General features: G+C 39.0%; 1 long non-coding RNA gene across 5 annotated transcripts; it reads right to left on the bottom strand.

The window, feature by feature from the left end:
- Positions 1-36,009: 36,009 nt before the first annotated feature.
- On the bottom strand, positions 36,010-60,449 carry LOC106034121 (uncharacterized). 5 transcript variants are annotated; one of them, XR_001205817.3, is made up of 8 exons: positions 60,360-60,449; positions 59,830-59,945; positions 51,941-52,012; positions 48,797-48,919; positions 47,791-47,930; positions 45,727-45,796; positions 45,171-45,304; positions 36,010-37,911 (listed from the first exon to the last, which is right to left on the bottom strand). It is a non-coding gene; the product is annotated as an uncharacterized lncRNA (long non-coding RNA). The 5 variants fall into 5 exon arrangements; XR_010828407.1 differs by lacking the exon at positions 36,010-37,911 and having other exon boundaries at positions 43,152-45,304; XR_010828408.1 differs by lacking the exons at positions 36,010-37,911; positions 48,797-48,919 and having other exon boundaries at positions 43,152-45,304.
- Positions 60,450-60,948: the final 499 nt, after the last annotated feature.

A 60,948-nucleotide genomic window follows, 5' to 3' on the forward strand; every position in this document is an offset into this window, starting at 1 on the left:
AATCATAGAATAGAATCATTTAGTTTTGAAACGACCCATAAGATCATCATTTCCAACCATCACGTAACACTGTAAAGTCCAGCAGTAAAACATGTCCATAAAAACAATATCCACACGTCTCTTAAATACCTCTGTGGATGGAGACCCCACCACTTCCCTGGGAAGCCTGTTCCAACTCGTAACCAGTCTTTCCATGAACAAATTCTTCAACCTATCTAATCTATAGCTTCACTGACACAACTTGAGATCACTTCCTCACATCCTAACACTTGCCACCTGAGAGAACAACCTCCTCACTGCAACCTCTTTTTGGGTAGTTGTAGAGAATGATGAGATCTGCCCTCAGAATCCCCTTCTCCAGACTAAACAACAGCAGTTCCCTCAGCTGGTCCTCATAACTCATTTTCCAGTCCCTTCACCAGCTTTGTTGCTCTTCTCTGAATGTCTTCCAGCAACTTAATGTTTTTCTTGTAGAAAGGGGCCCAAAACTGAACACAGTACTCAGGATGTGTGCTGAGTATAGAGGGGCAATCTCTTCCCTAATCCTGCTGGCTACACAATTTCTGATGCAGGCCAAGATGCCATTGGTCTTCTTGGCCATGTGGGCACACCGCTGGCTCATGTTCAGCTGGCAGTCAACCGGCACTCCCAGGTCATCTTCTGTTGGACAGAAAAGGACAGTATGATCACATGTTTCTTAAACCATGGTCTATCCTAAGCCTTGTAACTCAGATAAGGATGTGATAGCTTCTATGTCCTTTAAAAGGATATAAAAGAAAGCCTGAATCAGCCACTTGTACAAAGCACAACCTTACTGCAAATGAATTGAGAGAAATGGACATTCCTGAGAGGGATCTGACCCACTCAAGGAGATTCATGTATCTCTTCATTTATTATAGAAGAAGCCTAAAAAACTAATTTAGAATTATTGCTGAAGTTCATAGACTTAAATTCTGGATGGCAAGGGTTGGGTGAAGAGACTGTCAATGAGAATTACAGACTTGCATTTTTAAAGTTCTTTAGGAATTATGAAGATGAAGAAGTCAGAGACATTCAGTGTCTTAATTTCTTTCACAAAGTGCTGAAAGCTTTTGTCATCTCATGATTCAGTCCCTACAAAAGAACAATCGGGTTCTCTGTTTTGAACATTGTGACCTAATTTATGTTATCAAAGTATAAATTGCAACAGAGAAATACTGTCAAACTCTTGAGTCATAAATGTAATTTCTTATAAGAAACACGTCATGATAAAGCTTAAAAAAAATACAGACACACTTTTTTCAGTAATATATCTGCTCCAAAATGCCTGACTACTTACTGGGATTTGAGCAACCAAATTTATTTTAATCTGATTTTGCCATTTTATCTCTTTTTCACTTTTCAGTAAAAGATAAGTGTAAGAGAACAGCTAAGATGACAAAAGGCTGGATATGAATTGGCCGTGTTCTGAACAGTGTAATAATATATGTACACAGTTTCTGAAGTCTTGTATTAAGAATCAACCTGACACTCTGTCTTTAAACACTCATTTCTCCAATCTCTTAAAACTCATGGAATTTCTTATGGCTAGTTCTTCCTCACTTACTTAAATCCTTAGCAAGGAAATTTTCCTAGTTTAAACAGACGTTAGCAAAAATTTCCTAAATAATGATTCTGCTGTGACTGGGCTACAACTTAAAATGTATTTTAATAGTATAGAAAAAAAAAAAGTGACAATTAGGAATTTAAATATAATAGGTACTTAAATAGAATAAAATAGGTAATAAAAGCCATTTTAAATAATTAATTAAAATTATGAAAATTGAATTGTAAATCTGAGGGCAAAAGTACTGTTCACAAACAAACAAACAAATATGATCTTGAAACTCTAAATTTTCTTTTTATATAATATCCCTTAGAATAAAATATTCTTCCCCAAGTTTCACGGGATTATCCTGTATTTTTTTTTAAGAAAAGATGTCACATTATGGACAGGTGTACAATATTTCAGGGAATTTATATGGCTGAACTCTCACTAGCAGCTTGATGTTAGTTGAAATTTCTACAAGTGTCCAAAACAACAACAGCAACAACAACAAAAAAGAGCAGATTATGTGATCTCAATGTATAATGAAAAATAAGCAGAGTTGTTTTGCAGGCAATTCCAATGTTTTCAATAGGCAAACAAGCTGGAAGATATCAAACAGCATAAGAGTTTCTCATTCTGACTCGAGAATTGTAGAAACATGCAACAGGGGGAAAGAGATTTTTGTGTATGTGTATATATATATATATTGAGAGAGAAAGAGAGAGGGAGGGAGGGAGAGAAGAAGAGAAAGAGGAAGGGAGGGAGAGAGAATGATAGAATGGTTGCCAAGCAAAATTAGTGTTACTGCCCTCAAAAGCTGCTGAGAGTTGAAGAACTACAGCCGCTTTTCAGTTCAGTTTAGTTTTCTTTGATGTCTTGAAGAAAAAGTTCTGAGCTTGACACAGAAAAAAAAAGTGTGAGATGTCATATATCAGAAAACATTCAAAAATGTGAGAATGGATCAGAAGCAGCATTGCTAATGAAAATGGACAATTCACTTGGTAGCTTTCTATTTATTTTTTTCAACATTCTTAGCAGTTCAATTTTTTCTGCAAATAGCACATTTCATTTTAAATTTCTGATGTATTCTACAAATGCTAACGAATTGAGCTTCAGAACTGCAGCCTCCTGTTGGTAAGTGGATAATATTAGTCACATACCACAGAGGGAAAAACTTGTGCTAAGCCCTTGTAACAGCAATGAATTTTGCCCTGTGTGATTCTGGAAAGTCAATGAGTCTCCATGCTAGCACGGGAATACACTGCTGAACAGATTAATGATAGCTTGTGTATAAACTTGGTGTGATTGCTCCTCTGTGCACAAACGAATTGTACATGTAAATCAATCCTGAGCACTACTCGGCATGTATATTGTAAAAGATTTTAAGAAGCAAGGCACATACAAAGAAGGTAGAAGGAAGCAAGCAATGCACAAGTGGGCAATATCTGTGTGAATAGAGCTGATTACAGACTGAAAATTTGGTTATATTTTAGCACACTGGCCAGAAAACAAATGAGAATAATTGTAGAAAAAGGAAAAACGTGTCAGCAGGGGTAGATTACATAAGGAGAGTGTGGTGCAGATCGTAGCTGAATAGTCTGGCTTTTGGTCTCATCCCGAGGTAATAAAACTAAACAATGTCCTCTACATTCAACTCTGATGTCAAAATTCATCTCTGAGAGAAATAGTGAAGCCAGAAGTAGCAACAATGGCTTTTGTAGTTTCATTCCATATGTAAAAGAGAAACCCTCCTCGCAGTTCTTCAGAAATCTCTCTCTTGTATGCGTCTTACTGCCTTGCTCTGAAAAAGCATAACAAGCAAGAGAGGCGTAACTCCTACTTAACCTTTGCTGAGAATAAAGTGCTTCAGAAGATACTTTTTCCCTCTCTTCATTTCTTACTCAATCTGTAAACAATATGCCATCACTGCGAGGAAGAAAAGGGTCATTTTATATGGATGGTGGTACCTGAATGAAAACGTGCTTTATTACTTGCTTCACGAATAACAACTCTAGCTTCTTAATGACCTTTGGGACCTTTTCAGAAGTCTGGAATCACCATCTATTCCTTAAAGCAGAAAAAGTTTAAGTCCATTCTAAATATCTTCTCCTGTGGAGAAGTTATTATATTTGTTCTGTTGTATTCCACCTAAAGCAAACAGTGAAATGTTGGAGGATTTTTAAAGTTGTTGAGATTAAAATCGTCTTTGAGATAGACCTGAATGCATACAAATTTGTCTGCCTAGCCTGAGACCATCTAAGAAGTGAACAGCATTGTCATAATGTAGAAGCTCTATTTTGATACATTCAGATGGTAGAGAGTTAAATGATATGGTAACAAGGTATAAAAAAGAGCTTTCCTTGGATAATGAGATTTTAGATGAGATATGGAGCGGAGGGAGCATTATCAGTCTATGGCAAGACTAAATCAGTATGAAGGCAATAGTATCAATAAGACAGGAAGCTATTTTTGACTAATTCACTTTGGAAGAAAAGGCAATGTGTAACTGATACTTGCAATAGCATTCATACTTTATTACTGTAAGGTTAAGAAATGCACTAAAGAAGGCAGCTGGGTTCTCTCTCCAGTATTCCAGTAAGTCCCAAAGATTCATAACAAACAGAAAACAAATAACCCCTGCCCACAAAACTCGGTTATATGCTTGACAAGCATGGTTAGTGGACAAGGTACAAAGTTGCAGACATGTTAAAATCTGATTCATGCTTGAAATACCATTTAAAAAATATTCCATGATTGTTTCATATAAAATACTTTCAAGTTCTTGCTTCTTAGAAAGATCTCATGGTCCACACTGGATATTTTTGCCAATCAGCTTTTGAATGCTCACTTGAATACAGTAAGGCTCCTTCATCACAGAGGTTTGCCAGATCTGTATCAGATAAATAAATATTGATCAGAAACAGATAAAGGAGTGTAAAAGGTCTCTTAGCAAATCTGGTCTAAACACTGTGGGAACATTGACATTTTTAGCTGGTATAGTAAGTGATGTCCCTCCAAAAGTCATCCTACTTAGATCACACTCCGTATAACATCACTACTGCATTTTTATTGTTAACTTAATTGAAAATCCAGGAGATTATAGTGTCAGAACAAACACGCTCCAGTTCAGCCAATCTAGTAAAGTACTGGTATAACTCTAAGGGACTGAATGCTATTACCACACGAGAGGCTGAATCAAGGGCATCATGCCTGTGTTCATGTTTCATAAAAATTCAGCAGCTGACAAAATTAATTGTTTGTGTGAACATAATTCTACAGTGAGTCTTATCTGTTTTGATGGGTGTTAACTAGAAATGTAAAACTTTTCCATTGATTGCTGTCAACCTAATTTCTCTTGTTCCTTACAATCTTCTTAGGTCTGCCAAGATCCCTTTGTAGTTTTTAACTTCCTATTGTTTAGCACATGACTTTTACATATAATAATTCTCAGTCAGAACAAGATTCATCAGGACTATCTCATCAAATCCAATAATTGTTTGGGCTTTCTTAAATATAATGAATATTTTGGAAAAGATACATCTGGTTAATATGGCAAAAGTAACTTTACATTCTGCTTTGCCATTCAATTTATACCTTTTTCAATTTTTTTTTTCAGATAAAAGAATCTTGACAGATTTTGAATATAGTGTCAAAATTCTTTTAGTATCTTTCGTGTTGAAAATAAGATCTGTCCAAACTACAGATGGTTTTTAGGACTTTTTTCACAAAAAAAAAAAATAATAATCCCAAAGATAAAAATATTTATATATATCAAATTTTAAAACAGTATTTTTCATGTTTGAAGTTGACTGCAAGAACATTGTCTCTTACTTTAGAAAATATTTTGAAACAATAATTTCAATAAACTCAAAAATAAAGCCCTAATAATTAATGGATATCAATTTAGCTACTTTATTATTATGCTATTCTCAGCACAATATCTAAAAGCTTTCTGTTATCTCTCTAGATATACAATTAATACTTACTGAGTATGACATTGAAATTCTTACATGTCTAAAGAGTAATATTTTTGTATACAGAGTTTTTTTAATTTTTTAAGTATGCATGATAAGTTTTTTTAAAAAATATGTACTCTGTAATTAACATGCTTCAATGGGCAAGTCTTAGACTCTGGGACAGAGGCTGATGATGGACTTCATTCCTTGCAGGACTTCACAGTAGGTAATACTTTGCATTCTCTTCTGAAGTGTACCTTCTTTCTTTTGCCTTTCTTCTGAAGATCCCAAGCTACTTCCCAAACGACTCTTCATTTTTATCTATTAGACAGGTAGATGTAATAGTTGTTTCACTCTCGACTAGAGAAGATGTGATTGTCCTAGTACAATATATGAACACAATGTCAAAATTGGTCTTAGAGCTCTAGAATAGTTAAACTGTGCTCCAGATGATGAATTACGATGAATTAAACTTCCTCTTAAAGTCCTCTTTAGTTAGGTAGAGAGTTTCACAGTCAAACAGCAGCCATTCAAAATACACCAGAGGTCCATTTAGTTATTGGGGCAGAAGAGAAATTATATATCAGTTTTCTGTATATGACAATGAAAGTAGAATTAAGCAGTGCGTGTACAAATGTATTGTTACCTATACTGGTTGAAAGTATATTGTTCTGTGGCATGGAAGAGCAGGAAAGACTACATCTTAATGATATTCTTGCCATAGACAACTACATGCACAGCACATTTCCCACATGACAGCTATAGCAGTTAACTCTATGATAGTATTACTGGTTATTTGATAATGATAACTATGTACATAGAATATTCTGAGAGATTTCTAAGAATTTTATTTTTTACAATTATGATTTTGGGATTAAGATTGTCAAAATAGCGATATAAATAGGTCGCAAATTAAAGTTATTGATAGCAGACTGACAATTTTCAAAAACAGGGAGCTTGTCATCTACAGATCCTGTACCTACAGAGATTTTTCAAGAGTCAAAGTTAGGGGATTATTAAAATCTTTTATATCAATAGGCAGAAGTGAATATCAAATAACTGTTGATAAAATTTGTGGATGTCAAAAAGTCTTCTGAAAATGCAATTAGAATGAAAAGATAGTAAGATATATCAAGTTAGGTTAACTCAAAGAGCATGTTTAAAATATCCATTGCTAGAGAAAGTCCATACCTTCAGAAAGGAGCATCACGGCTTGAAACCCATTACTCTGTTGGAGTATGGAATCTGGAAGAGTTTTTAGTGTCATAGGAGACAGTTCTTAGTATCTTAGAAGGAATTTTAAGGGTAAGAAAATGTTATCATATCTGCTGAATTTGTAAACAAGCAGACATAATGTATTGGAGATTAATTTGCCTATGAATATGATACTGCATATTGTTCTCTGATACTGCATATTCTCATATATGAATTTTTTGAAAAACAAAACAAAACAAAACAGAAAAAACAACACCAACAACAGTAACAAAACGATAGGAAATAGCACAGGAAGTAACCACCATTGATTCCAGACCTCTTTCCCTGAGAGTTCTGATGATCTCATTCTATATAGCTACATATTCATTACAGTATGAAGTACCTTCCTTAGAAGAAATGCTGGATGCTAACAATTCCTATGCTGGATCTCATTCTCAACAACAAGGAGGTCTCATGGGGAATGTGAAAGTCAAGAGCAGCCTTGGCTACAGTAATCATGAAATTGTGCAGTATTGCATTCATAGGGCAGCAAGAGGGAAGCACAGCAAGTTTGCTACCCTGGAATGGGGAGAGCAGACTTTGCCCTCTACAGGAATCTGCTTGGTAGACTAACATGGGACAAAGGCCTGGAGGGAAGAGGAGCCCAGGAAAGTTGTAATATTCAAGGATTACCTCCTTCAAACTCAGGAGTGATGCACCCCAACAAAGAGGAAGTTGGGCAAAAACACCAGGAGACCTACATGGATGACCAAGGAGATCCTTAACAAGCTTAAACAGAAAAAGAAGGCCTGCAGAGACTGTAGACAAGGACAAATTGTCAGGTAGGTAGAAAGAGATATTATCCGAGCAGCCAGAGGAAAGCCAAAGCCCTTTTAGAATTAAATTTGGCCAGGGACATCAAGGGCAAAAAAAAAAAAAAGGCTTCTGTGGGTACAGTGGTGATAAAAGGAAGACTAGGGAAATTGTGGGCTCCCTCCAGAACGAAAAAGGGAGACCTAGTCACCTGGGATATGGGGAAGGCTGAGAAACTCAATTGCTTTTTTGCCTCAGTCTTCACCAACAAGAGCTCCAGCCACATGGCCCAACCCCCGGAAGGCAAAGGCAGCGACCAGGAGAATGATGAACTCCCCAGAGTAGGAGAAGATCAGGTTTGAGACCAACTAATGAACCTGAAGGTGCACAAGTCCATAGGACCTGACTAGATACATCAATGGGTGCTGATGGAACTGGCGGATGTAGTTGGTAAGCCTCTCTCCATCATATTTGAGAAGCTGTGGCAGTCTGTTGAATTTCCCACTTACTGGAAGAGGAGAAACATAACCCCCATTTTTAAAAAGGGAAAGAAGGAAGACCCAGGAAACTACAGGCCAGTCACTCTCACCTTTGTGCCTGGCAAAATCATGGAGCAGATCCTCCTGGAAAGTATGCTAAGGCACATGCAAAATAAGGAGGTGAATGGTGACAGCCAACATGGCTTCAGCAAGCGCAGAACGTGCCTGACAAATCTGGTGGCCTCCTACCAGGGGGCTACAGCATTGGTGGATAGGGGAAGAGCGACTGACATCATCTACGTAGGTTAGTGCAAAGCATTCGCCGCTGTCCTGCATGATATTCTTGCCTCTAAATTGGAGAGATATGGATTTGATGGATGGAGCACACAGTGGGTAAGGAATTGGCTGGATGGTCACACTCAAAGAGTTGCGGTCAATAGCTCAATGTCCAGGTGGAGATCAGTAATGCGGGGTGTTCCTCAGGGGTCAGTATTCGGACCAGCACTGTTTAACATCTTTGTTTGTGACACGGACAGTGAAGCTGAGAGCACTCTCAGCAACTTTGCCGTTGACACCAAGCTGTGTATTGTGGTTGACACACTGGAGGGAAGGGGTGCCATCCAGAGGGACCTTGACAGACCTGAAATTTGAGACTGTGGGAACCTCTTGAAGTTCAACATGACTAAGTACAAAATCCTGCATCTTGGCTGGGGCAATCCCAAGCACAAATACAGGCTGCGTGGAGAATGATTTGAGAGCAGCCCTGATGAGAAGGACCTGGGGGTGCTGGTTGATGAAAAGCTCAACATGAGCTGTCAATGTGCGTTTGCAGCCCAGAAAGCCAACCGTGTCCTGGGCTACATCAAAAGCAGCGTGGCCATCAAGTTGAAGGAGGTGACTCTCCCTCTAGTCTGCTATGGTGAGAGCCCACCTGGAGTACTGCATTCAGCTCTGGGGCCCCCAGCACAAGAAGAACATGGACATATTAGAACGAGTCCAGAGGAGGGCCACGAGGATGATCAAAAGGCTGGAGAATGTCTCCCACGAAGACAGGCTGAGTGTGTTGGGGATGTTCAGCCTGTAGAAGGGAAGGCGCTGGGGAGACCTTATAGTAGCCTTCCAGTACCTAAAGGGGGCCTACAGGAAAGCTGGGGAGGGACTCTTTGTCAGGGAGTGTAATGATAGGACATGGGGTATTGTTTTTTAACTAAAAAAGGGGAGATTTAAATTAGATACTAGGATGATGTTCTTTACTCAGAGGGTGGTAAGGCCCTGGAACAGATTGCCCAGAGAAGCTGTGGATGCCCCAACCCTGGAGGTGTTCAAGGCCAGGCTGGATGGGGCTTTGAGCAACCTGGGCTGGTGGGAGGTGTCCCTGCCTATGGGAGGGGGTGTTGGAACTGGATGGTATGGCAAGGGGGTTGGAATTAGATGATTTTTAAGGTCCCTTCCAACCCAAACAGTTCTATGATTCTCTGATTCTATTATAAATGCCTTGAATTTGAGTTCTGTATAGCTCATTGAATATAAATCAGTGGAAGCTTTTAGATACCTTTGTCAGTGATTTTATTAGGTTAGGTAGCACCTTTATGGCCATTTTGTGAACAGCAGAGTTGCCTAAATGATAGATTTAGTTGGTTATGTCTCCAAGGTCCTGTCTTTGAAGATGTGTACTAAAACTAAATCCTTGGGTTACTGCAATCTTCTGTCAATAAGACTACAATTCATGGTCAACAGCTATGAACAAATTTCACTGATCTCCTACCCCATTTAAAACTGTGATACTTCTATTGAACTTTTTAGACAAGATATACTTAATATGTAATTAGTAGGTAATTTTTAAAGAATTTTCAGCTGTAGGAACATCATGAGTCAGTGGATCCACTCTGATGCTTTCACATAGCCATGTCATATACCGATAAAGTATCAAGTTCCATCTCAAAACAAGACTTTTTTTGTCCTTCAGCATTGTGTTTGAGATGCATTTTCTAAATCTTTTTATATTCATAAGACATTTTCTTTTAATCTCTACAGAAAATTAATTCAAATATAATTTTGTTACTAATTTTTACCAAAGCTGTCTTTTAGATTGCACACACACATTTTTTTCTTTCCCAAAATTTGCTCTCCATTCTCCTTCTCTTCATTCCCCATCTTCAAATTTATCGGTCCCAGAGACACCTCTCTTTAAATTTTGACAGGTTTTACCAATCCACTTCTTTTAGTGTTTGCTGATAAGATGGGCTCTATGTTCCCTATAGTATTGTATCAGCACCTGCTCTGATCTGAATTCAACATTTTAAACCTGGGCCATCAGAACTGGAAACAATACTCCAGATGAGATTGCTGTACTGTGTACTGACATCTGTCACTGTACAAATAATACTTGTAAATCACTAATGGAAATAGTTCCATTACTCAGCATATTCCAAGCTTTTGTTGATGTTTTCCATGGTTTCATCATCTTAGAAGTTCTTTATGATCTTGTGATTTACTGAAAAACAGAAGTCTCTTCTTCCTCTCTCCCTGTTGTCCTTACTACTGAATAATTCTCTTATATCTAACACCAAGCTTAAGGCACTGACTCACAACATGCTGAAGTGTGCTCAGCATCGGGGACCCTTTCATTTCCTTGCAAAGGAATTTAGTAGTTCCATCAAAAGCACCAGCATAGTAATGCCAGAAAATCACTAAGCTTCCTGTTCGAATCCACCCTGCCCGTGCTGCATACAGTTAAATCCTGGTTCTGGAATCTGCCGCAGGGATTGGAGATCTAATAGTTGGCTTGTCACAGAGAATTAAAACAAATTAAATATCTTCTCTGAAGGTGCCTTCATTGTGAAATGTGCCTGTTGCCTTATCTCAGTTGTTATATGTGAGCTACCAATAGTTTAGTCAAGCAGAAGAAAGTGCTGAACTGCTTAAATAATGTTAGCAGTTACAGTCCAAAGAGGTGAGGTTCAGGAGTAGAAGATTAAAACTATCTCCTTAAGAATCACTCACTGCTGGAAGGCAGAAAAGAGGAGGAGAGAGTTTAAGCAGTAATGAAGCCCTGAACGGACTCTGAGGCTTAATGGAGGTATAAAATCCAGCACCCTTGCTAGTTTTTCTCCTAAAAAATCAGTGGACATAGGATATGAAAAAAGCAAAAAGACATTAACTAAGTAGTGTAATAAATGCCTTTAGATTTTCTCCTAAATGCTCAAAAGCAGAAAAATACCTGATTCATTTCATCTAGGGATCAAGATCTTTCACTTTTTTTTTTTTACTTTACAATTACCTTAAAGGAGGTTTTAACAAGACGGAGATCATGCTCTTCTCCCAGTCACCAAGTGATAAAATGAGGCGAAAAGGCCTCACATTGAGCCAGGGGAGGTTTAGACTGGATATTAGGAGAAATTCCTTTACTGAAAGAGTTGTGAGGCATTGGAATAGGCTGCCCAGGGAAGTGGTTGAGTCACCATTCCTGGAGGCCTCCAAGAAATGTGTAGATTTAAAACTTAGCAACATGGCTTACTGATGGACTTTAGTACTAGGTTAAAGGTTCAATTAGCTGATCTTAGGGATCCTTTCCAACTGCAACAGGCTCCCCAGGGAAGTGATCATGGCACCAAGCCTGCCAGAGTTCAAGTGTTTGGACAACACTCTGAGACATATGGGCTGATTTTTCTGTGGTTCTCTGCGGAGCCAGGAGTTGGACTCAGTAATCCTTGCAGGTCCCTTCCAGGATATTACATAATTCTATGACATATAGTATATGTCACAATAACTAATATGACGTATCAGTGGTCAATGGTTCTATGTCCATGTGGAGGCCAGTGGCAAGTGATGTCCCTCAGGGGTCTGTCTTGGGACAAGTGCTTTTCAATATCTTCATCAGTGACATAGACAATGGGAATGAGTGCACCCTCAGCAAGTTTGCAGATGACACCAAGCTGAGTGGTGCAGTTGATACCAAAGAAAGAAGAGATGCCATTCAAAGGGACCTGGACAGGCTGGAAAAGGAGGCCCATGTGAACCTCATGAGGTTCAACAAGTCCAAGTGCAAGGTGCTGTACCTGGGTCGGGGCAGTCCCAGACATGAGTACAGACTGTGAGAAGAACTCATTGAGAGCAGCCCTGTAGAGAAGGACTTGGGGGTTCTGATGGATGAAGAGCTCGATGTGAGCCAGCAGTGCATGCTTGCAGCCTAGAAGGCCAGCTGTGTCCTGGGCTGCATCAACAGAGGAGCAGCCAGCAGGGGAGGGAGGTGATTGTGCCCCTCTGCTCTGTCCTTGGAGTGCTGCATCAGCTCTGGGGCCCCCAGCACATGGATGTGAACCCGTTAGACCAAGTCCAGAGGAAGGCCATGAGGATGATCAGAGGGCTGGGGAGCACCTCTCCTGTGAAGAAAGGCTGAGGGAGCTGGGGTTGTTCATCCTAGAGAAGAGAAGGCTCTGAGGAGACTTTATTGCAGCTTTTCAGTACTTAAAGGGGTCTTATAAAAAGGATGGAGAAGGGCTCTTTACTTGGGTAGGCAATGATAGGACAAGGGGAAATGATCTTAAACTAAAAAAGGATATATTTAGACTAGATACTAGGAGAAAATTCTTCAGTGTAAGAGTAGTGAGGCTTTGGAACAGGTAGCCAAGAGAAGCTGTAGATGCCTCATCCCTGGAAGTGTTCAAGGCCAGGCTGGATGGGGCTTTGGACAACACGATCTAGTGGGTGGCATCCTTGCATTTTAATATATTTTTTTTTTCCTTTGGCAATAGGCAAGTGATAAAAAATTAAAATAGAGAAGAGCTGGCATTCATATGGACTTGACATCTTCTTTGGTCCTTGCAAAACGCTTTGTAGTCTTTTCTGATACAAAAACTCAGATTATGAAATATTATGCTTGCTAATTTAACATGCCCTAGTTGTTTGAAACTTGGCTAAAAGCCAGATTTGTTATTATTTGATAATTATATTCCACTTGCTGCAGGAAAGAACAGCATAGGCACGTGTGCCTCTATGAAAAGAAAAAAAAAAAAAAAAAAAGGCTACTTAGGAAATAAGATACACAATTTGAAAAGCCAAATCTCTGTCTGATTTAGGCTCACACCAGGTTCTTTCACTTCCAAAATGGGATCTTGAATTAAAAGACTGCTGGCTAATATGGAGGTGAATTTGTATGTCTCTCCATCCATTTGCAGGTAACTCTTGATAAGCAAGGACTTTGGTACAGATTTCATCACATGAGTCTACCTACATTTTACCTGACAGTATATACTGAATTGCAGACTTCTATGATGATCTATCTTTAGTGCCTCTGATAAGCTTTTTGCAAGAAAATCACATCTGTTTTTTATGGCAGTCAGCATCAAAGATCCCCAAGAGAAGAACCCGTACCTTGCCAGAAAGCCTGTGATTCTTCCTTTTCAAAAGCAGATGGAATAGCTGGAGACCTGAAGCTCAAGCACACTTGAAGCACTCATTGCTGGATGCTATCCATACTGAGCACACTGCAGGCTTCTCTGCAGACGACAGCTAGGTTACTCAAAACTGTTTCTGAGGATGCTCCCACTGCAAAATGCAGAGGATGGGAGACTATTTTGATTCCACCATCTTTCAGGCAGAATGGCAGCCATTCTATATGGTGCTTAAGTACACCAGTCAAAACTGATGCCTATACATCCATTGGCAAGGGATGCTCCCAAATCAGTTGCTGGTTAGGTACCAAGACTGCTTCTGTAGTATTCTTAGGATATCAAGTCTGCTAACTCTGGAGATCTTGTCTTTAACTGTGAAAGAGCACTTCTTGATGGACATCCCACTCTATTCCTAACTGCCACTACCTATTTCCAACCTTCCCTTTCATTTGTGCTCATAATTGTGAGGAAGCTGGTTCCACAGACTGAAAGGAGGCTTTTTCCTGATGGCTGAGATCTCCATTGCATCATCAAGCTAAACTAATTTATCTTATGGCTACATGAACATGAGATATACAAGAAAAGCCAAAGAAACAGAAGCTGTGTTGATAGCAAGGCCATCTCTTTTTGATGGAGTTCAAGAAGCATTTGGACAATGCTGTCAGACATTTAGTTTGATTTTTGGGTGGTCCTGTGTGGAGCCAAGAGTTGGACTCAGTTATCCTTGTGGGTTCCTTACAACTCAGGATATTCTATGATATCACTCTGCATAGCCTAAGGCATGCCATCACCCTAGAGGCTAATTCCCCCCCTGTTCTGAATGGAGACCTTAGTACCTAATTCAAGACTGAGGGGCCCATTGCAAGGTTCACTGGCACAATATCTCAAAATAGTTTACACTCCTTGCCATTGTAGCTTAGATATCATCTGGCATGAAAGAAGTAAAGAGAAAATTTAAGATTTCTAAGAAAGTTCTGTGCTAAGGACTGCCATAGATTGTAAATTAAGAATTATGGAAAGTTGTGTAGCTCTTGTTATGGCCTTACATATGTAAGGCCTTAGTCTGTTGTGCTGGTAGTGTCCAGGCATTTTTCAAAATCATTTTCAGGTCGTTAGTGTGGAAAGCTTCAGACATTTTAAGAGTTATGTATTCTACAGATGGCAAAAATATGCTTGTTCACCTGATATTTATTCTGTCTAGAGGTAGTGAGAAATGTAGACAGTTCAAGCATGCAAAACTCTTCTAATTACCAATAGCAAAAAAGATTTTAAGAGTTTGGTCTAGGAGCTTAGAAATGGGTACTGCTAATAGCTGTTATGGGAAGATTCTGCCTTTGGCCATGCTGGGGTAATTTATCACTTCCCTGTACATTATCTGAAATAAAAGGGAATGCTCATTTATTTATTTTGTTGTTGTTTTGTTTTGTTTTGTTTTCTGAGCAGTTTATCCTCCACCGAAGCAGTTTTTACTGTACTGTAGTGTTGCCTACACATTGAATAGACTCTCTATCAAAGACTGTTATCAAAGACTGAACTGTTAGAGAGCAGAATCAGTTCTTGAAATGGGGAACCACAGCAATTTTGGGGGTCTTAATTACTTTGAGAAAATAGGAAGAAAAATCAAAATGAGGGAAAGTGCACACACTTTCATTTCAGCTGAGGATGTTCAAAGTTAAAATTATCACACTGAAATTTAGAAATGTACATTGTAGGCATTTACATTTTAGCTTTATAATCAAGGGAGATATAGGCATTTTATGTGGTTTATTTGGGATATATATATATATATTTCAGGATGAAATTTAGATTCAAATTCCAAAAATGACAATTCCAGAGGGATAATGATGTCTAATAAGTATATACCAACAGGGTAAGGCTCTCTTAAATAAAAAAAAAAAAGAAAAAAGAGAGAGAGAGAGAAGAAATCTTAGACTCATTCAGAAATAGCTTCTATTAACCTTAGTAAAGTTTTATGTGGGTTTAAAAATTAATAACGGTCAAATTGGAAATGACTAGTGATTTTTGGTACCTCTATTTTTAGATATTCACCTTGAGAAAAAACTTTAGAGGACAGGAAAATGCTTAAGACCAGTTTCTGAAGTCATGTGGTTTGGATTTTGATGTAAATAGTGGTGATTAAACACCAATGTTTCAGTTGTTGCAGAGCAACAGGACTTTCAGCTTCTGCTTCTGCCCTGCCAGCAAGGTACCTGGGGGTGCACAGGGAGCTGGAAGTGGACACAGCCAGGAGCTGACCCAGACTGGTCAAAGGGATGTCCCACACCACATGGCATCATGCTCAGCAATAAAGCTGGGGTAAAGAAGGAGGAAGGTGGGGACATTTAGAGTGATGGAGTTTGTCTTCTCAACAAACTGTTATGTGTGATGAGCCCTGCTTTCCTGGAGGTGGCTGAACACCTGCCTGTCAATGGGAAGCAGTGAATGAATTCCTTGGTTTGCTTTGCTTGTGCATGCAGCTTTTGCCTTGTAACCTGTTTTTATCTCAACTCTAGTTCTCACACATTTACCTTCCTGATTCTCTCGCCCATCCCACCTGGGGACAGTGAGCGAGTGGCTGTGGGGTACTTAGCTACCTGCTGGGGCTAAAACACAATACGAAGATTCTCTCCCAGTTTTTGAAAACAGTTCTTTTGCATAGATGTTATTAGAATGCTACACTAAATTTCAGATGCAACACATTTGCTCTATAGTACTTTATTCATTCTTTTATGTCTGGTTACTTCTGCCGGTTGCAAGCAACCAAAGATTTGTTGCTTTGGTGTTTGCATTCTCCAAGTTATAATGATACTTTTATGAAACTGCTTAAGTGGACTAGATATCAAGGTACATTTTCTCCTGGAGGAAATCAGTTCAACATCTCTGTTTTATACCAGAATAAGCCCTAAAATCAGGATATATGATATCTACTGCTCTTCCTCTACTTATGATATCTGTTACTTTATCTGCAGAAGCAAAGTAGCTCAGTTTGACACAAGTTGTCTTTGACAAATCTCCATTATCTGCTGCTCATCTCCTTGTTATCTTCCAGCTATTTACAAATGATCATATTATATGTCTATTTTTTTTTCCCACAGGGACTGAATTTAAGCTGTCTGGTCCATAATTCCATGCTTAGCCACTTAGAAGTGTGGCACAGTTTCACTCTTTTCCACTTTTCTTCTATGACACCCATCTACAAAAATCTAAAATATAAACAGTAGTGGTCCTCAGGCTACCTAAAATATTTCTTCCAATAGCTGAAGATTAAATTCATAACACAAACCTGACTTGAAAGCATCCATATAATAACATACTTTAATCTACTTTTTCCCTATTCCAAGTCAGAAATCCATGCTTTTTTACTGTGTGTTTCTTGAGCTCGCTGCCTCCTACTGTCAGCATTTTTAGTGAAGACTAGAACAAACCCCAAACACTTCACACACTTTCTTTTTCACTCAGCACTGAGTGCTGAGTTCTAGTGCTGATCTCCAAATCCTCCACTACAATTACTTCTTTGTATTCCACCACTAGATCCATGAAGTTATTGAAAATCTTTTTTTTTTCTTTCAATCCTTCATTTTGTTTATCTCAATAAATTCTGACGTTCATCTGACAATAGCTATTAACAGCTGTTAAATCAGGATTTTGCAAAACCAAACAATGGGTTGCATCACAATCTTACAAACTTCAAAAAGAACAGATTTTTAGATCAATGTCTTTAACCTCACATATGGAGAATGTCTTAAGATGTGAGGGGGTCATGCTGACATTTTGTGTATGTAGAAAATACTTTTGCACTATCTTCCATTTAATATGTGGAACAATTGATTGCCACAGAACCCAGTGAAGCCAAGTGGATATGTATAAGTTTCTTTTGCCATTGCAGGACCTTCTCATGATTATACATTTCTGACTACAGCCCAACCATCAGTTTCACATCAGCAAAGGGAATTTGTTCTTTCCTGCTGCGTGCCAGAATTCTCATACCCAAGTCATCACACATCCAAGGATTGTACATGCTGTCTTTACAATAGTATCATGCTGACCAGATACACTGACTTTGCAGCAGCAATTGGGAACAGACAGACTCCCCTACTGGGTAGCTTAAAATGATGTATAAAGAAAGCTTAAGACCTTACAGGTTGGTCTGGACAGACAGTTGTGAATTATTTACGTGATTAAAACTGTGCACTGGCAAAAAGAATATAAATTACCCAAAACATATAAAAGCAAAACTCATTCATTTTATTCAGCTCAGCAGCTTAACACTATGTAAAGGGAAAAAAAAATAATAAAAAAAAATCTTCCCAGCACAGAGAGACTATAAAACATATTTGAAAGCAAAAGGCTGCCATTGGCCTTCTTGGCCACCTGGACACACTGCCGGCTCATGTTCAGGTGAGCATCGATTAGCACCCCCAGGTCCTTTTCCTCTGCACAGCTTTCCAACCACTCTGCCTCAAGCCTGTAGCATTGCATGGGGTTGTTGTGACCAAAGAGCAGGACCTGGCACTTAGCCCTGTTGAACCTCATCCCATTGGCCTTTGCCCATCGACCCATCCTGTCCAGGTCCTTCTGCAGGGCCTTCCTACCCTCCAGCAGATCAGCACTTCTCACTTCTCCCTAACTTGGTGTCGTCTGCAAACTTACTGAGAGTGCACTCAATTAGCTTCTCTACTGGTTTACTGTTTTAATCTGCCTACCCATCCATTGTGCCTTCTCACTTTAAAGGAAGTTCTTCACAACAATCAGTATATCTTCATCATTGTCTGGGTGCCCGTTATCCACTCAAATGAACCTGTTGCTGAACAGTCCTGAACAGTCTGCTATTGTGCTCTTTGGCTGCCATCACCAGCGGTATCTCTCTTCTCATGGACATGCTTCATCTGCTAATACTTCCCTCATGCATGAGGCTTATGGGACCAACACATCTCACTATCAAATTAGGTAGGGCCAGTAACTTAAAAATTATTACACGTGGTTACAAGTACAGCACAGAAGATTGGGTAGTGTTTGCATTTTCCACACATTTCCTACCTTGGGCTTGTTTAACATGGGGAATATGATGTTTGCATGAACGTGTCCATTTATATGTAGTATAACTGTACACTTAGTACTACGCTATATTACTACAACTTGATTTTCAGTTAGCTTACTAACCTAATTGTAATTTATAGGACAAATGTTCCAACTTAACAAAAATAACATCTCGTCAGTTTTTGCTAATAAAAATGAAGTTAATTTAGACTCCTGGGTAATAAGGTAACTTCCAATATCAGCATATCCCTAGTTCATTTACTTATACATAGAATGCTTTTTAGGTCTAAATATTCTCCTGAAAAGGTAAAAGTCTCAGCTTGATAACTGCATTATGTTCATGCAGGAACATTAAATAATAATAATAATAATAATAATAATAATAATAATAATAATAATAATAATAATAAAATAAAAAATCTTCACTTAGAATTCTACTTTAACAGTTTTGGACTGGAGGCTCAGAACTGACAAGTGTAATTAAAGCTTTACTTTAAAATGCTTCTTGGAGCTTATTGGTAGTGAGAAGTATTTCTTCTGCTGTCTGAGCGTTCTGACAGCTGTGCTCAGTGAAATCAGGTTAGTTTTCTCTTAACAAGTGCAAAATAAAGATTTCTACTTTTGTCGGAGGTGTAACAAGCCAGTGAAAATGCCACTGGGCACCAAACCAAACTACAGAAAAAGAACACACCACACAATAATTTAGTGTCAAAAAAAAAAAAAAAAAGACATTTTCACTGTACTTTCACTATTTCAGCCTCTACGGTACATACCCATTCCTGACGCATTTTTAAGGTTTAGCATGTTGTAATAATTTCATAATGTATACCTTTGATAAAGTAACTGATCTGGGAAAGGAAAGATGAGCAATACACTGAATCTAACTGGGCTGCAGCAAAATATTTGATCACTGACATATAAAAAATTCTTAATGAACATGGATGGACAAAATAAGTCACAAAATAAAATTAAAAAAATAATAATAAAATAAAAAAGAAGGTTTTGAAAAAATTGTTATTGCAAATGGAGGTTACAGAACAAAGAGCAATGTGAGAGTTCCTTAAGGAATGGTCTTGCAGTTTAATGAGTATTTTCATTAATGATCTTTAGCTAATGAAATTTGTCACTGAAGCAAATCTGAGAGGCATTATCAATACTATAGAAGATTAAGATAAACAAGGAGGAAGCAATGGACGACCTTGAGAGATCCTAATACAACTTAAATGAAATTCAGCAATAGGGGAAAAAAAATGAAAAAAAAAAAAAAAGTTAAGGACTAAAACCAAGGATCCCTCTTAAAACAAAAACAAAAACAAACAAACAAACAACAACAACAAAAAAAACAGTCTGAAATACAAAAGGAGAGAAGGACCAGGGGCTTTGTCAGTTACAGCAGTTACAGCATGGCTACAATATGATGTACCTGCCACAAAAGGCAAAGCATATAAAATATTCCAGTAGATCTAAGTAAATATTAGGACTATTACACAAAGTCTTTGCTAGCACTAAAGGGAGTACCATGTTGAACTTGGTGGAAGAGGAGAGTTCAGGCTGAACAACTGAACAGAAAAGCTGTATCATCATAGTGAAGGCTGCCTCATGTAGTAAAGTCAAGCCAGAAGCTCCTCCTTAATCTTTTCCAAGTCTTTCCATGCCTGCTGCATTTTTAAGGTTTAGCATGCTGTGATGTCATTTCCTTCTATTAATTCATATGAAAAAAATGTTTATAATAATGAGATGTTTCACTTAGAATCACTTTGACAGAATAACTCATATTCTAAGGAATATCAGGAGATCACTGGTTGATCCATCTGCTGAAAGCAGAGCTAACTATGATGATAGTTGGTCATGACCTTGCCAAATTCTGGTTAACTCCAAGGAAGGAGGCTCGGCTACCTCTCTGGGCCTTTGTTCCAGTCTTTGATCACCCTAAAAATGATTTCTGTCCCTTGTATCCAATTAGAATTTTCTTTGATGCTGTTTTTATCTTTTTCTCTTTTTCTCTTTGTTGTGAACACCTGAGAATATTTGGTTCTTTTTTCTTCATATACATTAGCAGAATGACCATAGAGCAAAAACCAATACTTCTGTAATGGACTACTTCCATTATTATAAACTAATTTTCTTTTCAAGTTAACTCTTGGCAGCCTCCCTTCTAGATCTCTAAAAGTGCATTAGTCCCAGAAATCTAAATTTATTCTTCAGTGTTGTTATGCACAAGAAAGAAATACTTCAAAAGAAGTTTCTGATTTTGAAGGTGGCCTCACTATTGGTTTTAGCTTTGTGCTTAGCACAGACCAAAGGGTAGTCTTTACTTATTTTGTTAGACCTAGCTTTATGGCTTTGTCCATAAAACGTGATGTATTAAAAAAAAAATGTTTCTGAAAAAAAAAAAAAGTAATTAAAAATATCTGGTTAGATATGTTTTTGTTCTTGTGAATTTTAGTTTTAGGCCTCCAGAACTAGGAAGAGATTTGACAAGTATGGCAAAAAGCAAACACTAGGGTTATTAGACAATCATTGTATTCTGTTTTTGTGTGTTTTGTTTTATTTTTCTAAATAATTTATTTTTCTAAATAATTCAAATGTTCAACCCAGAACAATTCCTAAATATCAGCTTTCACAGAAAATGAGTTTGTTCCATCACTAAAAGGCCACTTTGAGTGACTGCTACGGGACACTTAAATTTTTCATCCAGTGAATCAGAAAGTATTATGTCTTTGTGATATAATCTGTTTATGACATTTTTGACATTTACAAGTTGTGAGTTTCTGCCAGGCACACCTGTGTTGCTCCATAAATGATAATGTGTAATTATCACCATTCCTTCAACTTACAGTATTAACTTCTTCTCAATGCACATGCAAAAATTCCTTTACATAATCTTCAATTTCATTTGAAGATCGTGGTATAAACTTACTTAAAAAATGAGAAAATGTCATTCAGAGGAATGGGTTTTCTCTTATGAAATGCATGGAAAAGTACAAATTGTATGGATAGCAAGATTTTAGTCTGACTACTGCAGACAAAACAGGAAAGGAGTGAAGTGGGTGGAAATAAAAATAAGAGAGGTTAACAGTCCTTATAGGTCATCCTTGGGTCCCCTTTGAAGGTGTAAAGCTCTGGAGTATCATTTCCTCCCTAAAATCTGAGAATGGTATGTAAGAAAACAAACAAACAAAAAACTGATTTGGAAAAAAAATGAATAAATGTCAAATCTCAGCAACCAGGAGCTGGAAGGAGTATGGTTCTGTTATTCTTAATAGAATACAATAAATTCTTGCATAGTTAGCCAGAGACTCGATGCCATGACCACTTCCCTGGGGAGCCTTTTCCAGTGCCTGACCATTCTCTTGGTGAAGAAACTTTTTCTACCACCCAGCCTGACCCTCGCCTGTCACAGCTCCATGCTGTTCCCTTGGGTCCTGTCGCTGTCACCAGAGAGCAGAGCTCAGCGCCTCTTGCTCCACCCCTCCTTGTGAGGAAGCTGTAGGCCACCGTGAGGTCATTCCTCAGCCTTCTAAGCTGAACAAGCCAACTGACCCCTGCCCTTTGAACATTTAAAAACTGTAATCAGAAGACTCCTGTGAAGGAGTAGTGATTGATATGACATCTGGCTTAATATGAAATTGGATTTCAAAATATCGCCCTTCTCTTTATTTCCCCATGAACAGTTAGATTTCATTGGAATTTGTTTATAGTTCATTGACTCCCTGTTAATGTCAGTTGTTGCTTCACTAATACTACACCTCCAATTTTGTAACTCCCTTGTGTGCAGCCCTTTTCCTGGTCACTTAATCTTAGGTTCATTTAGAGACTCTCAGTCCTAGAAGAGAAATAAATATGATCTGCATCTGAAAAAGAGAGTGGCAGGAAGAGGCATTGACCTTTGGCCAAAACACCTTCCATAATCCCAGTAATGAAAACCCAGAAGACAAGCAAAAGAAGAAAATCTTTTCCCTCATCTGCATGAAATTATGTTCTCAAACATCTAAAGGAATTTTCTTCCAGTTTTCAGAGATGCATACAAAATGACAGTACACTAATCTTACAATAGGGGCACACAAAAATTAAAAGTATTCTTACCTTTCTCCAGGTGTCAGTGCACCAGTGAGGGAGCAAATTCATCTGGAAAACATAATAAACAAAATCCTGAAGAATGTAGTCCCAATCCAGCTACATACCCAAAGTTTTGAAAAACAAGGAATTTTTCCTGTACGCAGGCTAACAGGGAAGATAATTTTCAAAGCCAAGTACCTTTCATGAGGCATACTTCAGCTGCAGCTGTTTCCTGTTTAAAACCATAAGGATTCTTGCCTGAACGATGCCAGAGCTATGATAATATTGTACTCAGGGAGAGGTTTTTTTTTTTTTTGTTTGTTTGTTTGTTTGTTTGTTTGTTTGTTTTTCCCTCTTTGGAAGATGCTAGAGTGCTTAGAAACCAAACAAAAAATAACTTGCACCACTACTCTAGACTCTAAACCTTAAAATAAGAACACTTTCTTATGATAGGTAATTACTGTTGTCAATCATGGTCCTTGATAAAGCAGACAGAAGTGAAAGGACTTTTTTTTTAATTCATGTTAATAAATGGTCAGTGGCATGCTTTTTTATTTTTTTTTTAAATCATAATAACTGGAAATAATAGGAACATGCCAGCCAAACAGTAGTTTACACAGAATCACAGAATAACAGAATGGATAGGGTTGGAAGGGTCCTCTGGAGATCACCCAGTCCAACCCTTCTGCCAAGGAGGGTCACCTAGAGCACGTTGCGCAGGATGGCATCCAGGCGGGTTTGGGATATCTCCAGAGAAGGAGACTCCACAACCTCTCTGGGCAACCTGTTCCAATGCTCTATCACCCTCACAGTACAGAAGTGCCCCCTCATATTGAGCCAGAACCTCCTGTGCTTCAGTTTTTGCCCATTGCCTCTCGTCCTGTTGCTGAGTACAACTGAAAAGAGACCGGCTCCATCTTCTCGATACCCTCCCCTCAGATATTTATACACATTGATGAGGTCTCCCCTCAGCCTTCTCTTTTCCAGGCTAAACAGGCCCAGTTCTTTCAGCCTGTCCTCATAGGACAGGTGCTCCAGTCCTCTAATCATCTTCATAGCCCTCCTCTGGACTCGCTCCAGTAGCTCCATGTCCCTCTCGTACTGGGGAGCCCAGAACTGGACACAGGACTCCAGGTGAGACCTCACCAGGGCTGAGTAGAGAGGGAGGATCACCTCCCTTGACCTGCTGGCAACACTCTTCTGAATGCATTACATGACGAAGCTAAGGAGTGTTCTCTGGTGATTTCACTGTTCCCTTGTAGGTGCAGGTCCCAGTGCAGACTTGCCCACCAGTCAGGCTGTATACTCACAAGTATGTGCTTGGGTGTAAGGTTGTGCACCAATCTTGATCTCAATTGACAGAAGAGGAGGAGCTAACAGATGTTCTTGACCACCTGACCATGCTGTATATACTATATAATACTAAGTAGTCTGTTAAAAAAAAAAAGGCAAAAAAGCTGGTAAAAGGGCAGGAAGGCATGTGCTGTGACAGGAGGCTGAAGACCCTTGGGTTGTCCAGTCTGGAGAAAAGGAATCTGCTCCCTGCATCTCCCTGAGGAGGGAAGCGCTGAGGGAGGTGCCGGTCTGCTCCCTGGGACTGACGGTATATCACAAGGGAATGGCACGGGGCTGCGCCAGGGGAGGGTCACACTGGGCATTAGGAAAAATTCCTTTACTGTGAGGGTGGTCAAATGCTGGAACAGGCTGCCTAATGAAGTGGTTCATGTCCCATGCCTGTTAGTGCTCAAGGAGCATTTGGATAATGCCCTCATTAACAGCCTTTAACCTTTGTTTAGCCCTGAAGTGGTCAGACAGTTGGACTTGATGATCTTTGTAGGTTCCTTCCAACTGAACAACTATGTGTAACAGCAGCTGTGGCAGTGTTTGAGGCACCCAGAAAGCCAGCAGAAAGGAAGAGTAGTAGTCCTGACCTGACGCTGAAAAGAGAAAAGTCTCTGAGGCAGAGAGTTGGAAGAACAAGACTGCACACTGTGGGAGGGAAAAAAAAAAAAAAAAAAAAAAAAGGTATATGAAGATGTAAAAAGGAGCTGAGTTTTCTTTTCCACCACACTCATTTCTTATGGTGTTCGGGAAAAAATATATATATATATAGTTTGCATGCAGAAAAGCAGGATGACACTTAAAAATACCTGACAAAGAATAACAGATTTTTATCCTCTGAGAAAGAGCCCCTAAAATACCCACATATTAGGTGAGTGATTAGGTCAAAAAATAAGTAATATTGCAAGCAGGACTGGTAAGACCACCTTGTCTACTGTTTTCTGGTTCTCAATCAGATTTGTCATAGAATCATAGAGTGGTTTGGTTGGATGGGACCTTAAATATCTTTTAATTTCATGCCCTCCCCCCCCCCCCCCCCCCCCCCCCCCCGGGCAGGGACACCTCCCACCAGACCAGGCTGCTCAAAGCCCCATCCAGCCTGGCCTTGAACACCTCCAGGGATGGGGCATCCACAGCTTTTTGGGGTAACCTGTTCCAGTGCCCCACCACTCTCACAGTAAAGAATTTCCCCCTGGTATCTAATCTGAACCTACCCTCTTTTAGTTTAAAGCCATTCCCCCTTGTCCTACCCCCTGACAAAGAGTCCCTCCCCAGCTTTCCTGTAGCCCCCTTTAGGTACTGGCAGGCCGCTGTAAGGTCTCCCCGGAGCCTTCTCTTCTCCAGGCTGAACAACCCCAACTCTCTCAGCCTGACTTCACAGGAGAGGTGCTCTAGACACTCGATCATCCTTGTTGCCCTGGACTTGTTCTAATACTTCCACGTCCTTCTTGTGCTGGGGTCCCCGGAGCTGAATGCAGGACTCCAGGTGGGGTCTCACAAGAGCAGAGCGGAGTGGGAGGATTACCTCCCTCACCCTGCTGGCCACACTGCTTTTGATGCAGCCCAGGACACGGTTGGCTTTCTGGGCTGCAAACACACATTGCTGGCTCATGTTGAGCTTTTCATCAACCAGCACCCCCAGGTCCTTCTCAGGGCTGCTCTTAATCCATCTTCCACCTAGCCTGTGTTTGTGCCTGTATTTGTGCTTCTCAAATATGACCTGAACAGTGGGTCTGTCTGAAGAATGTTTCCATGCTGAAGGGCTGACTCAGATTAATTATTTCTGTACAAGTTTCCAACCAGAAAAAAAAAGGGGGGGGGGGGGGGGGGCGGGGGGGGGGCGGGGAAGATCCATTGTTTCCAAGGGAAAAGATATTTTCTCTGTCCAGATTAAAAATCAGATCTGGTGATCTTCTGGAATTCCGCCTGGAATTCCTGTGTTTTGATTTAGATTCTAATGGTGAATTTTTGATAATGATGTTCTTATTGTATGTCTGGATAGGGCTCTTTGTCCTGCTGCAATGAGATTAAGAACAAGCAAAGGAAAGAAGGGAGTAGGACTAAAAGAAAAGTGAGAGCCAGATGGTTTAAGGAAATATTGGACTGTCTGTAAAGTGATGCTCAAGGGTCTGATTTGCAGAGAAGCTAATCCTTCACAGCTGCATTGTGAAATTTTGGGAGCTGTTCTTGACCATACTGGATACTATGCAGTGTTAAGTAGTAAGCGCTTTTCAACCCAAATCATCCAGCTCCAATGGGCAAGAACTCAGTCCTTGCTTATTTTATGCAACAGATCTTCCACTGTGACGCTGGGAAATAACCTCCCTCCATTAAGGTCCTGTGGGAGTAACTTAATTCATGTTTCTGAAGCCCATATATACCACACCAGTGAATGCAGTAGCTAAGATGTTGAGAGGATTAATACTCCTCTATTCGATACAGACAGATTTGAGGACCTGGCTAAGGCATTTTTCCTATGGGTGGGGGAAAGCACAGGTATATAAAACCCACAGTATAATCTTACCTCTGACATTTTCTACCTTTCAAGTGTTAGGCTTCGCAGCCTTGAAAACATTCTCTTTTGTTGTTGTTTTTTTGTCTGTAATAAATATAGAAAGAGACAGAGGTTAAAATGTACATCATTTGTCTAAAAGCAGTCTTTGTGTTCCCTCCCCTTTGTCTCTGGAGTGATGTCCCCTAACGCTTATGTAAAGCTAATAAAAGGGAGAGAGAACCTGGATCTTTTATCATTCACTGCAGAAAACACAATTCTGTATTTATACAGCAAAATATGAATTATTTACCTGATGGACCACAGTGGCCTCTGAAGAACAATGCTATCTGTCTTGCTAATACATTTTGAACACACATGCGTTGGGAGAAAAACAACAAAAAAATGTACAAAATCTTAATCAAGTGCATTTAAATTTAAATTAACTAAACATCAACATAAGCATTTGTAAACCTTTTGATCTTCCTTAAAATAAATAAATATATGTATATATTTTTTTCTAGCTATCTCAAACACTTGTTCACACTGAGGTTAACAATTTACCCTAAATCTTACTTTCCAGGGTATTTTTTCCACACAAATACGTCTATCACATATATTTCTATTCTAAAAGTACACATTTCTACTTTTAACACTTCCCTGATGCATAATAAACGTAGTGTGTTATCAACTTTCACCATTTCTAATATAGTTCTAGGCAGAATATGGCTGATTAAAATTAATAAAGTTTTTAATCTAATTCGTTAGTTGTTCAGTATATTTGTGGAGGGTTGCCATATAATTACAAGACATTCAATAGGCTTTGGCTTCAGCATATACCAATTTTTATAGTCAGCTAAAAATGAATAATTCAGCTTATTAATTAGTTTATGCTTATTAGTAGGATAGAGTACATTTTGAAAACTTAGGCTTTTAAAGCAGCACTTGTTAATTTGATGACCACATAACTTAGAAATAATTACATAATACTTTAAAAGAAAGTTTCCCATTCTTGATGGGAAACTTCAGGTTTACATACACATTTTTAATGGTGTTAATAAGAAAGCAACAAAATGGACAGGTGTAGTCGACTGGGGTCTGCTAGGAAAAGTTCTGGAGTTTTTTGTTGCAGTTGTTGTTTTGTTGTTGTTTATCCATATTGTTTTTACAATGTTACTGCTTGAAGCCTTACCCAAGAATGAGTTTTATTTTCCTATATATCAAATGAGTTACATCAGGATGGTGACCTGTCACTAGTGGGGTTCCCCAGGGCTCCATTTTAGGACCAGTCCTCTTCAATGTTTTCATAAACAATTTGGAAAACTTGAAGGTTTTTTGAGCAAGTTTGCAGACAAAATCAAATTGGGTGGAGTTGTTGACTCCATCAAGGGTGGTGAGGTCTTGCAGAGAGACCTAGATGGGTTGGAGAGCTGGCCAATCACCAACAATATGAAGTTGCCAGATTCTGTACCTGGGAAAGGGCAACACTGGCTATACGTACAGACTGGGGGATGAGATGCTGGAGATCAGCCCCGCAGAAAGTGATCTGAGGTTTTTGGTCAACAGCAAGCTGAACGTGAGTCAACAGGCTGAAGTATTTTATTCCTTTTAATAAGCTTCATATTTGTGATAAATCTTATAAAACACTGAGCTGTTGACATGGACAGTAGGGCTGTGGAATAGTAAAATATCAGTAGATTAACAGAATTACTGAGTTAGAGGAGAGAGGAAATTCAGAAGATATTAATAAATTAAGCCAAGATTAAATTTTTGTTAAACTGCTACTGATGCAGCAAGTTAAAATGACTAGGTTCAGATGAAATATTAAGTAGCATCTGAAAAACGGAGTACTTCTGAGTTAACCTCTCCAAAAGTGTTGGGCAGACATCTCCATTCACTTGTAAAAAATCTTCTCTTAAACACATTATATATTAAAAACAAACCAACTAACAAATTAAAACAAAAACAGCCTGCAAGGAGGCAAGATTCTGATAAGGAGAGTCTCAGAAAAGTATACCTCTATTAAAAATAAAATAATATATAAATTAAGATAAAGACCACTAAAATACCTTGATGTTTTTACCTAGTGAGGAATGCATCCTACTATATATATATATATATATATATTTCTTTGCTTTATTCCCTTAGCTGCTACTGGTCTGCTGACAGACATAAACAAATTGTTTAAATCCTCCCCATTTCAGCTTCCCCCTTAGTAAATCAAGACTGGTACTTAACCTGTTTTGCAAAGTACTCTAAGATCTAATGACAGGATTCCAAGTTGGGAGCTCAGGGCTATGGTAAATATGACATTTTGGCATACAAAAATGATTATGCTTTTAATTGAATTACAAAATATAATTAATCTTGAAGCTTGCTATTATGCGATAGAAGAGATCAAAATTGTGACAAATTATCTGTTTTATTGTGTCTTCTATCATAATTATGTTTTTATAAAGTATGTTACAAAACTCAAGAATGTTCTTCTTACTGTTGTAATTATAAATGTCCAGGAAGATATTTTTGTTTTGTTTTAAACCAAGAAAAAAATTATATTTTCAAAGACCATGAGGATCCCTTGGACAGGTTGTGGAGCACTCTGGAACACTTTGAACTGCAAGCAAAGAGGAGCTCTAAATATTTGAATGCTATTTAAGAGTAGGACAAAATAACAACAACAAAAATATGATTTGATGGCAACAAACTGTAATTGGGTAAATATTAATAATTTCTTTGGTGCTAATTTGAGTATGTGATTCCCATGGTTTGTCACATTTATTTCTTTACCAAACTGGTCATGCAAAGTTAAAGTTAAGTAAGATGACCTCATAACAGGTATTAATTTATGACTGTTCTACTAAATAGTATCTACTCTACCATGAATTTTATCATTTTACCATCAGATAAATCTAGTCTGGTGCCAGTCTGGTGTAGGTCTAATTTGCTTAAATGGTCCCTAATTTAATATTACTGTACTGTAGGGAATGTTTCAGCTCCTTAAGCTCTACCACCAAACACATAGAACTGGGAGACCTGATGACAAGTCTTACAATTGTAAATGGAGGTTACAAAAACATTTAATACTTTGGCCTTTTCCATGTCTTTTGTCAGTATGTCTCCTGTCAAATAAGCAGTGGATCTACATTTTCCTTAGCCTCACTTTTACTGTGAATGTATGTACAGAAACTCTTCTTGTTACACATCAGATAACCTGCTACTTTCAACTCCAGGTGAGCTTTGGCCCTCCTAACTCTATTCCTGTATTCTCAGGATTATTATTATTATTATTAATAATAATAATAATTAATTATTATTATTGTTGTTGTTATTATTATTTATTATATTCTTCCTGGATAGACCATCTTCTGTACACTTGTGTGTGTGTTTGAGTTTAAACAGGCATTCTCCCTTCTTTCAAGCTGGCTTTCTGCCATACCTGCTTGACTTTCTGCATGCCGTAAATGGACTTCAGAGTAAGTTGTCATTGAACACCATCTAGATCTTCTGGATCCCTTTGCCCTTCATAATAGCATAGCATGATGTAATGATCATCATACGCCTGATCAAGCTAAAGTTTACACTCTGAAGTTCAGAGTCTTTAGTTTACTACTCACCTTCTTCACTTTCCTCAGGATCTAAAACTCCAGCATGCCATGGTCACTACAGCCAGGATTGTCTCTGATCTTTACAGTCATAATTCTTCCTTATTATGACTGGCAGGTCCAGAACAAAACATTATTGTAGTCAGCCCATTTGACACCCGAGTAAAAACTAATACACACTCCATAATTCTAGGTTTCTAGATTTCTGATATACTGCTTTCCAAAAGATATCACAGTGGCTTATATTCCCCATGAGAACCAAACACTGTAGTCATTAAACTTCTTCCAATTAAAGAAGGTTTCATTCACATCCTCTTTCTTGTGATCACATGGTCTGTATTAAACACTGACCATGGCATCCTCTTCTTTGCCCTCCCCTTTGAACATGACACACAAGTTCCATGCATCTGAGCTCTTTCTTTTTGCAAATACAAGCCTCTCGTTCTTTGTCTTCTTTCCTTTCTTTTTTTTTTTTTTCCTAAAGACACTCTATCCATCTGTCACAGCATTTCTGTTGTGCAAACTATGCCATCACATCTCCATAATCCCAGTAACATCATAAGTCTGCAACTGCTCAGGGACTTCTAATTCCTCATATTTATTTCACATACTGCATGCATTTAGGTAAAGATATTTCAGGTGAACTTCTCATCTCACTTTCACCTTACTCAGAAGAATAAGGGAGACCGCCAAGTCATGCCTTCCCTTGTACACTTTTCTCTGCATTTTCCTAATTATGTGTAAGCTTTGAAGTATGTATTCCAGTTAAATTAATTTAAGCTCTCCTCAGTACATTAGCATGTCTATTAGCAAAGATGTTCTTGCTGCATATCATCAGGTAGATTTCACTTCTTCCCAGAAAAACTCATGCTTTGGAGAGGGTTCCAGAAGAAGCCGAAGAGACCTTCTGGCAACAACAGCCATAAAGGGTAGAGCTGATAGATACCTGGGCTTCTGTGCCCTTCTCCTATCTCCAAAAGTCCTGTAGTCACTCTTGGTCTTGCCAGCATCTTCACTGATAATATGGTGCCTATATGGTGAAATACTAAAGCTGGATGTGATGATGAGTCAGATGTGCCCTTCACCTGACTTTTATCTGTAATCATCATGTTATTTTTGCCATACATCACTGAAGAAATATTTATGTGGATTTCCACAAGACATTTCAATAACAGCTCCAAACAGCAGTTGTGGAGCCATATTAGAGGGTGCTGGGAACACAAGATAACAAGCTCTTTGGAGAGGTAATATAGAATCGTATCATTGAATCATTGAATCACAGAATCATAGAATGGCTTAGGTTGGAAGGGACCTTACAGGTCATCCAGTTCCAACCCACTAAATTAGGTTGCTGAGGGCCTCCATCCAGCCTGTCCTTGAGCACTTCCAGGGATGGGACATCCACAACCTCTCTGGGCAACCTGTTCTAGTGCCTCACCACCTTTTGAGTGAAGAATTTCCTCCTAACCTGTAATCTAAATCTCACCTCTTTTAGTTTAAGAACAGAGGAGCGGCTGAGGGAGCTGGGGTTGTTTAGCCTCGAGAAGAGGAGGCTCAGGGGAGACCTCATCGCTCTCTATAGGTACCTTAAAGGAGGCTGTAGAGAGGTGGGGGTTGGTCTGTTCTCCCACGTGCCTGGTGACAGGATGAGGGGGAATGGGCTAAAGTTGCGCCAGGGGAGGTTTAGGTTGGATGTTAGGAAGAACTTATTTACTGAAAGGGTTGTTAGGCATTGGAATGGACTGCCCAGGGAGGTGGTGGAGTCACCATCCCTGGAGGTCTTTAAAAGACGTTTAGATGTAGCCCTTAGTGATATGGTTTAGTGTAGGACTTGTTAGTGTTAGGGCTGAGGTTGGACTAGATGATCTTGGAGGTCTCTTCCAACCTAGACGATTCTGTGATTCTGTGATTCTGTGATCCTCACTTGTCCTGTCATTATCTGATTAAACAAAAAGTTGTTCTCCATCTTTTTTATAAGCCCCCTTTAAGTATTGAAAAGATACAATAAAGTCTCTCTTCAAACTGAACAGCCCCAGATCTCTCAGCTTTTCTTCATAGGAGAGGTGCTCCAGCCCACTGATCATCTTCATGGCCCTCCTCTAGACTCTCTCTAACAGGTCTACATCTTTCTGGTGCTGGGGGCTCCAAAACTGGATGCAGCAATCTATTTGGGGCCTCAGAAGGGCAGAGCAGAGAGGGACAATCACCTCCCTTGATCTGCTGGACATGCTTCTTTTGATGCAGCCCAGGATGCAGTTCACCTTCTGGGCTGCAATCATGCACTGCTGGCTCACATCAAGCTTTTCGTCTGCCAGAACCTCCAAGTCTTTCTCTGCAGGGCTGCTCTCAATGAGTTCTTCTCCCAGTCTGGACTCCTGTCTGGGATTGTACTGACACAGGTGCAGAACCTTGCACTTGGACTTGTTGAACTTCACTGGGTTCATGTGGGCCCACTTTTCAATATGTCTTGTGAGATTTGAGGAAAGGCAGGATGGCTTCATACCTTCACTGGATTTATACTAGTCCAAGCAGCATGTGGATCTTGTCTTGGAACATAGTGACAAAATAACAAATGACTGATTATTTTTCCTGATCAGGACATCATTAACTTTGTACTAATGCTCCAACAACAAATTTGAATAAATTGTATGATTCACCATTCAGACAAGTATGCACCACAAGACAGTGGATTACCTCCTGTCTGTCCTTACGACAAACTTCCTTACTTGTGCTGTGCAAAAAATATCACTTTCATCACTTGTCTTGTCCCGTCACTATTTCACTAGGTAATTTCACATGATGCTCATTGCTGAATAGTTTTCTTTACTGTAAAATTGTTTGTATCAATTTGTGCTGATTGCATCAAATAAATAACTTGCCAGGACTTTAATACATTTGATAGGTACAAGTGCCAGCCTTCTGTCTCAATGTAGTATTTAAGGATAAATAATCATTTTTCCTTGGTCCAATCTATTTTCCACTTCCATCATTCAAGCTAGTTTTAAAATCACATTCCTATTTTTTTTTGTTTTGTTTTTTTGATCTTTTTTTCCCCCCAAAGAATGTCCTTTATCCTCAGTAAATTAGGAATAGAATCATAACTAACCCTTGCCTTGCAGCACTGTAACTTTATTTATTTATTTTTAGCTCAATTACACTAATGCTCAGCAAAAGCTAAGTAAATCCTGATTTCTCAGTTAACGTACTTTACTTTAAAATGGGAATTATTAATCATTTAGTGTGCAGTACCACAAGGCTGTGGATGAATATCTGCTGATAACCATCACTGAACTACTCTGCTGCTGCCAATTGTGTTGCTATTACAATAAACTGAAATAGATTATTTAGATCCTGAACACTTTGCAGTGGGGATTATGTCTGCTTTCTCCCATCCCCCATCTACTGCAACAGAGAGCTAGCTGGTATTATTTAATGAACGATGAGAAAAACAGAAAGGGGATGCTCCTTAAGGTAGGGGAGAAGCTGGATCCATTTACTACCAGGCTTTGCAACAGCTGGCTATGTGAGATGCTGATCGATGGAGATCATCCTTAGTAGCAGCCGTCTGGCCATGGGAGAACTAACAGAGATACTTACCCCCAGGAAGTGTGCAGTGCAAAATGTCCCTTCAGGCACCTCTGATAACTCACATGTGTACCAAAGTACTAACTCATTCAAATGTTTTCTTCCTTCTCACACTATTAGTCTCAGTTCCCAACACCTCTCACAGGAAAAAGAACAAATACAGAAAATAATTATAACAAAAAGCAGCAACAACAACAACAAAGCTCCTTTCTTTCCCGTGACAGTTCTTAACCTTTCCAGGTACTGACGTGCAATACCCACATTGTACAAGTTTCCTTTTCCTCCTTTGCATGCCCATCCCCAGCTCTCACCACTTATTTCATCCCTGACACATCTGCTTGGAAACCTGGGATGCAGGATTTGTCCTACCTAGATAGGTAGGATCACCAGCAAGGTGAGCTGGGAACTACCAAGATTATGCTCAACAGCTTATTGCCCCACTGTCCTGTCTCAAAAGGTTATCTTGAAGAAAACAGCTGTGTGCTTATATGCCTATGGAGCAAAAGCATATTCAGTCTGTTCCCATCTGTGAAGAGAGGCCCTGAGAGAGTCTTTGCCTGAGTGAAACTCTCTTCTTGGAGCAAGACTAACAGAGTTGTGTGAGATATCGTATTTCTATTCACAGAAGGGATTATAACATATATATATATATATACATAAAATCTGCATCTATTTCTTTTCTTAATGAAAACAAAGGTAATTCAGTTTTTCTCAGGAAAAAAAAAAAAAAGTGCTAGGAAAAATTCAATGAATCACACCAAAGCTTGCATTCTGAAACAAAACACTGAACAAAAAAATACTTTTTGATTGAAGTTGTATGCTAAAAGCATAACATTTGTAATACAAGAATACATCTACAAAATAAATAAATAAATAAATAAATCTGAAAAAAAAAAGAAAGCTTTAAACACTGTGTTCCATTTTGAGAACTATTTTTTTGTTGTTGTTGTTTCTGTTTCTTAGCCCAGAATTTCATCTGGATGAGCAGGTTCTTGGGTGAAATGGTTGGTTTTGATCAAAAGGTAATTTTCTGATCTACAATATTCTCTTGGAAATCCTAGACCAATTCTGCTGAAATCCTTGAAATGGCTGCCCCGCTCGTCAGCTATATCCACCAGACCATGCCAGACATACTGGGCTCTGTCTCTCTTACTGTAAATTCATTTAGTTCTGCTAGCTTCTGATGTTTTTCTGATGCTTTCGATACAGCCCACTTCTGAGCTTGCAGACTGAATCTCGTCCAGGGATAGGGTTGAATCTGCTTACTGTGTTTTTTTCTACATTGTGTAGAAATATCTTCGTGCCAGATTCAAGAGGTCTTTGCTTTTCCAGCCTCTGCAGCCTGAAGTAGGACAGTGATGAGGAATAATATGAAGAAGAATTATTAAAGCTGAGTAATCCTTCCTTATGACAGAAGTATCTCTTATAAATAGGTCCAGTTTTAACAAGAGGAAAAAGAACAGAGCTCTTTTAGGCACAGCTAGTGCAGTATTTCTGCTGTAAGTCATGCTACACAGCAGTGGCTTCACAAGTCTCATTTTATCCATGGTGTAGATTTGCCTGCATTTGACTTTTCTTATTACTCAGATTCTGTGGTGTGGTTTTGAATTTATTGATTAATAGTCCCAAGTATGATGTAGGTACATGCACATACCAATGGAAAGATAAAGGATATTCCCCAAAGAGCTTTTGGGGCTATTCTGGATAAAGAACAAGCATAGCACATTTCATCTTGTATCCAAAGTATTTTTCAAAGCATCCCATCAATTTAAATCCTCTAGGTGTGGAATTAATAAGGATTAGATAAATTCAATAATCTATATAATCTTCAGAAAGTGATAACATTGTTTAGCTCTCTCTTTATAACAATAATCTCTTTATCCATACTAATATGAAATGTCAAAGTTTCTATTACCATACATCTCAGTTTCAAGCCCTTACTAAGGCAAAACATCCCCTGAAAAAAAAATGTCAGAGAAAGAACTTTTTGACTTTCCAGTGGATTGCTATTCATGCTAAGCAAAATATACACCACTTAGATACAAAACTTTTTTAAAGCAGTGTTTAAATATTATGTAAGGTTCTGTTATCCTTCCGAAAGGAAAAAAAATCACTCCCTCCATTGAGGACAATGACAAAGGAACCCTGAGGATTAAGAACCTTCAAACATTTCTAAAGATATCATATCTTTATTAGTTTTCAGTTCATCCCTGGAGAAGAATTTGACAGTTGTCCCCAATTAGCAAAGTCCAAAATTAATTCGCTTCAATCAACAGAACTAAAAACCTTAACATGTTCATTAAGAATACAACTAAAGACTTCATCCAAAGAGATTTACAGGAACTAGAACAGAAAGTTAATTCTGCTGAAGTCTGAAGAATTATTAGCTATTGATACTAAAATGGTTGGTTTTCAAGCAGAAACACTGCTTGATCAAGATAAATAAAACACGGATGTCCACATAAATTTTTATTTAATTTTTATTAATATAGTCAACATTTAGCAAAAAAATATTGACCTGGATTGTATTACAAACCTTATTTTCCTTCATTTTACTGTTACATCGTATCTCCCATCAAATCTTTAATTAACATGAAAAGAGAGCTGATAATTAGGATGATCATCCAGAGGTCAAGCAAACCCACTGAGATTTAATATAAGCTAAGAGCAGAGTTCTAATCAAAGGAGTGTAATTTCCAATCAAACCTTTAGAAGATAATTTTCATGGCTTGAATTTGCAAACATTTAGGTAAGTATGTTAATAAACTTTACATATGTAAATAACCCTGCTGAGGGCAATAAAACTAGTCAGAGGTGAAATGGCACAGTTGTAAGCATAGCGAAGGTGAAGGAGTTGAGCAGCAGAGCTTTAAATGGCTACGGATTTCCCTAAGATCTGCCAAAATCATTGGAAGGTGGCAGAACAGCAGTACATACGTGTCCAACTAGACACTGGATGCACATGCATAAGTGCATGTTTAATCCTATAGTGCCAGACACTCAGAATCTGTCTGTAGGATGATTCTTCTTATTCCTCTGCCTGGACAGAAAGCAAGAAAGTTTTAGCAAGAACAAACTTGTCATTATCACCTCTTCCACTTGTAATATACACATTTCAGAATGATAGCTAACACCTTTCCCACAGTGTTTTGTTTTAAGGACTATCACTGCAAACCAAATAAGATGTTCAAAAACTCAGGCTGTTTCAAGGAGGAGTAGGAACTTCAGTTTGCCTTCTGCTTTCTTAATGCTGCTTCTTAAGGCAAACCTGGGGAACAGCATGGCCACCAGGGATTCTGCAGTCAGGCAAAGCCCCATCACTGATACAGGTAGAAGAAGCTTTTTCTTTTCAAGCTTTATTACCACTATCTTGTAATCAGAAGAAAATCTTATTTAGACAGTAAAGTGAACTTAATTGTCAAAAAGGAGAGAAGATTCCCTTTTACGTTTATTCCTTTTTTTTTCTTTTTTTTTCTTTTTTTTTTTTAAAATTATTGTGGCGGCTCATTTTTAGGCTGTGTTTTTCTTAGTGAAATTCACAGATATCTCTGCTTTCCTCTGTTATTTACTGCAGAAAACTGTTCACACAGCTCATATTCATATTTTCTTTCCCAATTTGCACATCTATGGTTGAAAGCACCACCTTCTGGCCAGTGTGCACTGAAATTTAAGCAGCAAGCAGCTGAAACTCTTCATATGTCTTTACCTAACATATACTACAGAAGATGGCATGTTTTTATTATTGCAAGAGTGATAGCTCAATACATACAGTTGCAATACAGAAATTGTTACTAAATGGGTTAGTCCAAAATATGAAGATCTGATTTTTCTTATGTCACCATAATATTAAAATTCATATTTTAAAGACATGGAAAAATGAAGTTAAAACTGTCAGTGAAATTATCTTGGAAAATATTAATATTCCCATTTTGGTTTTAGGTGTTTGGTAAAAATGACCCATCCCACAAAGTATGAATAAATTTGCTTAGCTTAATATATGCAAGTACCATTTAAATTCTTAAGATTAATTTCATGTCTAAAGCATATGTAGGTGTGATTGGAGCTGGTAACAGACGTTAAATTTGCAGCATCTGCATTTGCAGTACTTGTGTATCCTGCCACATTTCTTACAATTATCATACAATCTGAAAAAAAGAGACTAACAATTTAAGACCTGTCACAGTATCATAAAAAGCAAAATAAGGAGTTATTTAACAGAAACGCATGGTGGAGATTAAGGAAATCATTCTGCACTGCTCTGTGACTCATTCAGCTTCTTCCAATTGTTCTCCCTTTATTGCCTTTTTAGTATTTGATCTCTCTGTGGACCCAGTCAAATCCTCTCACTTATGTTTTTGCTAAAAGAAGATATATCACACCTCTTCATTCATTTCCTAAGGAAAAAAAAAAAAAAGGACAGGAAAAAGGTTTTAAAAAATGTATTTTTTTTAAATTTCTGATTTATGCAAAAGACATGCTTTTTTGATGGTGAGATATTGATTAGGTGAAAAAGGCTGATTATTTATTCACTCAGAACTCACTGTTCTTGTAATTTTTCTTTTATCTTGCATTTTTCTCACAAAATTTGATAATAAGTACACAGTCTAAGCTTCAAGATATTTTGCAATCAGTTTTTAAAGAATGGCATTCCTGGCTCAATTAGTATGAACTCTACAGCCTCTATTTCAAACATTTGGAGTAATATTTTGGCCCCTGAGCTCCACAACAAAAAAAATCTCAGCGGTTTTAAATGGGCCAGACTTCCATCTGTGTGTTTCAAAATGCACAAGCTGGCATGGCATGCAGGACTACTACAGAAACTGTGGTTCTTCATCTTTTTTTAGGCTGTAAGCATTTGGGGAGTTTTGTGCAGCACTTCCCACTTTATGCTCCAACTTGCTTATTTTCTAAAGGCAAGCATAGAATGATAAAAATGAAACCAGCAACTGGAGAGCATTAATGAGGAAATAAACACAAGGCATATCCTGAACAATAATTCTTTGCAACCACCCCTGTTAAATCAAGGCAGGACTTCCAGGGAGCTGTGCAATTATCTCTCTTTGCCACTGAGCACCTCGTGGCCTGTTAATGCTTTTTGTTTGCATCACCACTGCCCATTTTATGTCCACCTGGTGATATTGGCAACTCACTCAGTTTAAAGTAATACTGTAATATTTCCACAAGAAATGGAGAACAACAGACGAGAATTATAAATTGTGTCAGACCCAGGGGAGATCTAGGTGAGTGTCCTAACTACTCTGCTATGGAGGCTATTCTGTTTAATTAAAGAGGTCCAGCTTAAGGCTGTGAATGACGCTTGAATCAGGATGAACCATAAGTAACCAAAAGTGACAATAATATAGGATATATCTCATTTTTGTCTGCTGAGGAATGTGAGTGGTCCTGCCTGGTGGTATGAGCTCTGAGAGACCCAGGTACAGCTCACCACCACAGGGGTTATGGTCCTTGACCCATTCCATACATTACAAGTATGTATCTCAGACCCAGTCACCCATTGCCTTTAAATTTGCTCCTCTGCCTTTCATAGCAGTTGACCAGGTTTCACAACGTACTGTCAAGTGTACAGAGCAGATGGCCCATCATTTCTTCTACTTTCTCCACAATTTAATATCCCCTTTGCTTTCTGAAGTACTGCACTTCTCTGCTATAATCATAATGCCCGAGTACTGAAAACACTAAACAAAAGCAGCTCAGCCAGTCACTGATATCTACCCCAGTGATTTGTCATGAGAAACACAGAGCACTCATCTCCCAGAAACACCAAGCTTTCCTATAAAAGCATGTTACAGAAACAGGCCCTGGAGACTTATTTTGTGATATAACTTCCTAACGTAGTGATTAATTCACAGTAATTTACAATGAGTTATTTGAGTATATCTTTCACGATGGTGTGATAAAAGCTTGGCTTCATGTTGATTTTTTGGCTTGTTTTGTTTCACCTGGTGCCTGAATTTGTTTTGTGTTATATTTTTTTTTCCTTTTATTGCTAAGATAAAGAAATCTGCAACTGTGAAGAGATGTTTGACTATGTGCTTTATACTTCCAGAAATGAACGGAAGATACATTCCTAGCACAATAGCACCAAATTCTGTGCATTTCTGTTGCCTTCCAGGCACCAGCAAGACTCACTTTCATTTCAGGATTTTCTTCCAGCAAAGTAATTTATATAAGTCAAATGATTTTTAATTTTCACAAGAGAAATTTATAAAACCCAGCACAGCTCAGTTTTTGCTACAGCTGCCGCCTCCTTAGTTATTTATATGGCAATACAATACAGCAAAGCAGGAACACGAAGCCATGCTGACAGAAAATGAAGATAGCATAAACAATATAGATTACAGTAGTAAAAGAAAAGCCTGATATAAACCACTACAAGTGGAATCAAGAAAAAACTGTATGAAATATCAGATTGTTGAGAGTGAGTTCAGCAACACAGATGCAGCTGAGAAGCAGAAAATATCAGTGTTATTTAGTGTCAGTTGCCTTTTCCTGTTTTCTTTTACCTGCATTTAATGTTCAGGCTGTGGTTTCTCTGGGATCAGGAAGGTATTTACTTACTCATTGAAACTGCATTTAGATCACCAAAACCCTGACTTTGTAGGAGCTTCTAAGTGCAGCAGCAATAAAATAAACCACTAAATATTTTTTTAAAAAATGCACAAAACCATTTCAGACATGTTCATCTTTCTTCCTCAGAGAAAGAGAGAACAAGACACACAATATATGTGACCACAATGACACACTCAATTGGTAAGCACTGACACATTATAGGAAGCACCAAAGAACAACCACTTACACCTTTATTATTATTACTATTATGTATTTTCTTAAGAAAGAACAGTATAGCCAAGCTGTCTTTGAAAACAAAAATATTTTAGTCACTTAAAGTACCAGATATTAAGCAATAGACTAGCTTTCCCAAAAGAGAAATTCTGGATGTCCAGCCTGCTACACCACTGATCAACCTCATCTGCAGAAGCGCTGAGCAACTGCCTAATGTGAAAGCCAGCTTCTTTCTGAATGTGCACCCAAGGTACTGCTTCATAACTGCTGCAACCGGCGACCTAGCTGTTTGGTGACACTCGTGAACAAGGGACACATGGAATTGTCCCTGCAAGAGCAAGCAGGGATAGACATTCAGTTGCTCCATGTTTTCAAAGGCATTCACACATCTTTGCTGCCCACTCTTCCAAACTGAGTTTGCTTTGAAGAGAGGTCACATTGGCTGGCAACTTTGGAAGTTAAGGCCTGCAGGAAATCAAGGTTATTTTCACTGTGCTGTGAAAATGTTCTAATTAAGATAAAAACAGAAAGGAAATTCAGACCACAGACTTTTAGCTGGCACATACTCATCTCTGGAGTAACCGGTACTTACTCACTCTCTCACTTTTTCATATATTAAAAGCTGGGATACAAAGATGGGTGCCCTGTGCCTTGTGCATTCTCCTACTTTTAGCCAAAATGACAAGGATCAAAAAAGTTTGGGGCTCAATATCTTTCATCATTGTTGGTCATATCAGACGGGAAGTAATTCTGGCTTCATTTTTCCATCTCCTTACCTGATACTAGCTGGTGTAGGCCATCTCACATCAGTTGAGCAATGCTTATTTATAGGTTGTGTTCCTATTTAAATAGCTACCAGAGGATAAGGTCCTACTGCTTGTGATCTCAAGTAACAAACTTCATTATCGGGTCATATCCACATTTTGATCACTCCAGATAGCTCTGCATTAACAGGCAGAATGCATCCCCTCTCTGAACAAACATAACAAGGTTTAGTGTAATGAGAAAGAGAAGAAGTGAGAATCCCAGCTATTATAAATGTCAGTCTTTTGGACAATACCACACCAGGATCAGGAGCTACTATCTTAGAACAACTCTTTAGCAAAACTGTCATTGCAAATAAAGCTACTGCAAGTTGAATGAACTAATACCATTTATTATCAGCTTATTATTGAGTTGTTAAATCATCAGAACAATTATTTTGATGTAACCTCTCTCTGGCTTTGGACTGAAATCTCCAACAGAAGGGGAAAAACATTTTTTTGTTGTTGTTTTCATTTTAGCTCTAGAGCCAGGAGTTCTTCAGGCATTAGTAATGCCTTTGTCAAGGGACTAACAGTGTCAGTTCCTATTTGTGTCTCAAAACTTCAGGGAAATGGATACTTAACCAAACAGGTGTTCAGGGAGAACGGGGTGGGTGAAGGGAGGGACACCTTCATAGAAAGAAAGAAAAAAAGGAACAAAAGAAAAAGCAGATTGGTGAACAACAGAAGTGGGAGGTGGTTTTGTCAGTGCACTAGTCAGTAATTTAAAGAAAAAAATAATATATATATATATTTTTTAATCAGGACCAGCTTTAGCAGTCAGCACTGTAGCAACCATCCTTTCTCACCAGTTATTTGCTCCTGTTCAGTGCTAATCAGGCATCAGGCAATCAGAGCTCAGTTATATAAAAAGAGAAGGAACATTAAACCAGACCAGCTTGTGGGTTCACCCTCCCTCAGTGCAAGTGACAAAGGAATGAAGGAAATAATAGCTTGTACCTGCTTTCTTCATTTATTTTGCTTGGCTTAACTTAGGCTTCTTGTAACTGGCAATTAAATTCGGTTCTCCTGAGCATATGGAGAGACAGAGGAGAGGCTGTGCCTGCAGTGCTCAGGCAGGAGCTGCGTGCACTGCAGGCAGCCCTGGAAGCAGGGAGGCATCGCCAGCTGAGGAGCTACACTCCTTGTGCTTCCAAGCACGGAGAGAAACGACAAGATGCTGAAGGGTCTCTAGTGCCTCAGGACACAAGCCTTGTGCAAAGGTGCAGACACACAGCAAGGTGAGTGTAGTGCTGCCTCTGCTCCTGAGAAGTGGTAGACTTTGTATTACGTTAACAACACAAGCCTCAGGACTTGGACCTTGCCTTGGCCTGTGTGGAGCTTTATGGTTGCTTTTTTACCTGTAAAGGCAATGGTCCAACAATCACATGACGGTTACTTCCATTTTACCTTCTCTTTTAGCTTTCCACTGTGGTGCAACGCAATGCTTGTTGTTATATGTGTATGTGTAACTAATAGATAGAAAAAAAAACAAGTGATTATTCTGTGCAGAATGGGCTATCCATGACAGTAAAATAAAACACAGTGGAGGATATGTATGAGGTGAAAGTAGAGCGCATGAAAGCACAGGCATGGGGTGATAGCACAGGGCCAGGACTATAAATAGTGCACCCTGAGATCTGAGAAAAAACAGTTTAAAAAACAAATAAATAAACAAACAAAAATCACACAGAGAATGACCATCCACATGTAAAACGCATGAACCATATGCAGCAAATTCAGATGCAATGTGGGCTTGCAGACAACAGAAGAAAGAATAAGGTGTACAGCACACTGGCAAGTATATTTAAATGACCCAAAAGACAAGAAAGAAACCATCACCATCAGCTTTGTGCTCTTTCCAGAGAACTAATAATGATGTTGATGACTCCCCATACCCTCCACCTCAGTATGAAGGCCCTAGAGGGACACTGGAAGGGATGAGGATAATATGGATAACATCAGAGAATGGGGTAAATACCAGAAACTGTACAGATCACTTTAGCTGTGTATAATTTGAATTATGATTGTTAATATCACAGTAACTGGACTAACAATAGTTCTTTGATTTGGCTGTTAGTACTTGAATTAAACCGAGAATAAATCTTTGTCTGTGCATAAAAATTGTATTCCTTTTGACTATAAGAACAAGATTTTGTATGTCATAAATTGGTGGGAATTCAGACAGTCTGTTTTGTAACTTGGATGCAACTAATTGGTAACAAAGTGAGAGTGTGTAAAGTGCTCCCTGAAAATGTTGTTTTACCTATATTGTTGCTTCCTATCAGACATCTGTGGATGAAAAAGGGAAGAGAAAAAAAAAAAAGTCAGATTATGTCTCTTCACAGGGATTTCCTTTGCTCATCATTGTTAAGGAAAGAACGTCCAGGCCCTGAAATAGGAAAATGTATCTAGCTCCCCTTATGCACTGTGTCCTTCAAATTCCTGGCCCAGGCCACAATTCTCTCATGTGCTAGGCTCACTCAACTCAACAACCTTTTCTCCTCTACTTCCTGGGGCAAGTAAGAAGCTGTCCCAGGCTGCACAAGGAGAAGTGTGTTCCCTGGTTGGTAATGACCTCCCAGACACCTCCTTGCATCACATTTTTTCATGTTGGCATCACAAAGCCAACAGTAATAGAGCATTTCTCTGAAAGCTAAAAACTCAGTGGTGAGCAAGTCTTCTACCTCCTGTGAAATCAAGCAGTAAGGGAAACTTTGCCCTGTTTATCTTAAACTGTTTCTCCCACTCAGTTACCTTTGTCTAACCACTTTGTCTCATACAATTTTTGTTCTACACCCATTATCACCAAAAGTGATACTTACTTTCCCAAAAGTTCAAATGCTGTCTTTTGCAATGCTGCTCCAAAACATCTCACATCCAACCTGATTAGAGGATTTCTGAGAAGTCCATACATAGGTTTTTGTGCCATAGTGGAAATCTGTCTTCCTTGCAGGTTATAATGAGACTGCTAAGCTCAGTTTGTCTTTTCAATGTTCCCAGAGCAGAGGACTATTTCTCTGTTGATAGGTTACTTTCATTTTTCTTACTAGTACTCACTTTAAAAAACTGCAATTTCTAATCCTTTGAGTTATAGATCTTTTCCCATCAGATGTAACTGGAGTGGAATTATTTACAATATAGAAGAACAGTAAAATATATGTAATTCAGAAGAAACAGTAAATTCAGCTTAAGATTATTCTGGAACACAGATTTGTATTGTGTAGTAAATGAACATCAGTAAACAAGTGAAACCAAACTTCCCAAATCTCCCCAAACAGTTGTTATTTGGCTGAACTAGCACACAGTCTGTTTTCAGTTGTCGCCCCAATATGTTGTATTTCCTAGTCCAAGTGGGGGACCATAACTGATTCCTGATCTTTGCTTTCCCTTTTTTCAAGTCCTCCTGTAAATTTACTAGCTACAGAGAAATTTTAGCATGTATTCAATGTAGCAATATCATTAGAGGCAATACTTCTAAATAGTAGAGAACATTTCTTTATCAATACTTTATCAAAAGCTATTTGACATATGTATTCAGATCATTAAATGTGGATTGATGATGATTGTTTCCTCATTTGGGGCTTACCACTGAGTAGGTAACTAATCTTGCAAGTTCCTGAATACCTTTCACTCTAAATTACATCAATGTAAATTTGATGAGTAAAATTCCAATGGTACACAGACAAGAGAACAAGTGAGTTCAAGGAAGTTAAAATCTTCTTCTACTGCTTTGACATTGTACACAGTAGCAAATAAATAATTCCAGATTTGCAGTGTTAATAAGTGAAAATATTCACATTGGCAGATCAGCCACAAACGAAAAGCAGCAACAAGCTTTTTCTAAAGAAAGAATTATTATTTTGTCAAATCAAGCAAGATCTCATTAATAAAATAAGGATTTTGCTCAAAAGACTCTTCATCATTAAACTGTAAGCCAGATGAGAGAGACCACATTCAGGAAAGGGCTGATAAAAATAACTTTAGAAGATCAGTCTTTGCTGCCAGTCAAATCCTGCATCAATTATACATTACATGTGAAAGACCTTGCTGGCTGTAGCCTCCTCCTGCATTAGCCAAATCTTATAACCAAGCGTGGGGAGAATCCTTTCATTAAAGAACAATCTGGATCACACTGTGAGTTTTATTATCTTGCAGCGAAGGTGGTGCCATGGTACTGCTAAAATAAAAGGGATACAAAAGCAGGTCAACCTCATTGTGTAGATTTCCTTTATACAAGCCAATGCAGTCTGACTTACGTATCAATATATTCTCTTTCCTTTTTAGACAAGATGCTGCAACAGTGCAGTGCCTCAACAGAAAAAATGCATAACACAAGCCACAAAAATTCCAAACTACCTGCTGAAAAATAATTACACAGTAGCACTTGATGGCATTGGAGGGGCCCTGTAGGCAACAAGACATCAATTTGTGCTTTTTTTTTTATTTATGAAAAAAATCAACTCTCATTTAACATGTATTAAAGAAAAATGGCATAGACTTTCTTTCCTTTAGTTAAAATTAAAACGTGCAAATTTCTGGTTTCACCAAAGCAAATCCAGAATAACTACAGGAATATAAATGAAGTTGCTTTAAATTTACCTGTCAAGTACTGTGAACAGAATCTGGATTTTCAAGTGCCCCAATTCAGATGTAGTATGCCATAAACTATCTGGAAATAAATATACAAAACAAAAATATAGAGCATTAAAGCAGATAAATTTCATACAGCACCTCTGCTCTAGATATAATTAGATGAGACAGTTTGTTGGCAAAAAGAAAAAAAAATTAGTTCCAAAAGAGAACTTGCATCAATAGTTGTGCTCATAACACATCAATTAACCTATCAATCACTATTTTACTGACAGAACCAACGTATTAATCAGTCAGACTGTATTTTGATCTGCCTTCAGCTCATCAGAAACACCAGTTCACTTCTGCATTCCCATTACATTGTTTCTGCTTGTTTCTAAAACAAACTGTGCCAACTTGGGTCACTTCTAATAAATTAATTGGAGCAGAGGACTGAACTACAGTTTCCAACATCCTAGAGGGGCATGTCACATCTGGGGGACTGCAGAATCCATCACTTCTCATCTTTCTCACTGGCTCAAAAAATATGTAATAATTTGTATAAACCAGTGTAGCTCCCAGGCTTTTCTCTCAGAATCTGACACTCAAACCTACAGCCCGAACTGGGTCTCAAGGGGATTGAACCAAATCTTCCTCTTACTTGAAAGATCTAGACACAGAGGTATTGGGTAAGAAGTTCAAGAAGTTCAGGCTGAATACATGGGCATATGCATGTGCACTACTTCTCTGAGTTACTGATATAATAAAAAAACACAGAACAATTTAGTTGCCCATACTTAGGTAATCAAAGTCACTTCAGAAACATGAGAGCATCCTACCTGGCCTCCAGATAGCACTAGAGAAAACCTCTGGACTTTCCACTGGTACTGATTCATACCTGCCAGCCTCAAGGGAAGGCCTTAGATACCACTGGGCATCCTAACTGGCTCTGTGTCATGTTCTTGGCTGGGACAGAGTTAATTTTCTTTGTAGAGGCTCACATAAAGGCTCACACATGCTGTGTTTTGGATTTTTTTATAACAATAGCAGTGATAACACACCAATGTTTAGCAGTCACAGAGCAGTGCTCACACAGAGCCAAGGACTTTTCAGCTCCTGGTGCTGCCCTGCCAGCGAGGTGCCTGGGGGCGCACAGGGAGCTGGGAGGGGACACAGCCAGGAACTGACCCAGACTGGCCAAAAGGATGTCCCACGCCGTGTGGTGTCATGCTCCGCAATAAAGCTGGAGTAAAGAAGGAGGAAGGTGGGGACATTTGGAGTGATGACAGGTCTTCCCAAGGAACCATTACAAGTGATGAGCCCTGCTTTCCTGGAGGTGGCTGAACACCTGCCTGCCAATGGGAAGCAGTGAATGAATTCCTTGGTTTGCTTTGCCTGAGTGCATGGCTTTTGTTTTTCATACTAAACTGTCTTTATCTCAACCCATGAGTTCTCGCACATTTACCTTCCTGATTCTATCCTCTCATCGGTCCAGTTAATGGAGCCAAGATAATGATTTGCATGTCAGCCTCCTGCTATCTACTGTAGTATCAGCCTGACAGCCCCATGGGATCTACTCAGTATGGAGCAAATGATCCAGCAGCGACTCTTATGAGAAGCTTTGACACTTTCATATTAAACCCAAAATACAAGGGAGCTGAATATCCAGAGCTGAATTTCACGAATGGCCTTTCTGAAGTGGGTATTTCTTGCTTTCTGCTGAGCTGTTATTTCATTTCTCCAGGATTCTCTATTCCTCAGTCTCTACCAGTAAGCTGCCAACCTGTCAGCACTCACAACACATTTTTGCTTTGGGCTTTCAGGGGAGTCTCCCAGTCACATGCTGCACAAACGCTTCCAGTCTCAAAGTACTTGCTCCATACCTCACTCTGACTCATGGCTCAAGTCAAAAAGAGATAGCAATGCCTAACACTGACCTACATCCTCATTTGTCTGTCAAGATAAATATCAAGATAAGCTCAAAGCCCAATTCCAATGACAGTAAAATGCTAGGGGAGTACAAGCACATCATTTATGCCAAAGCAGAGAAGCACTGTTATTGTAGGAACACTTCTCAACCCAACACTTCCTCACCTGTGGCAGCCTTGATCCAAGGCCTGCTTGCATATTCCTGTTAGCTTCTCAAGCTGTTGGAGCAAATCATTCATATATCCACTCAAATGATATGCGATGAATTCGGACACTTCTGTTGACGCTGAGCCTTTGCTAATGTCCTGAAATTTATTTGGTGACACAAAGAGTGGACTACAATCCCTTACAAGTAGGGAAACAGAACTGTAACTTTAAGGTCATGAAAAACATGGTGGTAGTGTTGCTGAATAAACTACAGTTGCAGAAAAAAGGAACAAAAGTAATTTGTTTTTAGCAAATAATTTAAAACAATACATTGCAGTCCTGTAATAAAACCCAGAAAATTCTTCCATTAAGATTGCAGGTTTCTCATATGATCTTTGGTCTGTTAATTGCCTGAATGTATTCTAAAAGAGGAATTGCAATTCTAAATTGGTATTGCAGCAAAGTGTTTGTGTGGGACCCTTACTATGAGCTTGATAATAAAGTCTGTAAACATCAGCTGCTAAGGGGTTTAATTTGCAATTTTGTTATCTGCTGAACGCAGACAAAAAAGAAAAAGAAAAAAAAAAGAAGAAAATATGAGGAGACAAAACAGGAGGTTTTAGGAACCGTGACAATTACAACATTCTGTCATTGGCTTGTATTTCATTTCATTTTACATTGGTTTTGTGGTGCACCTGCTGGTATCTGCTAAACTTCAGCTCTTTATTTAAAAACATAACCCTTCTCTTCCACCTTTTGCCATATGAATGAAGATAAATTAATTACTCATATGATTTGCATTCAGGGAAATGGTGAATTCAGAGACTTTTGGAGTCCCTGTTCTACCTCTGTTGATGTTAGCTTTACAGAGACTGAACTCCACACATGAAACGAATTTCTATGAGCAGAAAGTTACCAAGTCACAAAATACCCAAAAGATTCACTGAGTCCCATTATGTACAGCACGTTACACCTGTCATGTAAGTTTACATCAATCATAAAAAGCCATAAAGCTTGAGCCAACCTGAGGGTGTGCTTATAGCATCTTCTTATAGATGTATCAGGATACATCTGCAAGTTGATTTGCCACTGATCAAACCAATGAATTTTTCACAGTTATACTAAACAACTTTGGTCCTAAATGAGCCTATAAAGAAGAAAGAAAATATTTATCTCAAATACTTCTCTTGCATTCACCGCTAAAAAGAAAGCATGAAATCATTTGATCACAGCACTATATTTCCATCTGCTGATACTGACTCCAGCCTATTAGAGCTGTGGTATCTTAGCTGAGAAAGAAGCAATAATTTCTTGAGGAATGGCAGAGGAATTTTAACATAGTTGCAACTAATTATAAGAATCTTCTCAAATTTGAGAAGTTACAATGCTGTTAATCTAGTTACATCTTCATTCTTTCAAAAAATCCATCATCTCTTAGAGAATTTTGTAGCCCTTCCTGAGTCCAGCTTTGGTTATATCTGACCAGGTATCCAGTTTGATGGATTTCCAAGATTTCACAACAAAACCAACCTTATTTTTTCATGTAGTTGTTCAGGTGTCTCAGTTCATTCACCTCCTGCATTTCATCTTAAACTGAATTAGGGAAAGCTAGGTAGAGTAATCATACAAAGGAGAGGATTTGATTTTTTCCTTGAATCCATGCTGTCACCTCAATAGACTAAGATTCATATGGGTATAATGCTTCTTACTTTTCTGAGGAGTATCTGTTCTGTTGCATCACACAATATTCCTCTTTGCAAAACTGGAATTTGTACTCCTTCCCAATCTTACCTACATCTTGCTAGCATGATCTATACCTCGCATGCCTCCTTATATTTTCCTTGGCTCTTGCACATTCAGGTAGATGAGTACTCACCTTTCTTAGTGGAAAGAAAATCTCAGGCAGACTTTGTTTCACTGAGTTTCACCCCCAAAATTATTCACCTGACTTTCTGCTTCTTATTTCTCTCCTTAATATCACATTTTTATCATCTCTCCATTTTCCTTTTGTTTTATTTGTGTCTTAAAACACTACAGCTATTACTTTTTAAAAACTGATGGCATTGTAAATGCCTCCTTTAACATACACTGTTTTTTGGGGGGCATTCTTATTTATCTCGGTGATGGAAAGCTGAAATGCAAATTTGTCAGTAGGACAAAAGGTCTAAGTGTGGTAGATTCTTCATGCTGTTTACACCATAAGGAAGATTTTGCATGATGAGGTAGATTCTCTCTCAAATATTTGATCTAATCTTTGTTTTTTTTTTTTTGTTTTTTTTTTTTTTTTTTTTAAGTAGAAGAAGCTTCTTAATTGACTCTCACACATAGGTGTTCCTGATTTCAAATACATGTAAAGGGAGGAAATGTAGTATAAAAAACAGCTTATCAACATTACATACAGTATTGTCTTCAGGTCTGGTTACAAATTGAGTGACAGACAATTTCAAAAGAGGCAGGAAACAACATCTGTGTTGTTCTACAGCACACACAGAGCTTTCTGCATTACACAGTTTAAACTGGGCCTTCAAATATGAGGGTTCAAAACACTATTGATGGAGATGAAGCAAAAACAGAAACTCAGAAGCTCCATGAAGTTGACTCTATTCTATATGGGGTTACTGATGCAGACCACCAGAGCAGAGCAAAACCTATTGAACCAGCGGATATGGAAGAAACAGACTGTATGAGCATCCTCTGAGATTCAACAGCCTTTTCTTTCTTGTCCTTAGTCAGTTTCAGCCCTTTGGAAACCTACATAAAGGTAGGCCTTCCAAAAAAGGACAGCTCAAAACAACAAGGCCTTCCAAAAGTATAGCTGAGAACAACAATCTAAAAAGGTTCCTCTGAATCACCTTTGAGGAATTTCATTTCCTTTCTCTGAATAAAGGCAAAACTTAAGAATACTAGATAGCTAAATTAGGTATCTGAATGTTGACACTGCTGCTATTCTTACTATTCTCTATGCTCTCTGTTTCTTATCTGTAAAATGAGAATAACCACACTACATGGATGTCAAAAGAGTGTTGTAATGATAAATGTGTTAAAATGTTTGCAGGATTAAAGTTAGATACTAGGAAAAAGTATTATCCTATTTGTAGATAAATTACACTGTAATAACATTACTATTGCCTTAGATTTATTATTTTTATTTATAGATAATAACATAATGTGCCCTCAGCCTGTACAAAGATACTGCACTGCAAATGTTTTACTGTCAAATATACATATATATATATATATAAAACCTATTCTTCTTGAAGAGTTTACAGCCTGATATGATAGTAAGTAACAAAGCAGAGCAATAGTAAGTCCCAGCTCAGCAAACCAAAGGGCAAGGCATGTTGCCATCACCTAATGGCACATCGTCTAATATCCAGATATGCTCCTTACCCTCAACAAAACACATAGACGTTTTAAAAGCAAACCAATAAATAAAATGTCACCCTCTGTATTACATTGATGTCTCTTCACTAGTCACATATTTTCTCAGCCTCGTGAGATGCAACAACCTGATTTTATAAAGGTTTTAGGGGACACTAAGCAGACAAACAAACACCAGGAACAATATGCACACAAAATGCAACACCTGATAAAAGTAAGTCAAACAACCTATAATAGGACAGGCAAATGAAGCTGGGAAGGTTAGATACAAGGACAAACCTTATTCTAAGTGCTCCACAAAATAGTATTTTCCTTTTGGAACCTTTTGAATCACTCTGGCAATTTTTAATCCAAGATCACGTAGAGTTCAAATGCAGGTTTCTGAGCGTTTCCAAGGGGATGAGCCAAAGCCTTGTGCAGTCCATAGAAAACTCCCTACTGACTTTAAAGTGGTTTAGATCAGATGTTTGTGGTTGGTTTGATCTCACCTAACTTTATCCATCAAAAACTTAAGACTCATGTAGTGTAGGATAGTTATCATCATGCTTTAAATTGTAAATGGAGAGAACAACATATCTGGAGAGTAATGCATCTATCACAGTCGTGTATTCTTGGACAAGAAGGAAGCTCCCTGAAAATGCCTTGATGAATTAAAAAGAGAGCCTTGAAAGTGGTTAAGTGGCTAAAATTATAGAACATAAATCCCGTGCTTACTTCACAGACTCAGGAAAGCCAGTCTAAGACTGCAATTCTAGAAAGAAGGCTTAAACTTTAAATTTAAGCTTACCTTCAAGTACATTCAAGTGCCTTCTTGAAAATCCTTCCCTGTGACTTGAGAGCAGAAGTAGAGACAGCAAACCTGAAATCACAGCAAGAAAAAGGCAAGCTGTGAGATCCACATCCAGCCTTAAGACCCTAGCAGATACTCATCGTTTTGAAGGAAATCCATGTCATGTTCAAAACTGCAGGAGAGTAATATCTTCATTCACCAAGTGCTGAATTAGATCTCCATCTCTACTTTACATGTGTTTGCATAGATTCTTAAGCCAGATTTTTTGTACCCTACTACACCAAACTCTTGAAGTTTGAGAACTGGACCTTTACTTGTAATGTTTATTTGTTGCTTATTCATGTGTTATTTTGCTATATGTTTTGTATAAGGGCATTGCTTGTATGAGTTCCCCCTGACAGTTGTTGTGGAAGGTCATTTTCACAGTGCATGAGAAAAGCATGTAAGTGGGGCCAGATCATATGTAAACACCAGGGTGAGAACCATCAGTCAAAGAAAGCTTACAGTTTCTACATTAACCTCTTCCTCAGAAGATATGGTGGTTTTACACGGGTGGGCAGCCAAGCTCAACCACAGCTGTTCTGTCACTCCCCCTCCTCAAAGGGAAAGGGGGAGAAAATACAATGAAAAGGGCTCAAGGGTTGAGATGAGGACGGGGCTGTCACTCAACAATTATCATGATGGGCAAAACAGACTCAGAGTAGGGAGACAGTAAAATTTATTGCCTATTACTAACAAGCTAGAGAAGTGAGAAACAAAGGAAAGAAACCAAAACCACTTTCCCCCATCCACCCTTTTCCACCTCCTCCCCCTGAGCGGCGCAGGGGACAGGGAGTGGGGGTGGGTCAGTCTATAACACTTTTGTCTCCCCTGCTCCTTCACGGTCCCTCTCTGCCCCTGCTCCCCGTGGGGTCCCTCCCACGGGATGCCGTCCTTCCCGAACTGAGCCTGCAGGGGCTGCCCACAGGCTGCAGCTCTTCAAGAACTGCTCCCACACGGCTCCGTACCACGGGGTCCATCCCCCAGGAGCAAACTGCTCCAGCACGGGTCCCCCACGGGCGGCAGCTCCCCCCAGACCCCCTGCTCCTGCGTGGGCTCCTCTCCACGGGCTGCAGCTCCGGCCCGGGGCCTGCTCCTGCGGGGGCTCTCCATGGGCCGCAGCCTCCTCCAGGCCACATCCACCTGCTCCACCGGGGGCTCCTCCACGGGCTGCAGCGTGGAGATCTGCTCCGTGTGGGACCCGTGGGCTGCAGGGGGACAGCCTGCTCCACCAGGGGCCTCTCCACGGGCCGCAGGGGAACTTGTGCTGCGTGCCTGGAGCACCTCCTGCCCCCCTGCTGCACTCACCTTGGGGGCTGTAAGGCTGTTTCTCATTCCTCTCTCTCTCCCAGATGTTGTGTAGCAGCAGGTTTTTTTTTTCCCTTTCTTAAATATGCTCTCCCAGAAGCACAAACAACATCGCTTATTGGCTCGGCTCTGGCCAGCAGCGGGGCCCTTACCTAACATGGGGCAGCTTCTGGATTCTTCTTGCAGAAGCCACCGCTGTGGCCCCTCACTACCAAAACCTTGCCACATAAACCCACTACAGTAGATCACAGTTTATTTCTAAAATCTGGCCTGTGGAGCTGAAGAACTGGTTATAAAATTTAGATGAGATAGAAGCATGAGGAAATCCAGCACCACTTCATGGCAGGAGCATGCAACCTGATGACTGTCAGTACAGTGTGCCAGCTTCAGCGTGCGTGTGTTACTATTTGCCATCACCCAGCTGGAGAAAGATGAGTGCTCTCAGCACACTGACCACAAAAAGGAATCCAGGTGTTGCATGGAATAAACAGGATTTCCACAGCCCGTACTCACTGGCTGCAATTGAAAAACTTGCTTTGGGGTGAGGCCTAGTCTTAAGCGCCAGGCTGAATGAGAGACTTCTGACTACATGATCTGATTACATGAAACATTTTCTTTACCAAAGCTGGTTATGCTCATTTCCAACTAATTTTTACAATTTGTTTTTCCTTCACTTGTGCCAACACAATTGTATGCAATTGAAGTTATCCACACACACACAAAAAAAAAAAAAAAAAAAAAAGTTCTTATGTATTTGAACCTGAAGTGTGTAGTGTATTCTTATAGACTGGTGCAACTGAAGAGCTGAACTGTGCAGGAAAAAGGTGGTCAGGGGTAGGTTTCAGAAAGGCTAAATCCTCTCTTTCTCTCAGGATTACACAACTCTCTCTGTAGAACCCTCAGACATGGTACTGCTGACTGAAGCAGAGATTTCCTATGTATCCAGTTTGATGGAGTACTTGAAAGCACTGATGATTTTTTGTAGCAAATTTACAAACCAAAGTGGCAATACATATCATGAAATAGAACCATAGAATGGTTTGGGTTGGAAGAGACCTTAAAGATAATCTAATTCCAATCCCCCTGCCATGGGCAGGGATATATTTAGTGCAATTCACATTTATGGTTTGTGATGATAGGTAAGAAGCTCTTCTTAAGACCTACACAATTTCCCAAATGCATTTTGCCAGTGGGAAAGGTAAAGAAATGGGGGCGCCAACTCTCCGCTGCACTTGTATCTCACTGAATCACTTAAAACTTTTCAGAATGGTGCAAAAGCAAATGTTCTGATCTAAGAATGTCTTCCACAGATTTCTTCATGCTGTAAATAACTCTATCAGATGCAGAGTAACAGACAAACCAGAGCTGCAGCAGATATCAGAAAGACAGATCTCAGCATCCATGGTGGTATCAGTGTATCAGTCTCAGTCACAAGGATTTATCTGAATATTTTAATATCACTCATGAAGTCACAATGCTTCATTGCCTTCTTGAGAGGTAGCAAGTAAATAAGATGGATGTACTGCAACCGCAAGACCCAGAAAACCTAGGCAGCCAAGGTTTGCCCCATTCATTTGTAAAGTTTATAGCACTGGATAGCACAGATTGTAGAAAGTGTAAATGGTCCTCTGTCAGAATTTACTGACCTGGAAAGAAAAGGGTGGGAAATAAACACCCACACTGTTAATAAAACTGGAAGCAGGGGCAAGTTTGTCTGCCTGCTACCTGAAACATTTTACTGTGGTTCAGGACATCCTTGCTACAAAATTTGTTATCCTGTGTTTATAATTAAATGAATTGTCAGCCAAAAGTTGTTACTTTCCGCTGAAGACTATGAGTAGGTACGGTATTTGTGAAGCATGTTGTCGTGGCCCATTTAAATCTATCTGTTCATGTGAGAGTGACAGGACAGGCTGCAGAAAGGTGGTTTTTTTCCCCTTTACGGAAGTGGGGAAGCCCACTGAGGAAAGCGTGGATGAGAGTCAGTGGGGAAGCTGTGTGCCCAGGGGAAGCACACACAGGTTCTGTGTAGCTTAGAGTGGACACACCTTTTTCAAGTATTAGTTCTGCAAAGAGGTATTATAGTCCCTACAACAGATAGTAGTCCTGGGAACGGCTACCCCAAACTGCTTCCAGTACATGAAAATATAACCAACACTTTAAAAATATGTCATCCAAAATGTATTTTTAAAATCTCATTAAAAGAGATCAAGGACATCAGCAAACCCCAGGTCTCAGGAGCAGCATGACATGTGGCAAGGTAAATGTTCAGACAGCCCTGTGAAATGGATCACTTCTGATGCATTAGGAGAAAGTTAAGCAAATAAACAAAAGCATAATCAATGGTGTTTGCCAAATAGACTGAATTCCCTCCATAGATTTAATTCCAAGGACATAAGAAAGAAGGCATCTTGGTTTTCTTGTTACTAAGTCTCTTACACTTCCTTTCAAAATCCACTGTTCATGATTAAATCCTATTTCTCCAAAAGAATAAGAAAAGTTCCTAAGCATGGTAATATTTTGTCTCTTAGTATCAGTGAAAAATCTCCTTTAATTCTAAACTTTGTTCCTGAATATACAGCCTTCCTATTCCCTTCTGATTATAGCCTCCCTGCTGTCTACATAACCCTTCCTTCTCCTTGCAGTTTCTTAACTTACTGGCATGTATCCTCAACATATGCTATGCCTTTATCTTGGTCAAACATTGTGGGAAGATTGAAGAGAAAGCAATGTGGAAGGAGCGCTCCCTTCACAAGCAGCCCATTTGAAGATGTTTCAGTACTGAAGTGCTAAGAACCAGCCTGTAAAAGCTGAACTAAATGACCCAATACTTTGTATCCCCACCTACATCCTACCTTAAAAAAAAAAAAAAAAAGTATATTTCTGGATTTGCTCCAGGCTCTCATTTGTTCATTTTCATAGAGAAACCAGATGTTTGCAAAAAAATAATTTTCCTTCCAGAAAAAAATGACTTTCATATCCATAAAAAAATGGAGGTGACAAAATAAAAATATTTGGTTTTTGAAACAAGCACTAAAAAAATCCTCAAAGCCAAAAATTGCAAGTTTTACTTGCAATTGTTTATAACATGATTTGTATTCCCTTAACATCTAGACACCTAGACAAAGATCAGAATTACCTTTCACTAGTTGCAGTACATACAAAGAACTGAAAATCAATGTAGCCAAAAAAAAAAAAAAAAAGTACAAACCGAAAACTGCTAACCACTTTCTATAGAAGAAAGATGATACAGTGAGGTCAAACAGGAGGCCTGGAACAGATCTGGGATTTGAACTTATATTTTCTACAGAGAGTTCACTTCCTCAATAGCAAGACTACTTTGTTGAAAGCACTAAATAAAAATCAATCCAATTTTAAATCTAACTTTACTAACTCCACCATCATAGTACTTCAGTTTCTTACTTTCTGCGCACATTTTGTGTTCTTTAAGCTGAAGGGCAGACAGTTTAAAACTTTCCACATTACCCACCTTTCTCAAAACATTTAAGAATATTTAATAATTCATTCTTTCCCAATAATGGAAAGGCTTCTAATTATTTTTCAATTAAAATGTCACATTCTTCAGAGTGTTTATATTATTTGCATAAACCTCTCTTATTTCCCTTCAACTTAAACAAACTTCTCACCTACTGCTATTCATGAAGTGTTATGAATTATTTCTATAGCTACTCTTCTGGAGAGAGGAAATTTGATATAATTGCCTTAAATATTTCTTTGCATGACTAAGTACACCTTTGGTAGAGTAATGGAGTTTACAGGGCACATAACAAGCAGTTAAACTAATGAAAAACAGCAAATCCAGGGCATTTGTTAACACCAATGAGATTCCATGCTATGTTGAGGCTGAACAAGAAAGCTTTTAGTCTGGTGAACCATATTTAATTTTGAAATATGACAGCCCTTCAGCTGACCAATACCTTCACGCCACAGTTTTCTTTATGCTTCAGACTTAGCATAAAGATTTATCTGAGAAATGGGGTTATATAACAACTTACTCAACTTGGCAACAAGCTGCCCAATAACCAAGCTCTCCATTTTATAGAATACATTGTATACAAACACATTCAGCATTATCAGATGCAGCATTCCTCTCACATAATTTGTACGTAGATGAGCTTCATAAATTACCAATACCCCAGTTGACACTGATGACATATTCTCTAACATTGCCTGATTCAGTAACGGCTAAAAAGAGATACTCCATTACTCCATTACATTACATTTAATCCAGGTTTGTGAAAGGGAGGTTTCTGGTTGGGGTTATCAAAAAAGCTCAAAAGAAATTTTAAATCCTGAAGAGTTTCTAACCTATCTTTATAGCCAGTTCCCTTCAGATTTCTTGCCAGACCTAGTCTGAAAGTATGCTATAAAAATATAGGAGGCAGATTCATCTCTCCAGATTTGTAGCACTGGAGCACCAGAGCATCTCTCGCTCTCCAGCTGTACTGTCCTGCTTGGTAATCCTTTAGGAGGTTGTGTAATACTTGCTGGAGGTTAAACATTTGTCGATATCTTAAGAGAAGGTTCAGTATTGAGGAAAATGCCAGGGTGAGATGAAGCAGATATGCAAGGAATCTGTTCCATGATAGTCCCCTTGGCAACATAGTCTGCAACCTTAGGTGCTGGTAACACCAAGGAAGCTTGATGTGCTGACTCTAAGAGATTCAGCACTGAGGGTGGAGCAGAGTGAAGACACTGCATCCAGGCTCTGTGCTATCACCACAGGGATGAAGAACCTGATCGTATTATGGAACTGCAGATTGCATGGCCAGCCCGGAGTCTAACTGATAACCAAATCAAGTCCTCTGGGTGAGCTTTGCTCATTATAATGCCAAAACACACCTCCATCCCGAAGGCTACCCACCTCTAAGGTGAGGCCACTCCTCACTGAGCATGTGCTATGAATTTCTCTGAGCCTATACCTTTAAACAAAAGTAAGAAAAATTTATACCAATCACAATGAAGACACATATAACTAGAGTCACTCCAGCTACACCTAAAAGTAAGAAAATTGTATTAAAATGGCTCAAGAGAGGGAAAACGTAGAGGAAGACACCATTGCAGAAAAGTTGGAAGGACATCACTAACTATTGGGATCAGTTGACAGGGTCATCTCTTTTCCCCCCTCACCTAGGGACACCTTTTGGATGAGATTTGAACTCGGTTATACCGAGTACTTCCCCGGGAAACCTAACATTCTCTATAGAGTTATTTCATAAGTTAGCACATGTGTAGATTATTGTTTTTGTCATATTCTTGGTATTTGTATGTGCTTTGCAGACAGTGTATTTATCACTGGCAATCCAAAAGAACTCGTGCTCCTGTTGCTTCAATAAACTATACCAGTAATCTACTAGACTGCAAAGTGTATTGCGCTATTTGTGAATCTGTGGTCGTAATTAATGCAACCAGTTTTATAGTGCCGATTGTGCTATTTGTACATCTGTGATTGTGATAATTCAATATAATTTAATATACTGAATGTTTCTAGACATATTGCCAAATTGGACATCACTCAGAATGTACACCCAGCTGCCCCCAGGCCCTCTATCTGAGGACAAGCTGGAACAAAAGGGGGTTTAGGTCCTGACAAACTTCCTTACCTTTTAACACAACAGAGGCACATGCTCAGCCTATGGTTAGACAGCACCAGTAGTCGGTAAAATGAGTGGGTTTATCAAACTGTCTCCTTGCTCATTTTGTGTATGGATGACACTTTGCTCATCCCTAGGGGTTGGAATTACAGCTCTCCAGAGCCAAAATCCATGGCTTGCTACAGTGTGAATTAAGGTTTTGCAACTGCCGTAAGCTTCTGTTCATAAATTTCCTGGTGTGATCACTATCAGAGACCTGCAACGCACTCTCTCCCACCCACCAAGGAAGAGGATGGAGCTCTCTTTAACTTTGCGGGTGTGTAAAGATGGAGAAGTGAGACTTCAGTGGAGAAGGCAGAGCTGTGAAGTCACCCCTGGCGTGTTACTCAGGACAGGGCCTGAAACATTAGAACCCAATTTACTATACCCTTTCCTATCACCTTGGATCAGTGTTTTAACCCAGGGAAATTAAATGTAAAATGCTGTCATTTTTAGATGGCTTTTTTGACAACTATTTTGCATAGGTCTAAGTTATTTCTTACTTGTGATGCAAAAGAGCAAGAAATTAGTGCAGGGTGCAACCCTCTGTGGCTTCTACTCACATAAAAATCTGCATTTGAAAATTGTTTTTTGTTAAGACCAAGAACCCTGAAAAGCTGCCACATGTCCTACCTGAAAGACTGAAAAAAAAAAATGACAGATGATGGTGTGAGAGAGATTACTTGGGAAGAAAGCTGGTTTATTAGACAAGCACAGTAGTGAGTCTGATTGGGATATAAAAGAGATCAGTCTTCACTCAGACATCTCAGGCCCAGTGTGAAATGTTAGTCTTGCTCACTTGTGAATGCCACACAGTAACATTTCTTTCATTTGTTTATAGATTTTCATCACTTTGATCCCCCCTACCCCACCCCCCACACTCACCAGCAAAATCAGGAGCTCTTGAAATGAAAACCTGATTTTTCAAATTACTTTTGCCTCTTCAAATGATATCAGCCAAGGAACACAGTGATTATTACACAGTTTGAAGCCACAGTTCACTGAAAATTTCGAAGAAGATGAAAGTGAGAAACTAATAGAAAAACAAAAACAAAAAAAAAACAGCACTATGAATGGCAAAGGTAAAACAATAATTAAAGAGGTGTTGGTATGCAAAATCTGAAAGAAAAGAGTAAAGATTAAAAAAAAAAGAATAAATCTGTCATTTAGGAGAGATGGGATTACATAAAATAAAGTGAAAGAAAAAAAAACAACATAACTAAACACCAACAGCACTTTTATAAGTGTAACAAATTTAAATAGTTGGGGAAAAAAAAAAAAGCAACTCTAGCAACTCACAGGCTGTAAAGAAGACAAACTGTAAAAAGATCTGTAGAAGGAGAATCAAATATAGATGAAATGAGGCTGCTAGACAAGGGAGGAAAGAGGGGAGACCTTGATCAGCAGCCACTAACCTGTTGGTGTGGGGGTTTGTAGCAGTCCATGTGGGATGCAGGGCTGCGAGCACTTCTGGCGGGTGCCAGGTAGCTCTGCTGAGAGGGGGGAGAAGCAGGGAGGAGTCTGGCAGGCGGGCAGAGCACGGTTGGGTAGGGTGCACCCTGCAGAGCTGGCAACAGCACACTGAACACTTCCTCCGGCACATAGACAGGGGCCCCCATGCAGCAGACTGCCTTTGCTAGCAGGTGTGGTGAGAAGACCTGACAGACAAAGCTCATTATGGTGTCCCAGCAGAGCATGAAGCATCTAGATATTCTTAATGACCATATATGAGGTGACTGGCTTACTCTGTCTGGTGAACAGCTTGCAAGGATAATATCTTGCCCCGAGGAAGAGAGACTTGTCCCTTTCAAGCCTTTTTCTTTTTTTTTTTTTTTTCTTCTTTTAGTGCTTAATATAAAAGTTTCCCCTCATACACTAAACTATCTGCTGCCACAGTGTCCCCATGGCCGTGAAGCCAATAGTGTCCAAGAAGCTTCCGATAGTCTTTCCCCTTCAGAACCACCAAAAATGTCTCTGCGAAAAGTTTTTGGAAGGGCACCAGCT

This window comes from Anser cygnoides, chromosome 1 (genome assembly GCF_040182565.1).
Source record: "Anser cygnoides isolate HZ-2024a breed goose chromosome 1, Taihu_goose_T2T_genome, whole genome shotgun sequence".
Classification (NCBI taxonomy): Eukaryota; Metazoa; Chordata; class Aves; order Anseriformes; family Anatidae; genus Anser; species Anser cygnoides.